Below are 72,089 nucleotides of genomic sequence, written 5' to 3'. Positions count from 1 at the left end.
ACCATTTCTTTGGCTCTATACTGACTGTGGTGGGAGCATTGCTCATATTGTGCTTGATTTAACGAACATCACGTCATTAAACCCAAAAACCGTCCGGAGAAAGCGCTGCAAGCTACAAGTGGAACTCCTAGAAACTCCAGGGGTGAGTACTTAATCCCATTATATTGGATAAGCCTCTCTAGAGTGGGTGTGTTCAGAGTCAGAGCTCCCTTAATTATAATTTTTTGGCTGATTTCTGGTCTGGATCACAGATCTAGACTGGCATGATCTTTCTGAGCTATTCAAAACTGTCCTGAGGTGCTTGCCAAAGCAGGATTGCTGTGCCTGATGCCAGTGAACAGCAAAGGAGCTGCTGTTAAGGTGCTTCATTCATTGTGCAAGCTCTGGGGATGAAGCCTATTTAAATACCCGCAGGTTAGGCAGCGCTTTGCATTCCTGCTTCCTGGAGCATGACAGGGAATCTCACCCGCTACCCAAGTGCAAATAAATACAATCATCACTCCTATCATCATGGATTTTCCGCTTTGCTTACCCAGCCCTCAGCTCCGAGACATGCCCAGACTCCAGTGACTCCCATAGCACACGTGAGAAGTGGCTCTGAGGGCTGCAGGGTGGATTCATTAGTAATTTTGCTGTTTAAGCTGCTCTAACAGTGCTGCATCACTGCTTGGGTTTTTTTTAAGGAACAAGTTGTTGTGGCTGCTGTTACACACATAATTCCAAAAAGCTTTGTGGTAATAACACAGATAAGCCAACGGTGCTCGTAGAAAAAACCCAACATTTATAATAGCTGGAGAACATTCCTATTTGTATTTCAAATTTCCCTTGTACGCGGCGGCTGGAATTGATTTCACGCCGGCCTCGGTGCTTGGGCTGCGCTATCGTCGCTCTTGCAGGGAGAGGAGGCATTTGAATGAAGCAGATCCTGTTGTTCTCCCACCGAGGATTTGTCACGTTTGCTCCTGTTTGAAATGAAAAGGAAGCGGGATGGGAAGGAAACTCCTCCGTCTTTCTTTGCACTGTGGGCAAAATCCCTGTGAGCAGCAGCGGCAGCTCTCGGGGGCAGCGCGCGGGCTTGGGGTGCCGGTGGCTTTGTGGCAGGGTGGGGATGGCTCAGGGGACAGCTGGGGTGGGACTGGGGGCTCTGCTCCATGGCTTCTGCCCACATGGACCTCTGGAATGGGAGGGAGCCGAGGGAAGCTGCAGGGAGGTGGAACCATAGGATGGTTTAAGTTGGAAAAGACCCATAAAGACCCTCGAGCCCAACTGTTCCCCAAGGCCACCACTAACCCACATCCCCAAGTGCCACATCCACACAGCTGTAAATCCCCCCAGGGATGGGGACTCCACCACTGTCCTGGGCAGCTGTGCCAGGGCTGGACCACTCTTTCAGTGAAGACATTTTTTGAAATACAAAAAACCTCCCCTGGTGCAATTTGAAGCCATTTCCTCTTGTTCTGTCACTCTTTAACTGGGAGAAGAGACCAACCCCTCCTGGCTCCAACCTCCCTTCAGGGAGTTGTGGAGAGTGAGAATCCCCAAATCATTTAGGTTGGAAAAGCCCTCCAAGACCACAGATTACAACCTGTGACCAATGCCCACCTTGTCCCCAGCCCTTCCCTGGACACCTCCAGGGATGGACACTCCAAACCTCCCTGGGCAGCTCCTGCCAAGGCCTGAGCACCCTTTCCATGGGGAAATTCCTGCTGATGTCCACCCTGAGCCTCCCCTGGCCCAGCCTGAGGCCGTTCCCTCTCCTCCTGTCCCTGTTCCCTGGGAGCAGAGCCCGACCCCCCCGGCTGCCCCCTCCTGTCAGGGACTTGTGCAGAGCCACAAGGGCCCCCCTGAGCCTCCTTTGCTCCAGCCTGAGCCCCTTTCCCCAGCTCCCTCATCATACAACAAGACAAAGAGCACGAGCCATATCCTGAGCCTGGTGACCACTGTCAGCCTGGTTACTGCACTGGGACACCTCTGGAGCATCTCTTCCTCCTGGCAGGAGAGATGAGAGGAAAATGGGATGAACACTGTGGGCTGGCTCGCTCTGGGTGGTGAGAATACCCCAGGATTCCCAACAAAATCCAATAATCCAGTTGCAGCTGTTGGTGCAGAGTGTTCCTGGTAATGGAAGAAAGAGCAAACGTGTCTGAGTTGGGAAAAGTCCATCACGACCCAGAGATGATAAAAAATACAGAATAAAAACTTACCTGGAGGGGCTTGTGAGTGCATCAAGGGTCTTTGTGCCAAATGATTTTATAATGGCTGAGGAAGAAATTATTTATTAGTTCATCAAACATAAAGGAATACTTAATGAGAGCATTCATTATAATCTTTGTTGTGGCAAATAATTAGCAAGCTCTGCTTCTGTCTCAGTGCTGTTGCTGAGCATGACTAGGAGAGTAACTTGTGTGATTTATAATAATATTACAAGTCACACTATTTGCCTAAAAATTAATGAATCCTAGCACAGAGAAACAGGGAATGCATTTGCCGAGATTTGAGTCTCGTTTTAAAGCAGCAAATTGCGAACCGGCAGCTGTTGTCCCACAAGTCTTGTGCTTTTTGTCAAAATTGGGGACGTTTCAGACTGATGGAAGTCAGATTTCTAGTAATGATCATCGTTACTGGAGGGTTTGGGTTATTCATAACAGACAAAACATTTCTGTTCCTGTTCAGCAGGTTCCACTTTTAGTCCATCCTTCTTTACTAGAAATGGACAGGGAAGCTTTGGATTTTATGAGGCATTAGGTGTCCAACCCCAAAGTCCTGGGCCTTACAAGGAAACCTCTCACTGAGCAGGAAATTAAACCTGACCTTTAAATTTGGGCCTCCATCATCCTCTTAAGATGTAACAATTCCTCTGTGGTTGTTTCAAACCCTTGGAGTGTTGACCGCGAATAATTCCCAAGCCATCCCACACCAACATTAGTTTAAGGCTATTAACTCCTTACAGAAATTCACCTCCTTCAGAGTTCACAGCACAGAATTTATGCTAAACAAACATTTTATGGGATTCTAATTTTGTGAGTGCAATAATAGAACTGCCCAGGTTCTTACCAGTGTAATCAAACAATATTCATGTCTCTCTTTCTTCATTTATTTTTCATCTTTTTATTCTTCTAAATTCTGCCAAGGTAGCTATTTTTATTCTTTTAACAGAGTCTAAAATGCAGAATTCTGAATAGGTATCACATACCTGGATAAATAATATCGGGTCTGGTTTTTTGGGTTTTCTTTAATACATTAAAAATTTTGAATTTTGAAACACATTTTGAAAATACAGCAAAACAAATGGCCTCAAGTTGAGTTGGGGAGGTTCAAGTTGGATTTTAGAAAAATTCTCTTCCCTGAAGGAGTGGTTCAACACTGGAACAGGCTGCCTGGAGCAGTGCTGGAATCACCATCCCTGGAAGTGTTCAGAAAATGAGTCGTAGCTCTCTGGGATATGGTTTAGTGGGAATGGGGATATTCAGGCAAAGGTTGGACTTGATGATCTTGGAGGTCTCTTCCAGCCTTAATGATAATGAAATGCTTGAGTACTTCCCTGAACCAGGGCTTGTGTCAGCTGATCAGGCTTTGAAAATATTCTGGATTGCTTGAAATGTCTCAACATCTTTAGGAGCATAAAGAGAGCATCAATAAATAATGGGGATTATTAGAAAGCCTGGCACATCCTAATGTGCTTCCCATCATTAGGAAAAATGCTGCAAGGTAATTAGGAATTCACAAAGAGGATCCCTAATTAATGCTATCTGCTTACAACTCACTGATGATTAGGTTTCGGATCCACTGCTGCTCGTGGTGCTTAGCTGGGCTTTCATTTTTTATTATTTTTTTCTGCAAACAATAATTGAGATAAATATTTTAAAATGTAAGTAGGACAATATTTACTTTTGGGTTTCCAATGTAGGACTTGCAATAGCCAGCAATGTTTTCTGAGAGTTCCTATCCCACAGCAAGGCCTTTGGGAGTTCTCTCTTCCAATATTTCCATGCGCTCAGTGGGGTTTTCCTTGGATTCATTGTTGTTTGTACAAAGGTGTCCTCCTGGCCCAGGTGTGGGGCTCAGTTAAACCAAACCAGCTCAGAGACCTTGTGCTTCAAGAGAAATATCTTTTACTGGGACATGGAGACAACAAAATCTTTCCCTTCTCCAAAAACACCAATGAAATTTAGCTTTGGGGACTGAAGAAAGCTAAAAAAAAACCCCCAAAATAAAGGGGAGATCCCCATGGGTGGAGCATCTTGTCCTTCTAAACTCTGCATCCAGTCCCTCAAATGCTGGGGTTTAGTCATGGTATTAGGTCCTGTGTGCATTAATTAATTTGCTGCATTTTGGAAATAATTGGGTTTTGATTATTGGTTTTGCTTACTGTCAGTACTACAGGACCAAAAAAAAAAAAAAAAAGATTGATAGCAAGGTAATTCATCTTGTTTTCTGGGAATTAGGGGACACAAACTGAAGCGCTTTGCTTAAATATTAATATATATTTGAATATATATGTTCTAAAAAAAACCCCAACACCAATGTATTTTTTAAAAATGAAAGCCTTAGGTCCAGCTTGTACCTGAAGCAAAAATTGTCCCTGATTTCAGCACACTTGAAGGAGAACTCCAGTGGATTTAGGAAGAGAATAACTCTGTGCTGAGATGGATGGGATTAAGAGGTCAAACTGGAAAGAAACAGAGCAGAGCAGAGCCTGAACCTGACACAACAATCCGTTGTTTTCATAGATTTTTAAGCAAGAAAATGCCATTATAAATATCTTTCCTGACCTCCTGTGTACTGCCAGGCAGGAAATCTAATCCCTGATTCCTGCATTAGAGGAAACCTCTCTGCTCTACTTCATAAAATGCTTGTCTTGTTTGTTTTGCTGGGTGGTGTTTTACCTTCTCAGGGTGGAGAACATCAGCCATTAGAAAGCCAATTTCTGCTCCCACTGCTGGGGATTCCTTTGAAGCATTTTGAGATCTGTTGTACAAATAAAGGTTTCTCAAAGCAAACCCCGCTGAAAACAGGGCAGTCGCTGCTCAAATCTCTGCCCATCACTGCACAATTCTGGGTTATTTTTTTCCCCTCTCTTCAGATTACAAAAAGCTCTTTGTCTTTTTCAGAAGCCTGAGCCCACCTGGAGCCCTCCTAAGCCTGGTTTTACCATAAATGCAAGATGAAAAGTGTCCCTCTAGTCACAAGTGGGACATTTAGTGAAGGAATGCCACAAAATCAAGGTAAGATGAAGTTTTCTTGGAAACCCACCTCCAGCTCAGAAAACTGGAGGGATGAGGTTGGAATTCTGGCCAAAAGGTAAATCAGAGAATAGAATAAACCGGAAAAATTGCTGAGAAAGGTGTTTTGTAGGGATTATTACATCTCCCATTCATTACAAACCCAGAATTGTGCTCCCCACAACGAGAAAATCTGCTTTTTTATATCCTGGCACACCGTCAGTGACTGGATTTATCTGCCCTCGCTTTATTATGACAAGGAGTGGAATCTCAGGGGAATTTAGGCACTTAGGCTGTTCTACTCAATCCCTGTAAATATATTTATATGTAAAGAAGTCTGAATTTTCTACCAAAAATGAAATAGGAATTGTGCACTGTGTATTCAGGTATCTGAACAGAAGGTGTAGAAATACTAAATTTCACTGAATCAGAATGCACTGCCCTGCAAATACCTCCCGAAAAGGATAATTTAGGAGTTTGGGGATTTTGCAGGTTGTTTAGATGAGTTTCCCCACAATCTGATTTGGGCTGCCCAAATTAATGAAAACACCACGTCCTGTAGTAATTTTGCAATCACTGCTTTATCTTAATTATAAGTAATTTGCAAAAGGTATTGGAGTGGAAAAATAAACAAAGTAATAAGAAAAATCTCAGATAAATGCATTGCCAGAAAGATATAATTATATTATTGATTTCATTATCAAACATTAACTAATTTGGATTTTTAAATCAGCTTTTCAGCCAAAGCATTGCTCTGAGAGTACTGAGTAATCTTAATGTTTTGTTTTCCATTTTTTATTAAATTTTCCTCTGGAAGAATTTTCTGCATTATGAAGGTGGATAAAAATAATCTGTAATTATGTTTTAAGATTTAAAAAGTACATTTCTAAGAGTTTCCATTGTTCTGAAAGAGGGGAGCAGGAAAGAGAAAGACCAACTTGACTCCAGGGAGTTCTGGGGTCGATATCAGAGCAAAATTTCAGTATGAAACACTTGAAAAATACAAACTCTGAAAAAAACCCCATCCTGAAGAAAATCAGGAAGAGATCCATTTGCAGAAGACATTAATTTCAGCATAAAATCCAGCCAGTGGGAGTAAAAATCATTACCCAAGGAGTACCTGAGGCTGTTGGATGGCTCAGGGACCCAAATGCAATCTGTGTTCTGGTTTGGCTACACTGGAATTTTCAATCAAGGCACGCTGGAAATTCGTTTCTCTCCTGGTGCCGCTTTGTCCTTGGCTGGTTTGGGTTTCCCTTCTGTGGAGGAGCTGAACAAGAGACAGCAGAGGGGAAAAGCAGGAAGAAAACTCTTCCCCAGCCCGTGTGGACACAGATGTCTGTGGGTGATGAAGGTGGAGGATGTGCCCATGTGTCTTTTCTCATATTTATTTCTTAAAACCTCTGTTTTTTCATGAGGTTCGTGGGACAGAGGCATTTTTGGGGTGCTCTAACCTTACCCAAGCACTTGGCATTGTCAGAGGTGTTTGCTGATTGTGCTGCTGCATCTCTCTGCTTTCAGGTCTCACCTGAGACTATTTCTGATGGGCTATAAATCACCTACAAATGTATTTTCAAACACAGTTTTCTATCCTTTTTGCAGACTATAAATGAGAGACAAACTGCCCAAATGCAAGCGCTCCTTGGCTTTGCCGGATGAGATCCATAACCTGTCCTGAGGGATTAATAATAATCCAGGGTGCTGGCAGGCCATCAAGGTGAGAAACTTTAGCTGATTTCATAATCTGGAGGTGATTAACTTTGCATACAACTGGTTGGAAGCTCTTGTGGAACATTTTGTGTCTCAGTTTGTGCTCCTGACCACAGAGGGTCTGGCTTGGTGCTGGGGAGGCAGCGGGGCCCTGGTGGATCCAATTCCTTGGGGCTGAGCAGGATGAACAACCAAAACCCTTTCTGATGTCTTCTGTGGGGTGTGAGCACCCCCAAACTGGTGATAAACCACAACTGCAGGTGACTTTATGAGTGAGCCTGGGGGGATCTTATGCAAAGAAAGGTTGGAAGGCCCCAGTGGGTCAGGGAAGTTTTAGCCTGGCCGACACAGTGAGATTCTGAAGGGAGGATGAGCTCTGGGTGATTTATCTCTGGCTTCTGTTTCCAGGTGAGTTAATAAAAGCTCATTCCAGTTAATCTGCATCTGCTGGGTATTGTCTGGGTGTCTTTGTGGCCGGAATGAGGCTGCAGTCATGCCTTGGCGAGGGGAGAAGAGCTTAGAGCTTCTGATGTCCATGAATTAAATGAATCAATCTCTTCCAACACACTTGAAATTGATCTTTGATTGGACCACATGGCCCTTGGATAAGGCACCCTGGTATTAGTCAATTTGACTTGGAAAGATGATGATACAAATTAAAATGGAAAGATGATCTATACTGAGCAGCTGTGGTTCTGCAGAGTGATCTTTTTTCTTTCTTTTTTTTTTTATTAGTATGCTGCTGTGTTTGTGAAGTCCTTTTGTGAATACTGATGGCTGAGCCCAGGGCTGTGTCCAGAATTGCAAACTTGGGCATTTGCATTAATGATCTGCGGCCTGTATTATTGCTTTAATCCTGGCTTCAAATTGCTCAGAATCTGTAACACAAAATGCTCCTATATCCTCTGCTTAAAAGAACCTATTTATGTCTAACACAGTTACTCAGAGCTGCCTGCTGGTTTGAAGGTCTGTCTTCAAGTAATTTGAAATTCATACGAAGGTCTTGAAACTGTCCAATTGAGATTAAAGTCCTGAATTCCCAAAGGAAGGGGATGTATTCAGGCACCTGGACTGCAAGGGAGGCTCCTTGTGTGTAGTTTTTCGTGCCCAGTGGAGAATGGGCAAGTGGACTAAATCTCTTCCTCGATTCCAGCAGGATTCGTGTGACCTTTCCACAAGTGACAAAGCAAAAATGAGGTGTGGAATGATTTCCAGCTGGTTTCTTTTTGATTAACCATAAACCAAACCATAAAGTAATTTATATGGGCGTGGAAAGGTGAAACCTCACTGACCTATCTCAGACGTTCTTTAAATGAGTCTTATCCTCACAAAGAAGTGTTTATTTTAAAATCCAATAATTACCTGATTTATTAACGAGCTAAATCAATGCCTCTTCAATGTCAAGCACCTTCCGCTTTCAGCCTCTCTCTCTCTCACGCAACTTCACGACCAAACCTTATTTCTAACCCCAGCCGATTTCAGCCCACAATTAAAATTTCATGGCTAAATTATAAATAGCCCTTCCCCCTTACCCCCTGCCAAAGAAGATTTGCAATGGGACAAGTGACAAGGTGGGACACTTCTGAGTTTAGATCTGGAGGCTCCATTGTGTCAGCTCCTTCGGAGCCGCTCTAATGCGATTGCCTCGTCAGTGGCATCAATAATGGAGGGCCAAGATCAATCTGTAATGAAGGGAGGTGAGGTCATTTTTCTGACTGCAGGACTGTGATTCTTCCCCAGTGACTGGAATTCCCGTGGTCATGCTGGATGTTACTCTTCACATGCCCCTAGTTCGGCATAACCTGTGATAAATCAAATTAAACCTCCAGAGCAACGTGTTGCTCCTAAAGATTTGAATAAAAGTGGGTAATAGTTCAGGTTTTAGGATGTAGTTTATATCTCTAGAGCAAAAACCACAGCATTTTGCCTCTGTTTTGTTGTTTCTAAGCTTTGTGTTGTATTTTTGCACAAATTTGGCTGGAGAGCTATGGGTGAAAGGGGGAGAAGTGAGAGCCTCAGGTGGCTGCAGCCAGGAGGGTTAACTGGGGGCACGAAAAAGCTGCTTGGGCTCTGCTCTGCTGAGGATCTGCAGCTCATGGAGGGGATCATCCAGGTGGATGAGCCCAAAGGAATCCTCTGCAGCCAAAAATGACACCTGAATATGCCCCTGACCCTTTCTGCTGCTTTTCCCATCTGAGGCACGGCTCGTCTGTTCCACGTCCCTGCAGCATGTGCCAAAGGCTGGATAACCACACTGGGCAGATGCTCATGAAGGGATCACAGTCCCAGTTTTAGAAAGGTTAAAAGACTGCTCAGGATCACTGTTCCCCTGCAGGAACTTTCCTACCAGCACAGGGTTTCATGCTCCATTTGCCTTTGGCAACGTGGCGTGGCTTTAAGTTCCCATCTCAGCAGGGTCACTCCCTCTCCCAGCACTACAAGCAGGTTGTTTTCCAGGTAATATCTCAAAGTTTGATGTCTGGGAGAGGTGCTGAGCTGCTGTAATGCAGCAAACCACTGACAAGTGCAACAGGGTCACGTCTGTGCCTGCTGAGGCCTCAACTCGGTTTCTATAAAAATTATCCAGAGCTGTGGCTACAGCCTTTGCAGCAGCAAAGATGTGTTAGAAGTTGTGATCTCTGCTTCTAATCCTTCTTTAAAATTAGTGGTCTGGAGAATTAATAATAATGCAATGCTAGGGGAGAAAAGTAAGGGTATGCTCCTCACCTGTGTCCTTGCAGACGCTGTCACAAGATTTTGCTGCAATATCCATCCTACAGAACTGCCCCAGTGCTGATTGTGCTGTTCCAGCTGTCTGTCAGCAGTCAGGACTGGGTAAAGAGAGCACTGACAGGACAGCCAGGGATGCACTGGGACACCAAGGAGACTGGAAGAGCTCTGGCTGCCACGAATGGCAATTCTATTCCTTGCCAGAGGAAGGCTGGCAGCTCCAGGGCTGTGGGCAGCCAACCTGAGGGCAGCTGGGAATTGGGATTAAGCTGCTGATCTCCCCAGGATCTGGGAAGGTATCAGAGTCAGCCCTGGCGTGGACCAGCCAGGGCCAGGGGGATTAGGGAATAAACCTCTTCAGCTGCACAGGTTCCCTCCAGGGCAGGACGAGCCCCAGCAAAGTGGACTGTGGAGGGTTTTTCTTGCATTCTTTTTGCATTGTGACTCTAAAAATTACCCCCCTTCAAGCGTGTCTTTGCTTGGGGCTGATGATAAAGAAAGAATAGGACTCACAGAACTCTGCATTTTCGTTGAGGATGTTTTGGAAGCTGAGCCTTGCTGAAATGTGATGCAATCTTTTAATTTCCACCTATTCATTGCATGTTTTGGAGTAGTTTTGTCAATTCACATTTTGCTTTTAGTTGACAGAGAATTTTATGGTTCTTGCTATGGATGTGCCATTCCTGCAGCTTTGGCCCTCACTGTTCAGCTCACTCCTCACAAGAATTTCTTCTTTACTGAGTGGCTCAGGTTAACCTGGCATTAATTTAGTAAAAGTAATAGTCCAATTTAATATAACTAACAGTTATTTAGTAGCTGTTTAGCACTGCTGAATGCAGAAAAACCTGTTTTAACCAATTCAGGTTTAAAGTGACAGAAATAATGAGTTACTGTATAGGAAAATCTGCTGACATCTGAGCAAATACAAAACACAGTTCATGATTATTTGTGTAGTTTTAAACTGGAGGTGCCTGAACGTTTTGGTGTAGTGTCAAACAATTAAAACTCTGAATTAAATTAGTAACACAATAACTAATTAGATAATTCTGATAGTGACTGTGTACCTGGCAGTGTGTTGTCCCACCATTCCCTGGGTTTTAATTGAAAAGAAGCTCTTGGCACTAAAAGACCTTACAGAGCTGGAAGGGTTGGTAATGAGGAACCAAATTAAATCAGAAGTCAGCTTTTTCCAAATTTAATATCTTCCTAAAGTTAATTGGGATTAGTTTAATCATCCACTTGTTTAACTTGTGACTCTTGTTGAAATAGAATCATCACAGAATGGTTTGGGTTGGAAGGGACCTCAAAGCTCATCCAGTGCCACCCCTGCCCATGGGCAGGGTCATTTTCCTCTATCCCAGGTTGCTCCAAGCCATGTCCAACCTGGCCTTGGACACTTCCAGGGATGTGGCAGCCACAACTTTTCCAGGTAATCTATGTCAGGACCTCACCACCATCTTGGTAAAAAATTTCTTCATCAATATCCTAAATTGATTAAAAACTACTCTGAGTGGAAAGATGGATTATTGGTGACGGTCATCAATCAACTTTTCATTAAATAAGACTTTCCCAAATTTTTCCACCTGAAAAGCTACTTTTTGTCAAAAAAAAAAAAAAAGATTCGACAGCATTTTTAGAGGTAAATCTGGAATTTTCAATGCCTCCTTTAAAATCTTTCCTTCCTAAGAAAACCTCCCTCCTTCTGTAGATTGCCACTGGAATGTGAAGCACTAAAAGCCCCCCAAAATGCATCCCAGAAATCTCCCTTTCTGACCTCAGTGAGAGGAGCTCTCCTGCTTGCTGTGACATTCCAAACAAAACTGATATGGAACCCAACCCTGATAAGGATGGAGAGGAAAACGTGTCACAGCCATGGCTCAGAGGGGGAATAAGTGAAGGGTGGAGACTCATGGCCTGATGAGCTCGACTTCTCCAGCTCACTGAGCATACAGAGCTGCACTGCAACCACTGACCAGTGCCCAGAGTCCTGATTTTCCCCTCCCTCTGGAATTTTTAGATGGATATAACCTCACTGAGATAATGCTTTACTTATCAAGCTGTGGCTGGAAGGATTTTGGGCTTAGAACGGAGATGCTCCTGCTAAAACACGAATGGGAAAAGCCACTCTTTATCAAGAGAAGGGATAAACATGATGTCTTTAATATTCAAATGAGCCTATAGATCGATTTTCTTCAGCAAATGAAGCATCCCTATCCATTTTTTATAAACTGATTTCAGAAAAATCACAATTGATAAAAAAATTAGGGTGTTCTTTTTATTTAAAGAGAATACTTAAATATTTACGCTAAATACAGACAAGCCCTTCACAGTCTACTAAAGCAGAAATAATTCTGCTGCCACAGCAATTGTGTGAGGAGTTTCCATTGAGAAATGAGCAAAATCTCTCTGTTTGGGTTCACTTCAAAAAAATATGGATCATTTTCTTCTTTCATGAACGATTTTGCTGTCGAGATGTTTCTCACTATGGCATGGCTGGGTTCACACCTGCCCTGGAGGAGTTTGTGCCCGCAGTTCTGTGCCATCCAGGGATCTACGGGGGATTAACAACCCCCAAAATTCCCTCACGGCTCCAGCTTCAGCTCACGCTTAACACAGAAGGTTGTGTGAAGTATTATGTGATAATTATGTGATATCTTAAATCCTAAAAGATGATACGGCAGCATTCTTGAGTTATTTTTTTAATTAGATTTCCTTAAGAGTATTATCTCAAAATTCTTACATTTACTTAAAATTGTAGATTCAATGATATCTTTCAAAACCCCCGGTTTTAATTTTTAATATGTTGCAAAATAAACCAAGAAGGGGAATAAGAATGACTCAAGACTTGTCCTTGACAATAATCAATATTTTTTATTGCTTTTATGATTTTAATATTTCTAATGATTCAAAAATCTGTTCTGATGTTATTCTGGAAGAAACCAGATGGCCAAATAATGTGTAGCATGTAAATTAAATCAGCAGTCTGATCGAAATACTTATCCAAAACCAAATACAGGCTGTGACAATAATCCCACAACCATTTTCAAAAGATAGGAAAAAGTCTTGTGCCAAAAAATGAGCTTTGGATATTCCTTTAGATTGCATTAGTGATTTTAAATGGAAGGAAGATGGAAATCGATGTCCTGGGTGATAGAGGGAGGTATCTATATAATATAGAAGCATAAATATTGTTAATTATTCAATTCCTTAGTAATGAGTATTTTAGTATTGGCTTCTTATGTTGGGTTGAAGCAGTGTGGTCTGTGCTTGGCAGTTCTGTCCTGTGCCAAAAGTGAAGGAGAAGTTCTGTGGATGTGTGGTTTTCCAGACTTTTTGCTTTAGAAGGTGTTTCCCAATGCTGCCATCAGGGAAGCAGCCCCAGCTCCAGTTAAACCAGTTAGGCCAGCAATAAAAACCAGTTTGTACCTGTCCAGGCAGTCCCTGAGTAAACTGGAGCTGGAATTAGGATTAAGGATATCCCAAAAAGGAGTAAACCCAAGTGATTGTGGCTTTGACATTTTTAGGGTGGTTTGGGGTGTCCCACGCAGCCATTTCTTTCCATATTGCCATTTTAATTTTGTGGTACGAAGGAATGTTGCTGAGTCCCAAAAAATTTGGTAAAATTGGGTTTTTCTGGAGCAAGAAGCCTCATCTCATTTTATCTTTCTTTCATTCTACCCAGCAGATCTCTGGAGATTGTTCTTGATTTGCTCTTGCCAGAGATTGTCCCTCTTTATTAATATAATAATACCGAGATTTAATTAGACCACATCTTTTATTTTACTTCCTGTCCTGTCAGCAACAAAAGGTGCAAGGAGAGCAGATCATAAAATATGTCAGCTTGGGGGGGTCACTCCGTCAGCTCTGCTCCACAGGGCACGGAGCAAGGTTATGGAAAACGGGCAGCACAGAGGAGGAGGGAATAATGGATATTCTCAGATTGGCTTAGATCTGCTCCTGTTTAAATCAAAGGCAGTTTTAATATAGTGAGACTAATTCTGGCCTCTTTTGCAAACACTCTGTGGAGAGCAGGATCCTCCTCACGTGGCAGTACCTCCAAAGGAAGGAGTTTAAGTGGCAGTGAAGTTTGATGGCAATGGCTTAGGTGACAGTAATGCCTTATAAAGTTTCTTACCTCTAGGTCACCACTCCAAATCCAGTCTAGGTCATTACTGACACAGAATCATTATCATCTCATGAATGTCATCAAATGGCACTCCAAATGTTAAGTATCCCATTCTGCAATTGAGACATGAGGAATCTTTCTGTCAATTTTCTGGACGAGTGGTGAATCGCTCGTCGTGTCGCTCTTCACCCGTAGCCTCTCCTTTATCACATCCAATGACAGCCATCACCTGCCAAGGGTGGTCGATATCCCATGGCTAACCTGCCATCCTCATTGGCTGTAGGATAGCCCAAATAATGTATTTGGCTTGTGTCCAATATGATTTTTGTCCTCTCATTGTCTCACATTAACATTTCTCCTTACTTGCTCTGCTGTGGAGGTTATTTGGTGCAGTGGACCTTCATTGCCAAGGGGTAAATAATTAAACTCAAACAGTATTTTCCATCTCTGTGTTTTCTGTTGTTATTTGCAGAGGTGGCTGGAGGACAATATTGCCTTTACCAGTGATATTATGTCCATTTTATGTTTCAAGACACAAATAAGAGTGATTATTAGTCCAGTTCCAATAATGTTACGTCAAAATTGATACAGGAAAGCCTTATCAATAAAACACTCAGAGTTGGTTTATAAGTAAACATTCTTTTGCTTGTTATCATGCTCCCCCAACATCCATCTGGATCCAAGTGTCCACAGCTCCAGTCCTTGTGAAGAGGGATAGAGAAAGGTGTTTCAGTGATGGTCAGGGTGGGGATTTCTTCCTTTTCTCATCTGGGTCCATCTCTATTATCATTTACTTTAAGTCCTTTTCCCCTTTATCATTTGTGTTGCATCTCAGTTACATTTTGAAAACTTCCCAACAGCTTCTCCAGCCCTGTGAGATGTAAAGGGCAGCATTTTGTGACCTGGTGGCAACTTGAGCCTGTCAGGCCTTGGCCATGTGCAGCTTTCAAGGGGCAAGGACAGGTGAGACATTTGCTGACCAGGGCTGAGGTTTTAAATAACACCAGCCCTGCTGGAACAGTCTCTGCTGAAGCTGGAGTCCTTTGTGAGGGTGACCCTTCTTGGGGCCAAGAGGTCACTCTCCATTGCCTAGAGAAGAAAAGAAGGACAGACAGCTGGAAAGAACAGTGAGGAAGAAGCCAAGGAACTGTCAAAATATCTTTAGGATATGAGCAAATTATTACTTCTTAATGTGCTTAAAAGACACAGAACTGAAATGAAAACTAGTAAGGTCTTTTTTTTTCAGACAAAGTAGAAAGAATCTGTGAAGTTTTCCTTCCTCTTTTCCTCCTTTTTTCTTTTTTTTTAACCCAGAGATTCTAAAATACTTTTAAAATAGGATTGTACTCTCCAGCCTTACTTTTCCAATTTCCTCTTAGCGCTGCTCTATAAAAGCTTGTGCTGGTGCCATTGGATCTTTTATAGCCAGCCTGCTTTTCCCCATCCAAAGTGCAAGCAAGGCTGAAAATGGAGAGCTATTAAAAGCCCTGATCCAAATCCAGGTGGGGAATGGTGTGTCAGCTGCTGGAGGGGAAGGACATCTGAGGTAAGCGGGTGCTTCCCTTGTCATTTAGAACAAACAAGGTTTCAAAGTCGAGGGCAAGACCCCTGTGCAAAGGGATGCTTGGGGAACCATTTCTGAGGCCAATTGTGCATGGAAAATAAGGTTAAACCTGTGCACAGCTCGGGCTGTGGGTGACAGCTCCCATCCAAGTGCAAAGGGGTTCCTGTAGCACCAGCACAGCCATGGAATAATGAGTGCTCCGCTGCCTTTTTCCATGTGTTTGCACCAATCCAAAAGGAGATGGGTGCATGGACAGGTACAAACTGCTCTGGCTTCAGGAAAACACACAGGAAGGAAAGAAACCAATCTGGCTTAGCAGTAAAACCTGGGAAATTACAGATTTTCTGCCTGGCAGTGCCGAGGAATGCACAGCAGGTAAAGAGGAGGGCACAAGATTTGCCTGGATACATCCCCACCAAAGTTTCCCTTTTGTAAAAAGAAATTAAAACAACCATTACAATTCAAAGGTATGTTGATTTTTGACATTACACTGGTTTCTGCTTCCAGGTTGTGTAAAATGTTAAAAATCAGCTCTCCTGCAGAACAGGTGGCTGCCTTTCTATTCATTGTGATAACAGGAGGGAATCTGATGTCCCCATTACCTCAGTTTCCCTCTCAAGGAGCCAGTCTCAGACCAGCTCTGACAACAGTGAAATGTGATTGGAAGCTCTGCTAGGTCAGAGAGGTCTTTCTTCTTCAAATGTGAAAATAACTTTATATGTAATAGACCACCAGAGTCACCAATTTTTCCAAGCCATCTTCCTAAAGAAAAAGAAATTCAATAAATTTGAAATCACTTAGGCAAATCTTGTGGGAAATTGCATCTTGTGGTCCACGTGCAAAGCTCTCAGAGTCTCTTGCAAATCATCTCTATTTTATGTATTTTTAAAGCACAACTCCTTTTGGTTTATTTTGTTTTTACTGGTACAGCGCTTCTTGAAAGGTTTGATGTATAAAAGAATGGAAGCACAGGCAGCAGCTGAAGCAGTTTCCAAGCAAAAGCAAGAGGAGGATGATTTACTGAGAGCTGTAATGAGAAATAGACTCCCAGTTTCATAAATTCAGAGTAAGTCCTGGTGCATCTTCCTGAATTGATGTCCTCTCTCCTGAAGTGCCACGCCACTCCGAGTCCATCCACCGGGGAGAACACATGGGTTGCACTGGGTTATTTAATAATGCAGCCAGTGAGGAGGGAAAAATCACTGCAGGCAGAGAACTGCTCGTAGTTCAGGCCTGAGACCCCCAGAAATGAATGGCAAAGTCCTGCCCTCCCGACGATCCAATCGGGAAGATGAGTACTCCTGTACAGCTCTTTTCGTTAGATCCCGAGCAGCACTGTGGAATTATTGGTGGAGAAATCCATGGATTGCAGGACGAGAGCCTTGGAGGCAGAACAAGAAGCTTCGTTTAACCCAGGAATTGCCATTGCCTGTTGGAATCTCCAGGAAAGTCGAGTGTCTCTGAAGATGTTTGATTCTGCACTGTGGATCAGAGGAAATGTGACAGTTTGCCTTGGGAATGCTCTCTGGAATTTTTTTTTACATCATTGAGAAGCATTTTGCCTGAAGGTGTGAATTTCAAATTGTGCACTAAGAATATCGAGATGTGGTGCTGGGTGTCGTGAAAAAGGGAAGAAAAGGGAGAGAAATCCAGTAATGTAGATAAATAGCAGAAAATGAGATCTACATGAGAGGTTTGATTAAATTTGGAATCGGCTGCTGGACCAGAAAGATAGAGCTGAGTAAAAGCATGGAGTTAACTAAGGGAAAAATGAGTTTGGAGCAGGAACAGAACTCATATTCATCTTTGCCAGCGAGGCAGGAAGCTGGAGTGACCTTGAGAGCTGCTGTGAGTGCCGTGCATGTGCGAGCCCTACAGCGGCATGGAGAACCCTTTGCCGTGGCAGCTCTGGTTTTTATTTTGGTGCATTTAACCCTGAGCTGCCATGGACCATGTGTGGCAATTTGTTTTAAATCCATAACTCAGCCTGCTGAGAAACCAAGGAACTGGCACAGAAACTCAGGCTCCTGAGGCCAGGGTGGTTTTATATCTGAAGTAGCCTCAGTCTCTTCGTGGTGTAGGAGAACTGGATGTGTCATTAGATGTAGATTAGTGGGGGATGGCTTTGATTTAGATGTGATTTTTAGAAACACAGGGGCTCTTTCTGGCCAGCAGGAAGCATTTCTTCATGGAAAAGGTTGTTAAACATTGGAAAGGGCCACCCAGGGAAGTTTGGAGTTCCCATCCCTGGAGGTGTCCAAGGATGTGGCACTCAGTGCTCTGGGCTGGTGACAAGGTGGGGATGGGTCACAGGTCGGATTTGATGGTCTGGAAGGGCTTTTCCAGCCTCAGTGATGGTGTGATTCTGTGATAGGACCTTGGTCAGTGGTGATAACAGCAGTGGTGACAGTTGTAGGGTCTCTGAATCAATAAATGGGTAAGCTACTGCTATGTCAAGGCCAGCAGTTGTCCTAAAGCTCTTCTGCTTTTGGTCTTAAACTGAACTCATCCTCCCTGCATGGGAAGCGTGGCCACATCCCAGACCAAGGCTGTCCTGTGTCCCATCAGGTGGCTGAGCTCCTCTAGAGGGTGTTTCCCCAGCCCAGCTGAGATGAACCTGCTGAGGAAGGACCATAAAATAACCAAGGGAACTCCGGAGGTCCCTGGGCACAGCTCCTGCCTGGTGCCATGAGCTCTCACTGCCGTCGGTGGGGCTGCTCTTGTCACTGTTACGAGCCCAGAGGGATCAATAAAACACTGAGTGAGAGCAGAATAATACAGTGACACCTTGAGAAAAATCCCAGGTGTGTCACCCTCCCGTTTGGGCACCCTTCCCACTAACAAGACACTCAGCAGTGCCTTCCTGCAGGTATTTTCCATCATGCTGATCCTCTGTGGGCTCATTTTTCTGCTCCCATGACCTATTTTTTCCTTTCTGTCCAGTCAGAGCCGCTGTATCTCCTCGTTTTAACATCCTGTTCTTTCTGTCCAGACTCTCTTTTTAAAATTTTTTTCCCCTGCTAGTTAACTGTAATTATACAGCTTTTTAATGAGTTTTGATTCACTTAAACGTGCTTTATGTGCCTAACAGCAAACTCCTGCTGGTCTGATTTTATATAGTGTATTTAATTGAGACCCCTTTTGCAAGTACGCTGTTTGTGTGTGGTGAGCACAGTCCCCAAACATAAATTCTGCTTTATTCCCACTCTTCACATTAGATTTTTATTTGCATTACATGAATGTTTTTTTCCCACTAAAATCCTGTCACGTACATTTTAACCACTCCAGCAAATCAATTCTTCCTATATTTAATGCCATACCCAGAAACGCCTTTATGGAGCTTCTAATTGTTCATTTCAAACATTCCAAAATTAGTTCCCTTTTATTAACTGGGGAGTCATCGCATTCTGGAGAAGACAGAAAGCTCTCTTGCAAACCACATTAACTGGACAGATGCTCTGAAATATGTTAAATATTACCCAGTGAGAGGTGATGCAGTTCATCAATCATGTCAGTGCCACAGCCACTCTGGGATTGGTGTTGGGTAACGCTGCTGTGAGAGAGGCAGTGTCAGAAGGGACGAACTGACACCACAGACAGCAGTTTTATGTTTAGGGTAAAGCAGGAAGAAAATCAAAATTTAAAATAGCTATAGAAATGTCATTATCCCTGATAGAGAATCATAGAATGGTTTCGGTCATCTAATTCCAACCCCCATCTTCCATTATCCCAGGTGGCTCCAAGCCCCATCCAGCCTGGCCTTGGGCACTGCCAGGGATCCAGGGGCAGCCCCAGCTGCTCTGGGCACCCTGTGCCAGGGCCTGCCCACCCTCCCAGGGAACAATTCCTTCCCAAAATCACATCTAAATTCACCATCCAGCTCAAAGCCATTCCCCTTTGTCCCATCACTGGAGAACATTGAATGGAAACTTGTAACTCAATGAGGCCGTGAGAAAGAAGTGGGACTTGATTTGGATTTCACTGTTGATTTGGGTTTTACTCTTGGTTTGGGTTTCACTGTTGATTTGGGTTTCACTCTTGGTTTGGGTTTCACTCTTGGTTTGAGTTTCACTCTTGGGTTTTCCCTGGAGCTCAAACACTTTACAAAGAGTCAAGACCATTTTATGAGTGACAAATAGCAAGTTCAAGCAAAGCAAGAGTTGTCCAGGCAAAATCTTCCTGGAGATATTGATTATGTGGGTAGGAGATTAAGACTTTCTTTCCAGACTTTGGGTCACCCAAAATAACCCACCTACCTCCTGGCAACAGTTCATTAACTGGATCATCTCCATTCCTTTCTTCAAACAGATCTTATCAGCAAAACATCTAATGGGATAAGAGTGTCTTGGGACACATATTTACATATGTAGAGATAAAAAGACTTACATAACCCTAGGAGCAGAAAATACATCTCCCTCAGACATTTGCCAATGTTCCCTTGCTAAATCCTTCATAATGGGGTTTTCCTGCCGTGTCAGCAGCTCCATGACAATAAAGCCACTGGCACAGGTATCCTGACAGCCAGTTTCAATGGCCACGAGGCAAGAAATGCCAAGTTCCCTTCCTTTTTCCAGCTAGATGGATGATGTTTGAGCAAAGAACAAAATCTGTGCATTATGGCTCTTAACTAACCCATTCAAAATAGCCTCAGGAAATGTCTGTAGCTCCTTGCTTTATAGCAGGGTGTTCAAGGCTCTTTAATCTTTTTCAAATAGGCGGCAATAAAATGGACTTTTCTGAAGCCTTCCAAGAACCCAATCACGGCAAAATCCCGAGTGTTTAAAATCATGTGCACAAAAAGAGCACTCCAACAACAACATTTCACTCTTTAGGTGCTGGGTGTCCTTGGCAAGCCTGCTTGCTGACTCAGCAATTTTGATTTCATCCTCCCTCATCCAGGTTTTCCATAGGATTTGCACAAAACAGCCGATGGATGTGGCCAACAGGAGCCGTGAGGTTGAAAGATGAAGCACTGAACTTATGGACAGCCACCGGAATCTGGCTCAGCTTCCACATTTATTTCCTGAAATACCTGTCCCCAGTGTGTGCCCTACGCCGCTCTCAGAGGGATGAGTTGGGGTTGGATGTGGGGTGGCCTTTGAAAACAGAACTCTGTGTCATGACTGTAATGAAGAGTGCTGCTTCCTGAGGGATGATCCTAACTGATCGTAACTTCCTCCCACAGAAGTCTGTTGTGGTCCTGAGGAGTTCTCTGGAAATCTTCTAGGAAATGTGGAGCTCAAATGGGGTCATTAGGTGGTGGAAAGTGATGGGGGCTTCGTGCTTCTCCCAAGGCAAGAACTCTCCAGCCATTCAAGTGAAACTCAATACGGAAAAATCTCTACAGGATTTGTCTACAAAAAACTGAGCAATGAATTAGTTCAGTCACATCATGGAAAATAAGAAGTTAGAAGGTAAAATGAGAACATTTTGACGAGCTGTACAATCAGCACAGAAGAAAACTTCCCATAATAGTCACAAAATCTATTGAGGTTTATTTTTGCTGTGAGCACTTCAATTTTCTGTGAAAGCCACAAGCAAACAAGACTTTTGAACCACTTCAATTTACTCTAAGTCAGAAAGCACAGTCTCTGTAGGCATCTCTGTATTTTATTATTGTGTCCAAAATTAGGTGAGAAGGACAAAATTAGGTGAGAAGGAGAAACCTGAATTAACAAAAAACCCCATGTGTCTCCTGTTACAGGAATTGTTTTTGCCTGGCTCTAAACAGGCAGCTCCAACCCCCAGCAGGATTTTGGTGTTAGCTCACAGAAGAGTCAATGTTTGCTCAGTTCCCTCTTCAAACACTTCCAGAATTTTGACCACTCGTTTGAAATCCTCCAGTGTTCCTTTGAAGGGTTCTGCTTTCCTGGGGTGTTGAAACAAACATTGGACATCTTTGTGACTCTTTTCAGCCAGTTTTCCTGCAGTGCCATCCCAGCTCTGTGGGATTCCTAGTGGGGAAAAAGGATTCAGGACCAGCTTGCACATCGAGTTGTGACGCGCTCGATACTTGCAGCAACTGTGTGATATTCACTGAGCCCATGTAAGGTCCACAGAATCTCCTCTATTTATGGTTAAAGATCACCCAGGTCAGGAAGTGTTCTCCAAAAGCCTTGCTGTTTGTGTGGGACAGAAGTCCTAAACCCACAGGAGATGTTCAGAGGAGCGGAAGGACATCGTGCCTGTGTCACGACACAGCAACAGCAGGAAATTCGGTGGTGTCCAAACAATTAGAGAGAGGTCAGCAAGGACAGAGAAATCCTTGTACAGTGTTTTCACTCTGTGCTTTAAAACAGGATTTGAGTGTCCCATCTTCCAAGAAGTCACGTTGGAGAGTCCTTTATCAGAAATGGGAATGTGTTGATCATGTTTGTAGCTGATTTAAGTGGTGTGATCAGCATGTTCCCCGTTCCTGCTGCCAGAAGTGTTTTGCTTGCTTGCACTTAAACCAATTTTTGGTGCTTCTGACGCCACCATCTTCAAAAGCACAGTAAGAGTTTTAATCCAGCAGGATAAAATTGATAACTTTTATAATGACATAATTATTACTGGGAGTATTAAAGAAATGAATATAATTACTGCATTTCTTTAAACCAATGTTATTTTTAGCCTTAACTCTACGGTGACACATTGGATGACAGTATCCTTGATATTATTTTAAAATTCAATTTAAAATGTACCTCATTATGTGTGAACTCCCATTCCTGTCAGGTTACCTGCCATGCTTTCCTTGTTCAAATCCCACTGTAACTTCCAAATTACTGACTTGACCTTCTCCACACTTGAAATTAAAATCAAAATTTGAATTTCAGAAAGATTTTGGGGGGTTTGGGGGGAGTTTGCCCGTTATAAAGTTTTTGTATCTTCTCCATGGACATTAAATGTGCTGCTGGGAAGGTGAGACGTTCTGTGCACCCAACAGGAGGTGAGTTCTCCAAAAAGTAAATCCCTCTGGGTTGGTTCACCTGGGGAAAAGGGGCTTGAGCATCACCAAAAGTGTAGGAGGGGGTGGCCCAGGAAGGTATAAAAAGAGTTCCTCTTAGCCTGGGATTTGCATTTATAAGTGGATAACTGTGCTAAGCTTTACAATTCTTTTATTTTCAGTGAATTTAAGGTTCCTTTCCAGCCCATTCAGAGCTGTAGAGAAAAGGGAAATAAATCCAACAAGAATATACACGGAAGGTATCTCCTCGAGCTTTTTCAGCTGAAACCCCACACTAGGTAAGGTTGTTTGTTTACTAATCATGTCCTAAAACACTTTTGCAAGCTTTTATTTTTAGCTGATTTTTAAAATGATGTTGCAAAGTAGCCAGATTTAAAATAAGACGTTTATTAAATCTGTTAAACTTCACATCGTTGGGTGAAAGGGTTCTGAAAGCAGGATGTGTTCAGCGGTGCTTTTAGGGAGTGCAGCTGGAAATTCCTGTCAGAATGTGATTCCTACATGGAGCAGTGGATGCACAGGAAGAGCAGAGCTGGAAAATGCTCTCAGGTTCCTGGGAGTTTTCTCCTATTTCAGCTCAGCACAAGAGAACCTGAGATTTTCCCTGGGGCTCCTTCTGAGATTGTAATCAACGACGTTCCTGCATGGAAGCACCAAAGGGACGCTGTAGATGTCCCTCCAGCCCTGGGCAGGGTGTGTTTTCAGAGAAAAGAAATCCAGAAAAATAACCAAACTGAAAAATCAGAATAATATTTATGAAGGCCCTGCCTTTCACAAGCTCAGGGGAAAAATCAGCTGCATTCTAAACTGAAAAATTACTCCCTATCTTTTGTTCGTGAAGTAATGGGGGTGGAGAGAGATTTGGATGTCGCTGCCTAAATCCCAAGGTAATTTATCCAGTGGCTAACAATGTTCAGAGGAAAATACCTCTGGAAAGGATGTAAATCAAAGCTGAGCTAAGAGAGAAAAGCTGCATATATTATATAACAATATTGCTGAATGGGAGTTACAGATGTTTTAGCAGAAGTATGAAATTATAGGAATAAGGGAGACGTGGTGGAATGAGAGAAGTGATTGGGGATTTAAAACGTCAGGAGTTTCTGGGAAGGATGTACAAAATGAAATTGGAGGTGTTACTGGCAAGGGATTATGGAGGCTTGCAGAGAAATGATGGATATATTTAGGTGACATGGCAAAGAGTTCTGCATTTCACTGCTCTCTGCATTGCAATTAAGAGCAGGGAAAGTGGAGAGGTGGCTTTGGTGTTTTGTCTCCAGGGAATGAAATCAGGTCATTATTTTAAAAATATATTAAGAAAACATTAGTTCATCAATTACTGCTTGACAATGTGTATGTTGATAAAGGAATAAAATTGTGATATGGATTTGACTCTGGAATAATCTGTTCAGTGGGAATAGCTGTGGGGTAGAACACTGCAAGTGAAATTGGGAAAACACCCCCCTTGTAACTGCAAATTCAATATTATCCTGATCTGCTTGCTTTTGGAAATGTCAACACATGGCACTAAAGTACCCAACCCCAAACCTGCAGCAAGGCACTGCCTGCAAATTTCCCAGTCCCAAGTTCTCAGCTGATCCTAAAGGAGCCAGGTGGAGGTGGTGGTTTGTATGAATTGTAGCTGCATCCGCAGGGAGTTCTGTACCTGGCAGAGCTGGGTGGAGCACAGGCTGCTATTGGTTGGAGATGAGCTCTATTCGGTTTGGCTTGAAAAAAATTTCTCACTTTCTTTGCTTCCCATTTTTCCATTGGTTCCTCTATCTCTGCATCAACCATTTGATTTTCCTGGCATCCTGTTTGCCTTTTAAATGGCTCCTCATGGAGCAGGGCACTGATTTCTCCTACATCTTCTGAATGTCACCTCTTTTCCTGCCTTTTCAAGCTCTTTTTTCATCTCTTTTCCCTGCCTGTGTCACTCTGGTAAAACAACTGCCACCAAATTAACACCAAAGTCAGCTGGTCCCTCCCTGGCCCTAAATCTGCTCTTGTCACACACAAAACATCCCTTTCCTTTTCTTCTTTTCTGTTTTGTCTTTGTTCTAAACTGATTCCTATCAAATGATTGCCCAATCCATCTGTCCACCAGGCTCCTTTCTAATCTCAGAGAGATTTGCCACCGCTTTAATTCCATGTTGCAGCCACTTCATTGTCTTGCTTTGAGAATTAATCTTTCAAACCACTTTAACTTCCCCTTTTCTTTATTGCTGCTCTCTCGCTTATTATTTCCTCCAGCATGCATCAAATTCCCAAATAAAAACCTGACAGTGGCCTTTCAAGAACTGTAAATATTGATGGTCTGTGTTTTCCTCTCCTTGGGTGTTGATTCATGTGATGGCTCTTATCAAAACTTATGCGGTTCTTCCATCTAAAATGTCTTTGTAGGTGGTGACAGAGGAGCAGCTTTGAAAATAGAGGTCACAGCCTTGGAAGGAGGTGAAATTACTGGTAGTAGGGACTTATTAGGAAAAAATTCTTCCCTGAAAATATTGTTAAGGCTCGGAACAGACTCCCCAGGGCAGTGGTGGAGTCACCATCCCTGGAGGAATTTAAGAGGACGTGGTCCTTGGGTACATGGCTTGTTCTGGGACTTCATGGTCTTGAAGGTCTTTTCCAGCCTAAATAATTCCGTGATTCTCGAAGTTTTGAGTTTCTTCCAGAATTCTGCACCATCTCTGTTTACTGGCTGAGATAATTGGAGCAATAAATATGAGAAATCTCATAAAATCTGTTCTGGACTACAGCAGATATTTGAGTCTGGTGTGGCACAGGCAGTTTAGTCCATGGAATGGGAATGGGAGCAATTAAAAGCTTTCAGAACCTTCTTCTGTGCCAGGGCTCTATTAATTTTATTGAAAACCAAAAGGCAGAATTGCCCAACACAGAAACACTGCTCAAAAAAAGGCATTTTTTGTTCAGCTTGAAAAAACCATTTAATCCAAAAGAAACAGGATTTTAAGGCTGTTTTTTTGGCAGACAAATTCATATTTCTGCATGCAGGTGCTGTCTTTTGACAGCTTTAAGAGGTGTTTAAGGAAAAAAACTGAGTTGTTAATGTGGTGGGTGCATAGGGAGGTGTTCCCTGGCCACAACAAAAATCCTACAGACAACAAGGGGAGTAAAATATTGAGTTATTATGGGATGTGGAGCTGTAGTCCAGCTGGAATGGAACCCCAACCACGAGGTTAACTTGAATTTTTTTTTATTTTTAACACAAAAATTAGAAATTCAAACTGACACGAAGACAAGGAGCTCTCTCTCTAGTAAATGATTTTCTTTGAGGTGATTTAGAGGACAGACTGCAAATCAATACTGCGACTTTTTGTTGGCGCAGCAATTTTTTTGATTGATAAATTGTTCGATATTTTCAAATTTAAAAAAGCACCACCTGGAATGGTGGAAGGTGTCCCTGCCCCTGGCAGGGGGTGACATGAGGTGATCTTTAAGCTCCCTTTAAACCCCAAAAATTCTAGGAGTCTGTGCCTGTTCTGTCTCTGCCAACCTAGGCTAAGTCTTAGTATTGAAATTTTTAAGATCAAAAGTAAAACTACCCAAATTCTGATTGCAGGGCCAAATTCCCCCTTGCCTGATGTTTGTTATATGTTACTGCCTCAAACCCATAAAAAAATATCATCGTTAACTTTATTTAATGGTCGCCACCAAGTGCAAACTCATTTAATTATAACCACGAGGCAAGTGCACGAAGTTAGACTGATTATTTGTCAGCCAGAGGTTGATGGCTTTAATAGGCCAGTAATCTCCTAATGAATGCACTTTAATTGTCTGTACGGAGAGGCTGTGGAATTGTTTAAAGTGCAGAACAACCCTGGAACTGCAAAGCCCCAGACAGAACAGGGTGAACACTCTGCCACTTCCCAGAATGCTGCTTCCCAAAGAAGTTCCTTTCTGGAGCGTATTAAACTTGAACCAGGGTCAAACACCTGCAGTAAAACCCAGTTTTTATGGCCTCTTTGGCTTTTGAAATGTTATTCTTCTTCTTTTCCCCCCGTTTATAGTGTGTATATGAGTGTTTCTTGATTTACAATAGAATGTTTTATTAAAAACAGCGCTCCCGGTATCTTTGCACCTGCGGAATACTGAAACTGCAGGAATTACTCACAGACGCACATTTAAAAGCCAAAAGGCAGCCCAGGCTCACCTCCTGCTCTCCTTGGGAGCAGTAACTGTCCGTGGATTTTAGGTAGGTTGCAGTAGAATGTAGTGAATTTATTATTTTAGAGTGATTTATACCCGTAAATATTTTATTAAGAGTTTGATTTGATATTTTTCAACAGTCACGCCCAGTGCTAAAACTCCTTCAGAATATAGGTGTTTTGCTTGTTTATTAAGTGAAATTAGTGTCTTAAAAATATTTCAGAGAGGTTTGCGGTTGGAATTGATCAATATCTTTGGGAGGGTGGGGTCAGTGATCACAGGGAGCATCACAGAAAAATCAAAATTTAGCTCTTTGAGGCAGTTCTGTCAGGGTATTTTGGCTGTGTGGGTTTTATGCCAATGCCATGATTCAGGAATATCCAATTCCCATAGTGCGTGTAAAGAATTAGACTTTGAGGAATATTCCTGAAACGTGTCTTTTCCTTTTCTTCAGTATCTTTAAAACTTAGCCCTTTCCACGTTTTCAGTGGCCCAATCAAAGAAATATTGCAGTGAAACTTGTCCATGGAATCTTGGAATAGTCTTTCTATGGAAAGCAATCGATATCCAAATTAACAGCAGGAATGGGCATAACAAACACAGCAATAAAAACTAATGAGGGAAGCCTAAGACTCAAAAGGAAAAGTAACATTGGAACACACAAACGCTGCAGGTTTTGAAGCAGGGAAAGGGCCCTCTGTGCTTTCTTGGCTTCCTTGTGCTCCAGACTTTCTTCCAGTCCTCTGTTCCCATTTAATACTGGCACATGGTCATAGCAATAGATTTCATTTCTTCTCCCATTAAAGCACCCAGATTCAAAAATAAAAATATGAAAAGGAGGGAGTGAGTAGGTGGAAGTCCTTTGTTGTCGAGCCAAATTGAAAGATGGACATCCTGTAATTTTCTGACACAGTGGGAGCTCTGTACAGGGGCAGGGGGAAAAAGAGCTCTCGAAGCCACATTTCCCTTTATCAGTTCCTGTGCCTTCAGTGCACTTTCTAGTTAAAACTTTTAAATTACTTTAATTACAGCAACTAAAAAGGGCTGCTGCAGAAATTATTCCCATGCAAGTGAAGAGGTCATTAAAAGTTGTGGCACTCCAGCTAATTTGTGAACAATGCAGTGTGTGAGTGGCTCCGACTGCAATAATTACATTCCAACATCCATTTGCATTTCCCAGCCCGGCCCTGCAGCCCCTGGCAGAGCCCTCTCCTCAAATCCTTCTGCAACACAAACACCAAGCTGTTGTTATCAGAGTAATAATTGTGTCACATCACATCGACCCGCTGATGTGATCCTGAAATAAAACCCTGACAGGTCAAGCTTTGCTTGGGTTCTCCTGGAATTTTGTGAGCTGAGCTCTGGTGTACTGGAATTTCCCAAGGAAATGCTCTCTCCTGTAAGATTCCATTAGAAAGTGCCAGTAAGGCTGAGCTACAGCCAAGCTTTCAATCACTGAAGGTTTGGGTTGGGTGTTAAAACTCATCCCATTCTACCCCCTGCCATGGGCAGGGACACCTCCCACTATCCCAGGCTGCTCCAAGCCCCGTCCAGCCTGGCCTTGGACACTGATCTTTAATCTTTTAGTTCAGATTTGGTGCAGAAAATTGTGAATAAAAACCCTGACCCAGAGCAGAACTGATTTTTATAAACATTGCAGAAACCTTATGTTGTCTTCAGGTCCAGAAAGCCAGGAAGTGCCTCAAGTGTAACTTCAAACATCAGATTGTGGCTCTCACCTGTCTGAGAGATTGGAAATACAAACACAGAATTGTTTAGGATGGAAAAGCCCTCTAAGATCGAGTCCAACCATTCCCAAGGCTACCACCAAGGCTACCACTGCTCCATGGCCCCAAGTGCCACATCCACACTGCTTCTAAATCCCTCCAGGGATGGGCGCTCCACCATCTCCATTGGCAACCTCTTCCAATGCCTGACCACCTTAAATTAGAAATTTTCCCTAATATCCAGCCTAAATCCCCCCTGGCCCAGCCTGAGGCCGTTCCCTCTCCTCCTGTCCCTGTTCCCTGGCAGCAGAGCCCGACCCCCCCGGCTGCCCCCTCCTGTCAGGGACTTGTGCAGAGCCACAAGGTCCCCCCTGAGCCTCCTTTGCTCCAGCCTGAGCCCCTTTCCCAGCTCCCTCAGCCCCTCCTGGGGCTCCAGCCCCTTCCCCAGCTCTGTTCCCTTCCCTGGATGTGCTCCAGCCCCTCAATAATCCATATCACAACCTAAAGCTCATCTGCTGTAATTCCCACTGGGAACCAAACCATGATTTCCAGGTCCAGGAATTCACTCACTGATTTTCAGCTATGCCAAGCAGAATCCTCCAGTCTGGAGCAAGGGAAGGAACCAGGGAGCTCTTCCCATTCCTCCACTAAGTGCTGGGAAATCAGCTGGGGTTTTAGACAGATTATTTCACCTTTCATTCCACCTGGGTATTTTTGTACCTTAATCTCATTTCCTGCAGAGTTCAGTGTTATCACTCACACAGGGGATGTAACCCGAAGGTGTGGCTGACAACACCTCGGGCCTCGCTGCCACCTCTGCTGGTTTAGAAGGAAGAGAAGCATCCTTTCCTAACAGGGAAAGAACAAAACGCAGGGAAAGACTTACCGGGGTAACATCCTGAAATAAACTGGAGTCACTGAAGTCTGAAAACTCCCTGAAATATCTGATTTCATCCCACAAAAGGTGTGGCAGAGCCTTGGCACTACTTAGTTCTGCCAAAATGTCCCACTTTTTCTTATATATATCTATAAATATATTTGTAAATATACATCATAAAGGATCAGAGACTTCGCTTTGACCCCATCTCCTTTATGTACCAATTTCTCAGTCCTTTCAGGGGCAAAACAACAAAATTCTGTTGCCTTACCTCAGCTTTGAAGGCTTAATATTAATTTTCTTTAAGAAACAAAGGCTATTTTGCATATATAACTACCTAAGTCACAGAGCTCCCATAAATATTTAGGATTTTTTTCCTCCAGGAATTTTGGCCTGTATATATTTCCTCGTGTTATGACATAAAACTGCTTTTCCTAAACATTAGAAGCCCTTTTCACCCTCCTATTTTTACAGCCTTATGTTCCAAAGCAGTAAATTCCAGCTTGGTTGAACACTTAATGTGGTGTTGGCAGCAGGAGCTGGGGTTTTTTTAAGCCCTTGTGATACTTAACACCAGCAAAGCCCTTAAGTGTGACAGAAGAAATCAAGCCTGAAAAGCTGATTTTTGCTCCATCTTGTAGATGATACTTTCCACCTTGAAAACAAGCCATGAAATATCAAATTTAAACATCTAAGGTTTCTTTCCAGTCATCCTCTGCTCAGCAATAGTTGTGGTGTTAACACAGAGGTTGCCATGATGGGATGAGGCAGCTGATTTCAAAATGACCCCAAAATTTGGGGACCTGTGAGTTGGTTTCCTGTGAGAGAGAGCTTTTATTGCTTCCTCTGAGGGCAGATTTAGTCCCATCCATGTTTAATTCCAGCAGGAAATATCCCATTGCAATGGGAATATCCCATTGCACTTGGGTATCCAGTGTGTCCCAGACAGGCAGGAGCTGCTGGTGGTGAGGGATAATAGGGAAAAGGAAAGTTTTTAAGAATATTTCATGGTCCCACAATTAAGAAACATCTCTGTTGTATGAAATTAAATTATTCTGCCTGGGCAATGCCTGCAGTGTGTCTCTTTGATTGTAGGATCCAGCACATCTCCACCCCAAGAAACCAGAGGTGTGATAGGAGGTGGAATCCCACAGAACCAGGAGATTTCTTTAAAAAGAAACCTCACTTTTGTCCCACTCTGTTGGAATTCAGTGGTTTTTTTCCCACAATCCCAGTCTGGGAAAGGACTTGGCAATATTTTGAAGCTACCTGAGATTTTCAGTTTTAAAATTTTATTTATTTCCATTTTAAGCAAACAGGTTTTGTTGCCAGACCCTACGTATTTCTCTTTCTTTCTAATATAAAACAGTAACTATATTTTAATATTTCTTTATGGAGAGTAATAAAGCACAGCCCTGGAATGGATGAGAAGGAATACAAAAACAATTGCAAAGAAAAAGCACAATATAAACGTAAATCAGGCATGTTTTTACTTTTCAGAGCTGTGCTGGGCTTTCATCAGCTATTACCATTACCATCGTGGTAATCCTTTCCAAATTGTTTAATTTTCTTTTCTAAATCCATGGATTCATTGCTCTGCATCCTTATTCTCCACAAAGTTTCTTTAATGGAGATCCCACTAATGCCAGTCAATATCCTGGAGATTTCTGGATGGAGCAATCTGGAGTGTGGGGAAGCTGGTTTAAAGAGAAAAGAGAAGCTGAAGTGTCTCATCCCACTCTCCACAGTAATTAATCAGTCAAAAAAACCCTAAATATGTAGTGGGGGATCAGGAAAACAAAGCTGAAAAAACCAAGCCAGGTCTCTGTGTCATTTATTTATCATTTGAATGAGTTCAGAAGAAAACGCTTCTGAAAACTTTCACTTGTTTAATGATTTTTTTTATTATACTTCCTCAAATGTCTCTATAAAAAAAAGTAATAAAGCCCAGCTGCAGAAATCAGGAAAAGTGAAAATAGTTTCATTTTCCATCAGAAAAGTCTGTGGTCAGACCCTTCAGTGAAATCCTCTTCTGAAGAAGGCTGTAAAAAATCAAGCTCTATAAAATACTTTCAGGAGGATGAGGAGGAATGAAAGGAGTGAAAAAGTCTGTTTCATGTTTCGTGCCCAACTTTTTAATGCATTTTTCATTCTGAAGTCTCTTTCAGGTGAATATTTCTGCTTTCTTAAGTCAATCCTGACCCTTCTTTTGTGTCCATAGAAGACTTTAATTAAAGCTGACCAGGGAAAAGACCATTATTGAAGAGAGAAGCAGCCAGTGAGGGTTTTCTGGAACCAAACCTTTTGTTCCCTGAACAAGACTGATGGGAATAGGAAGGGCAGCATCCCTTTGGATGAAGATTGACCCATAACTTGTCTTATATGAAATATTATATTTAATATAAGCACTATAGATGTTAAAACATGACACGGGGTTGGAAGATTTCTCTTTCCTTGTCTATCTCTGCAGTCACTGCTCTTAAAATTCTGCCATTATTACAGAATTAGTGCCAAATAAGTCATTAAGAGCGAGGAATGTCTGCAGTTAAAGATCTTTTTTGTTGTGTAACGTGGTTCACCCTTTCAGCCATGGACAGGGTCGTTCATGTTCCCTCAAATCTGTTTTCTTGTTGTGTTTGAAATAAAAAGCTATTTTAAAAGATGGTTGGGGAAAGTTGGGGAAGTTCCCTACCAGTCAGGAGTGGTGAGAAATGCGTGTTCTGGCTGAAGTTTGGCATCATTCTGGAGATAAAATTGTGAGCCTAAAAGTGATGTGAAAATGGAGCTGAAGTTTGGAGCGGTTGCAGACGCTGGTGTTTGAGACATCGGCAGTTTTTGGAGACAGGGAAATGGAGCTACAGGTGGGATGTGCTGAGATGGAATAAGGAGATTAGTGAGGACTTGAGCACGAAAATTGAAAACTCTCAGATCTATGGGAAGTGTCAGCTGTGTTCCCTCTGGGGAGAAGGGCTGGGATTGGGGTGAGCGTGGCTGTGGTGCCAGCAGAGGGAGGATTTGTGGAGCACCTCTGGGAAGCTTGGATTTCAGGGATCCCACTGTTAGAGGCCTTTTTTTTTTTCAGTGAAGGTCACATTTTAGAGCTGAATGCAGAAGTATATAACTAAAAAATGTAGCCTAATTACTCCTAGAAAAACCCCTCGGAGGAGTTCTGTCTCAATTCAACATTCACACCTCCAAGAGGGTCAAACGTGATTTTTTCAGGACAATGTTGTCATTATGGCCACGGAACAAGTACAGGAGATAACAGGCAGTGTTATTAGAAAGGCCAAGAACAAATTAAATAAAAGATTGGAGCTGTCAGGGTTGTAGATTGTTGTGTGGAAGAGACAAGGAGTGTAAAATATATTGAATAAGGTGATTATTTAATGGTTGTGATTTCCATGCTAATGGTGATATTTGTGCTTAGAAGGAGTGATTTTTTTTTCTCAACAAATCCACTTATAAACACCTTTCTTGCCTGTGTTTTAGTATTTATGACACCTCCATTGCCTTTTTCCTTGGAAAAACTTGTTTCAGTCACGGTTAATTGTCTAAATATAATGAAATACTTACAAGGTCCCCCCCAACCCAGCAGATCCTCTGAAAACAGAGGAGAAACAGATGAGTGACCATGTTTAAACTGTTTAATGGGGGAGGTAAAAGTGTTCTTGATTCCAGTTATAAAAATTAAAAAGGGAGAAACAGAAATGATCAAAGACAGCATTTGTTATTTCTGATTTTTCTTTTTATGAAATAACAACCCCCACAAACACACACCGAAACAGCCAACAGAGGCCCAGTTCCCATCTTGCACCTTTTCCAACCAAACTGCAGAAATTCCCAACACCTGAGCCTTCCTGGGAAGTTCTTTAGACTTGATCACTGCAACATCTCAGGAGAAAAAAGGCTTTGCCCCAGGGCAGAAAGATGAAGGATGCCTGAAACAAATCTCCTGGAAGAATGATACTTTTCCTTTTGCTCTGTGATTTTTTTAGAACTTAACATAAAATTTTCTCACTAAAGGGATGTCTTGACTGCAGCAGTCAGTGACTGAATCATTGAATTATTTCTTAAGGTGCTTGGAGCTTTCCCACCTGGAAACTGTCAGTCAAAAGCCAATAAAATACATGCACTCCATCTTCTCAATCCCAGTTTGATAATTTAAAATAAAACTAAATCTCACTGTTCTATTTTCAGCATATCACTTAGTTTTCCATTTATCTTCCTCACTTGGTTTTTTAAACTTTTATTCTTTTTTTTTTTTTTTTTTTTTGACAGTTAGGCTGCAACAAAATATCAGGAGTTTGATTTTATTTGTTGGAGACCTACTGAAGAGATGATGCTTTCTAATAGTCAGCAAACATAACTCAAGACTCATGGGTGATGGACAAAAGCTTGGTTTATTCTGAGTTTCTACAGTTTTTAATTAATAGGGGGATGATAAAGATTATGAATTTGGGAAGGAATTCTTCCCTGTGAGGTTGGGAAGGCCCTGGAATAGAATTCCCAGAGCAGCTGTGGCTGCCCCTGGATCCCTGGCAGTGCCCGAGGCCAGGTTGGACATTGGGGCTTGGAGCAGCCTGGGACAGTGGGAGGTGTCCCTGCCCATGGCAGGGGTGGAATGGGATGGGCTTTAAGGTCCCTTCCAAATCAAACCATTCCAGGATTCCATGAATTCAGGTTCCCATGCATTAGGTGGCAAAGCCAGCAGTGCTCTCTTTGGCAGGATTGAGAAGATTTGCTCTGGGACAGAACCTGCTCTGTTGGGCACTGAGGAAATTGGGATGTCCCTTGGGATGCCCATTGGGATATCTACAGGGATAGCTCTTTTCTCCATCTTGAACCAAAGACATTTCATGTCAGAAGTGTCTGAATAAGTGGATACACACAGGATTATGTGAAGGAAAACAAAATTACAGCCTCACAAATGATCAGGAATCTCTGCAAGAGGAGTTTGGCTTTGAGATGCCGAATAACTCGTTTAGTCCAGTTCTTGCATTAATTTTTTGTAGATACCCATTGTAGCCACATCTTTTGTGTTTCCTGGAGCTCTCGTCTCTCTCTGGTTCTGTCTGCACTTTGAAGGGGCAAAGAGCACATGAAGGATTATTCTAAAGGAACATTTCCACTCTTTAATGTATTACAGGAAGCAGCTTTAATAGCAGTGCAGAGTGCAGAGGCTGCACTGGAGCCTTTATAAACACGAGGAGATGGAATGGAATATTTTGTATACAGAGCTGAAATATCATTGCTACCCAAAGCGCAGCACTTACACCCGGAGTGCTCTCTAATCCATTTTAAATTGAATGGGAATACTTCAGGGAAAATGCCATCTCTTTTCATCAGTGTTGTCTCTTTTTAAAACAGTCATTGATCCCATAAAGGCCCCCACGTTTCTGGCTCAGCCCCTTCCCAGACATGGGGCTGGATTTGCTGTGCAGGGATGTTTGCTGGCAACGTGTTTTAGGTTTTGTCATGGGATTGATACATTCAATAAAAATTGCACCTTGGGGTTTACCATGTGGCATGGGAAGGGCTTCAGCTTTGTGACCCACAACACATCTAAAATGTTATTCTTTACTTTAAGCTTAACTTTATTTTCAAAAATTAGATATGAATAGAAGATCCATGCATTTATTATTCAGCAATATATGCTTGGATACATTTTCTAGTGTTGTGAGCACTTTGCCTTTCTCTGGTTGCACAGAATTTGTGACAGAGCTCAGTGAAGTCACCACCTCTGTAATGAAGTTTTAGGTTCTCTGTGAGGTGTGGTTTTGTGGGGTTAGGGTTGAGATGAGGCATGAGAAAATCCACATCCAACTGGGAGAGATGGAAAGGAACGTGCAGGCACAGGGCGACAAACCCTAGGTAATCATCACTGATTTTTATTTTATTTATAGATTAAAAAGTTCCTGTTGTTAACACAAAGTCTCCTCTGCTTAGAGCTTGTTTTATTTCCACCAGATTTGCTCCCAGCATGGAAGCTCTCTGTGGAGCCAACCTCATCTTCTGGCAGTAATGTGGAATTGTTCAGGTTTCAAATGCTCAGGTTTCAAACCCAAATGGATGCTCAGGAGCCAGACCAGTGAGTCTGGGCAGCCAAGGGAGACACAGCTCTGGGGGGTGAAGGGCTTTGCACTGAACCACTGCAGCATTTGTCAAGTTAGCAAAGACAAAAGCTGGGCTTCTCCATCAATTTTGACCAGGGTTTGGATGCTGTAGGATTGTCTGGCTTTGATTGATGTTTTCTCCAGTCCCCCAAGGGCTTTGGTGAGGAACAAAATGTTTTGGAGAGAGAGAGAAAGCTGGAGCAGCGACGAGTGCTCCTTCCTTCCAAAAGAAAATAAATCCAGGCTCATCCAGCCCATCCATCACTTCTGTCCCCACAACGTCTTGTGCGGAAAACTTCAGAGTTTTCCACTGTGGAACTCCCTGGTGAGACAGGGGGAGGTGGGAATGCAGTTTAATTGAGATGGGGCCTCCCCATCCCTCCTGAGGGATTCTGCAGGGGCAAAATCCTTCTTTCCCTCCTTCATGGCATCATTGAGGGGTGTGTTCAAGCTGCGTCCTAGAGAATGTGGTGTTTTCCCTCCTCATAACACTGCCCAGTATTACCCCAAAATAAAGTATGTTTTTTAAAATCGAATAATGCGTTATTAGGCTTTGCTGCCAAAATATGAAATAGAGGAAATACATGAAAAAAATCCCAAAAATGCTGGCTTTTCAATTAGAATTTCCTTCTCCTTGGGGTTTTCTTTGTTATACTCAGCAGAAGACGCAGAGAAGGGAATATGACAATTTAAGGGTAAATGTGATGCTGCCCCAAACTGAGGCCTGTGGAAGTGAAATGAATTTCTCACAGAGATTTAAATTATTTCTGGTCAAATTGGAAATAGAAAATGTTTGGGTTATGCAGCCCTTTTGTAATGCCGGATTGGACAGTACTTCTGTGTGGGATTAAAATTATTATTTTAGACTCAGAGCTGACCAAAACTGGAGCCAGAGAGGGCAGGAGCAGAGAGTTTGTTAAACTGGGAAGCCTCCTCTGGGATTTTTTTTCTTTAAATATCCCCCTGGTGAGCTTTGCCCTCCATGTGGGGTGAGCCCCAGCCACCCTGCCCGCAGCCCTCTCACCACAAAGCTGTTCTCAGCTCCCCAGCAGCTTTGTCCCCAGTTTTTACCCTAAAATACATTTACCCAGCTCCCTGCATTCCTGTGGATGTGGTATTTTCTTTTATTAAAATGAATGTTCTGGATCTGCACGTGGATATTCCCTGCTCCTGTGAAGAATGGGAGGCTGGAATGATTCATTAGGAAGGTTTTGCAAGAGCGATTACCCAATGCCAACTTTTCCTTTAAAAATTCCATATAATTTGGTTTTTTTCCTTAAAAAGGCTTGGGAACACAATTAACTTTTTATCTATTTATTATTGTCTCACCTTGGGATGGGAACTACAGGTGCTTTGATAAATGGGTTCAAAAGTTTGTCCAGCTTTAAAACTGCTCTTATAAATCTCTGCTTTCTGCTGTTCTGAGGCCCTGGCACAGGGTGCCCACAGAAGCTGCGGCTGCTCCATCCCTGGCAGTGTCCAAGGCCATCTCGGACAGGGCTTGGAGCACCCTGGGATAGTGGAAGGTGTCCCTGGATGATTTTTAAGGCCCCTTCCAACCCAAACCATTCCATTATTCTCCATTGCTTTGGACTGACACACAGCTATTTCTACAGTTAACATCCAGGAGTTATTTTGTTGTTTCATTCACATTTTTGGCTTTCAACAGCTCTGAAATTAATTAGATTTTTCCTTTTTTTCCCCTTATTTGCTTTATTATTCTGGATTTGCTGTGTGAAATGACAGAGCTGTGGTCAGGTTGGCAGCCAGGCTTTGCCCTGGGAGCAGCCACTTCTCCATGACAACAGAGAGTTCTTGTTTCCTGTAGCTATTTAAAGAAGTATTCCTTGAAACCATCCTAGCCTGATGTTAATAAGCACAGTTTTCACGGAATTAGCAGGAAGTGTTCACATGGACACAAGAAAAATTCCCCATTAATTACAGCCTGACAGATGCAGTAGGTTTAGGTCCTCCTCTTTTTTTTCTCCATGTACTGTGGAAGGAGCACTGGAAGGTAAACTGGGATGTGGCTTTTCCCCAGCCCCTCCTTGCACCAGGGCTCCCATAAACTGCATGCAGAGAGCGATTTTTCATTTTGAACTAAACAATAAAATGACATCTCAGCAGCAGCAGTGGCTCCAGTGACCTCCAGCTCGCCCGTCACGGGCCATCAGTCCCTGAGCACCTGTCACATCCCGGGATTTCGTTAAAAAAATGTCACAGTGTCAACACATTTACCATGTGAAACTTTTCTGTTGGTGTCTTCTCTTGTTTTATGTCCCTATCAGTCAAGCCTAAAGGGTTAAAATTCCAGCAAATGCTCTGGAAGTGGAGCAGCGATGTTTGGGAACAGAATGCTCCTTTCCTTTAAGCACTTCCATCCAGCCCTGAAGAAGTAATCACTTTACAGAAGCTAATAAAGAATGGATTAAGCTCCAGCTTTGAAGAACTCATCTCAAAAGGGCCCTGAAACCACTGTCTAAAAGCAATATTAGCAGTATTAGAAGCTGAAAAATTACACCAACAGATCTAGGTCAGTGCATTATGGGGAGAAACAATAGAACTGATGTCAGGAATATTACCAAAAATCTGCCTCTCGTAGTCCAGGGGGATTTAAGTCATCAGCTGTGCTTCCATTTGAAGAGTTTGTGGCATGGCTGTGTCAATTTGCACCCTCATGTTTGGGATTTGGCCCACCAGGGAGGTTCTGCTCCAGTATTTTATATTAAAGGCCAGGCACTGTGGTTGAGATTTCCCCCTGTGTTTATTATCACTCTGTGTGGACTACTGAGAGTAAAAAATTGCTCGTAGCCAGGGGCAGGTTTAGATTGGATATTAGGGGGAATTGGCTTCATGGAAAGGAATGTTGAGCATTGGCACAGCTGCCCAGGGCACTGGTGGAGTCACCACTCCTAGAGAGGTCTCAAAGCCATGAGGGTGTGGCACTTGGGGACATTCAGGTTGGACTCGATGACCTTAGAGCTCTTTTCCAACCTCAATGACTCCACACTTATTGTGTAAATTCCCAGTTTCCTTTAGAATGGTTCTGTCTGGGTTTGTGCTGTTCAGGGAGCCACAGCACCACGCTGTGACCCCGCTGGTGGCATCCAGGGACAGCTCCCTGCAACATCAGTCAGGGCAGCTTAAACCAGCAGGAGATGCTGATAAAAACCCCTCCCTGGGGAGGGACAAAAAAGAGCAGAGAGGAGGGAGATGGGCAGGTTTCTACAACCACTTCTGTATCCTGCTCAAAACACCTGCAAAAACAGGGCCTGTATTTCTTGAAGGTTGTGTTTAGGGGGTTTTTGCATCTTTTTTTTTTAAGAGAACAATTCTGGGAGCTGCTGAATGCTGAGAACGCTTTGCTTGCATGGATATCAGCTGTATATTAGACACTGAAGAGCTCATTGGTGTGTACAACAACATCCATCAACATCAGCCTGAAGATTTGAAGACACAAAATTATGTGTTTGATATCTGGAGGTTTTATGGAGTTGCTCTGAAGCCTCCTGTGCTTCAGAGGAATATTATTTATATTAATATACATTACAGCACTGAGGCCTGGGAAGGACTGGTCACAGAGGGAGGTAATGCAGACAAAGTTTTAATCCTGAGCTAATATTTTATGTTGTGTAAAACTCAGATTTTTGCATTGTTTTAGCACTCTAGTTGGAAGCACAATTTTAATAATAAGATAATGGAGTAAACCAAAGCTGACTGGAGTGTCTGTGACAAAATTATAAAAACATTCTTTTCTTTTGTGAATGCTGATGGGTACCAGGAAATCACCTATCTAACGGCTGTGTAATTTGATTTTATGTATTATTACAAAAGAAAATTAAGCATCTGAGAGGAGGAAAAAAATTAACAACAACCAAAAAAAAAGGTAAAAAAAGCGCCAGAATAAAATGAGTTGTATAGCTACAGGAAAGCTATTAAAAAAAAAAAAAAAAATCAATTATTCCCTGAAACTTGAGAAGCTTCATTTCAGAAATTACAACAAAAGGAACTGCTGGTAACCACCCCAACACATCTCCATTTCTCAAAATAGTACAAGCACTTGCAGAGAGAAGCCAAGTCATTCATTATAGAGTACCCCCAGGAGAGATATTTTCTCCAAGTGAACTTCACATTCCTCTTTTGCAGAGAAAAGCAACCCTGAAATAAAGAAAAGTGCTTAGAAAGAAAACTCGAGTGGCCTTAAAAGTTTATACATTTACAGGTTGTGTAGGGATTTTGTGGGTCAGGTCGTTCATTTACATCTTTAGAAGTTTTAAAGTCCTTGGGTTTAGATAAAAACTCTCTCTGTAGGAGTAACTGGACTGTAATGCATCATTATTTTAAATAATTGACCTTGATAATTACCTTATTAAAGCGTTCAGGTGAGTGGTGTTAAATGAGGGAGAGGGAGAGGTTACATCAGGTTTGATTCACCACCAGGGACTGTTGCTTCTGCAAAATGACAGCATTCTATGCAAAATTCTGGATATAATTCCTGGAAAAGCAGCCAATACATACAGCAGTATTTTCACAATAAAATAGATTTTCCACAAGGGAAATTACAGTTTTGCAAAATTGGCAAGTTCGACACAGAAAAAGCCCTCTCAAAATTGATTTTTTTTAATCCTGCCATTACTTTTTGATAATAAGACAATAAATTGCTGTGTTCTGCTAACTTATAATTTGGCATCTAAAGATTTCACTTTGGTAAAGGATTAGCAGATCTGATGTGCAGCACTCAGAGACGTAAAGAGACTTTGCTTTTAACTGTTTTCCAAGGGATTTGATGTTTGTGATCCCTGTGGAGCTTTGCCCTGGAATGGCCATCTCAGGGAGTTGGAGATCCTGCCCTTTGCAGGAGAGATTAACTCGGGACCTTTGCTTGGCAGATTAGCTCAATGTGCAAGAGAACTTTGATCAGTTCTTGCCCAATTCAGAGCCTCTAATGAGTTCATTTTGAAGAATTTCTTCAATAGAACAAGGAAATAATCTCAATTTCTGCACTGCTCTTCCCTGTATTTTCCTCGTGTACAAAGCTGCCCCTTGCTGCCATTTATGTCCTTCCAAACACTCAGCTAAATGGGAACTGAACCAACAAGTTGTTCAGCATCATACTCCCTCTCTGAGAGCTCAGGACACTCCAATATTCCCTGAGAACAGGATGAAGGCCTCCAGTTGCAGCTGTGATCCTGCACACCACGGGTAGTGCACCAAACCCGCAGCTTTTCGCTGTCGGCTCTTTATACAAAGCAATTGATGAGGGGGAATTATCTTGGCGGGGGTTTAGAGTGGTTCCATGGGTTTTTTTCTTCTATCTTTTGTGGTTTGCTGAGAAGGGATTGGTGGAGGAAGGATGGAAAAGATGAGAGAAGGTGGTCAGGGCAGTCATTGTAAGGATGTTTTGAAGATCTTTTAAAACACAGTTTGAGTGTGAGGGGGAAATGGCCAACGCCACAAACATCCCCAAAAGCTGTGTCTCCTCTTTAGCTTCTCTGACCTGGGGCTTGGGAGATCTTTGGGGATTAATCTGCCCCTGGCTGGAGCAGACCAGCAGGGTCTTCAGGATGCAGGAATCATCTGACATCTCATGGAGGCTCAGCTGATGCAAAAACAAACCCATCACTTTCTTCCTAGAGACAAAGCATTGGAGAACGATGGACCACACAAGAGACCTGAACGTATGAAAATTGGTATTTGGGGCTGAAAGCCACTGGCTAGAATAAAAAGTCAGATAAGACTTTAAGAATCACGACCTCTTTTCTACCTTGATTCTCCAGCCACAGCTGTGGGAAACACTTGGGATGATTTCCACAGGAAAAAGCGGTGGAAACCACATTTGTTCTCCTTGGGCTGCTGTTTGCTGAAATATCTTCATTAAATGAAGCACACGGTTACAGTGACTTCAGAAAAATGAGGCAAGACTCACCAGCAGGTCTGTGGGGAGTTTTCACTTCCTCTTTCATTCCTATCAAGCTGGAGGGATTTGTGCATTTTTACAGTTTTGGGGATAGTGTTGTTAACACCTCTTTAAAATTGAAGATTAAATCTTCAATAATTCAATCTTACTTGGAATTTGGAGTCTGATTGTGGATGTTAAGCGCGGTTCACCTCATTTAAACAAGTTAAAGCCATCACATAATACACCTTTATGTTGGAATTAGTAATGTTGCTAATTATTAAGTCATAGCAGGCATGGTGATATTCAGTTGAAGGTGGGACTTGATGACCTTGGAGGTCTTTTCCAATCTTAATGAATTCATGGTTCTTAGTGATGGTTCTAGAAATCAAGCTATTCTCGGTATTCTCCTAAAACAAGTCTTTTTCATCCTAACCAACAATTCTTATCCCAAGATAAATGTTTGGGCAGCAAATAAAGCTGTTCCTCACCCTTTATGATTGGGTTGGTTTTGGTTTCACTGTAGAACTCAAGTCAGATGAGGAAAGCTCTAACAAAGCTCCAAATATATGTGAAGCTCCCTCTTCCCATTAATTTCCGGGAAGACTTGGATGCCTTAAATGCTTCTGTGCCTTTGAAAACAGCATCCAAACAACTTTTGAAATTCACAGACACGGAAATTTGAGGAGTGAGACATTATAACCAAGGCCTTTCTTGTCCTCTGTGTCCATAGGCAAGAAAGGATTTTTCAACACCAAGAAAACAGCAGAAAATACTATTTATTTTTCTGTCCTGTTCCTGTGACCTTTGCTATCAGTGGAGCCTCTGAAGTAGGGCAGAGAAATGAAATTTAGGACCAGTGTGGCCAGTATTCAAAGAAACAACATAAGGCAGATTTTTTTTTTTTTCCTTTCTTTTTTTCTTTTCTTCATGCTTGGGTTTTTTTGGGTTTTTTTGGGTTTTTTTGGAGTTGACATTGTGAAATCAGTCTGGCTGGTAGTGAATGATATATGAAAGGGAGCAATCCCTGCCCATGTGTAGTGGTTTGGTCCAAAATACTCATTACTGTTTATCTGCTGTGAGATAAGAATTAGGAGAAATGCAAAGCAGGCACCAAACTTGAAAGAATATAAAGAAGTTTATTAACAGACCTAAAAGAAGAAAAAAAAAATTATACCACCTTCAGAACTCTCCTCCTTCCCCCACCTTCCTCCCTTCTCCCACTGACAATGTAAAAAGACAACCCTTAAGATGTTCAGTCTGTTTACCACTTCCATAATAACCTTGTTCAGTCCATTTAGAAAGAGAAGTCTCTTCTTGCTCGTGCTATGAAAACATTATCACAACGAGACAGCCGCCCACTTCCAAATATTGTTCAGTCCATTTAGGAAGAGGAGTCTCTCTGCCTGCGTGTGAGTCCTTTCCCCCGACTTGCAGCTTTTCCCGCAACTGCTTTCGAGGGTCCACTCTTGAAGTTTTTTGGGGTACAATTTTAAGGTTGAGCCGTTCAGAAACAAAAACAGAGGCCCTTCTCCTTCCCTGGGAGCAAAGGGTCTTCCTCATCTTCATCTTTAGGACTATCTCTGGGAGCATCTCTAGGGACTGAGGTTTTCTCCTTTCCCGTTTGGAGCAAAAGTCCTTATCTGGTCCATCTCTCCCTGTCCAAACTTCTCATGAAATTACAGCTGCATCAGCATCTGCCTATCTCAGCGCAGGTGCTTTTGCTTACGAGTTGAACACTCCACCCCCCGTATCTTCATGAAATTACAACAGGATGCTCTGATATATCATAGCTTCACAACAGAATTTCAGCTTTAAGCATCTCCTCTCTCTCTTCCTTCAGGTTTTCAGCTCTTCACAGCAGTAAAAGGGTTACTCTCACTTTGGCCTTGCAGCTTTACAGCTGGAATGTTGAATGCTTCTTATCGCAGTGGAGAGGGGGGAGAGCCGAGCCGCTCCGGCTGCCCACGGCAAGGCAGTGGGGGGAGTTCCATGGCTGGAACAGGTCCATCGACCCAGGATGGCCGTGGCCGGGCCCGGCCTGGCCCAAGCAGGGCCTGGCCGGGCCCGCTGGCCCCCACACGGGGCCCCGCAGCCACCTGTCCCAGCGCCGGAAACGAGAGAGAGCTTGGAGGGGGAGTTTGCCTATTCTTAAATGTGGATCACAGAGGTGATCACAACTTTAAGTGGCTTAGAGAATTGTCCATATTCAAACTGGCCAGCTGATAGGTTCTTTCAGTTCCCAGAGGAAACTGTAAGCACCCCTTAGCAAGGACGTCCCTTCCGGGACTATGCTTGCTAACCTATGACACCATGGCACAAATAAACAGCCACTGCAGGCAGATGAAGGTGGTGTGCCGGGCTGTTTGCTGAGTCCTTTGTGCTCAGCCTCACCAGGAATTTGGAGCACAGAAAGAAAGGTCTGGGGTGGGTATCCCATAAAAAAAGAGGAGAAAAGTTGAGAAACAGGCTCTCGAAAGTATTTGTTATTTGCTTTCTTCTCACCATTCCTCTGAAGAATCCCCTTTTTTCTATGAGAAGGACTGGTGGAGTTTGATATTTTGTGTTTGATAGAAAAATCCTTGTGTTATACCCATGGATAAATTCCTAATGGTGCTCTGGGAAAGCACAGGAAAATTACAGTTGTGGTGTAATTATAAAATGCATTTTATCATGCAGTGGGAAGGGAATAAAACACCAAGTTCAGCTTTAGCTGAATATTTCATTTTTTTCAAATATTTAATTGAGCAACAGTCTGATAGGCTAAATATTTATAATTAAATACACTGACTTTGCATTTGCAGAGTAAGGAGTGTAACGAAGATGATGTTTGGTAGGTGCTGATGTTCTGAGGGTGTTTGTTTGGAAAGTTCCTTTCCTGGGGAAATGGGAGCACAAGGATTTCTCCATTAGCAGAAGGTTCTATTTTTATGTGTTGTCTGTATTTCCATGAGCATGGTGAGCACAGTCCTGCTGGCTCCTTGCACCGTTCACAGAGCAGTTCTGGGACCTATAAAACCTGCAATTAACACTCACATCATCACAAGTAACTATTAGCTAGAATTTCTTGAGTAATTTGTTTTTAAGGAGGGTTTTTTTTTGCCACATCTATTCATAAATGTATTTTATAAACAAGACCAGATTCACACTGGGCAGTTTTAGGCATGTAGGTTCATGCTCATGAAATAGCGTGGTTTTTTTGTTTTTAAAGATCATATTTATCCACCTGGGATGTATCTTTAAGTTCAGAATTGACCTTTATCTCAAAAAAAACCAAAAAACCAAAAAAAAACAACAACAAAAAACCAAAACAAAAAAACCTCAAATCTTGAGAGCTCCAGAAATTTGAGTGCTCTGCTGTTGCAGGACAATATTTGTATTTAGGTTTTCCATAATTTACCATGTGTCAGTTGTCGTGTCCCAAGGAACTGAAAGGGAGGAAGTGACAAGTTGTCTTGACAAGTCTGGAATGAGAAGATGGTGGGATGAGAAAACAAAAATAAATGCAGGCATAGCTGCTCTTTTCTGTGCTGCTGCAGAGATGAAATTGTCAGGCTAATGAGTTTGGGTTTGCTGTATCACTGCCTGGAAACCATAATTGTGGCTCTGGATCCTGCTGGGCAGGGAGCCCTCGGGATGGGGAAAGGAAGAGATGATCTTGTTCAACAAACAAAGAAAAGAGGGTGTTGTAGATATGGCTGAAATTCAAAATGCCAGCAGAGCTCCTTCCCTCTCCCTTAGTGTTTTTCTCTGAAGCTGGGAGTATTTAAAGAGTCAGTTGTTAGTTATTTTAACCATGATTTTGCTGAAAACTTCAGGCGTCCTATGCAGAAATAACTGGAAAAAATATCAAGATGTAATCCAAACTTGAACAAATGTTGTAAAAGCAGAATTTTCATAAAATCGTAGAAGGGTTTGGATTGGGAGGGATTTTAAAGCCCATCCTGTTCCACCCCCTGCCATGGGCAGGGACACTTTCCACTGTCCCAGGCTGCTCCAAGCCCCAATGTCCAGCCTGGCCTTGGGCACTGCCAGGGATCCAGGGGCAGCCCCAGCTGCTCTGGGCACCCTGTGCCAGGGCCTGCCCACCCTCCCAGGGAACAATTCCTTGCCAATATCCCATCTAATATTCAATCTATCTTCTCATTTCTGACATGAGTTTGACCTGCAATCACTTTAAAATATACCTAACAAACACTCATATGTTTATGTTTTGCTGTAGAAGGTAGGATTTCAGCTCAGAGGTTCAACATTTTATTAGGATTCAAAGGTCCCTGGATCTCATACCCACAATCCCCAATGACAGAAAGCAAGCAATAAAGAAAAGGAAAGTCAAGACAAGTGGAAGATATTTCATACAGGAGGATATAAAAAGCTGCTTAAAGCCATGTCCCAGCTTTTCTGACAAAATGAAATGAATTAAAAACAATGAATCACGTTAAGTCCAGTGTAAGTTAATTGTACTTTGGGTTCAACAGCTACAAATAACCCCAAAGTCACTCATGGGTCATGGCTAGTAATGTATCCCTCAGCAGAAATCAGGGATTATTGCTTATTCCAGGCATTGAAGGGTCTGTTTGGAACTATTTCGCAGCTGTGTATGTGCCACTTGTGGATTATAGTTATCCACACCTCCTCTTAATGCAATTGTACATTACTTGAATGATTTTTTTCTTATCCAGTTCAATAGATCAGGAAGGGTAAGGTCACCTTAAGCTCTGTCTTACAATTCTTTCTGGTGTATAATTGAACATTTTGTTAAAAAATTGACGTTTGAGGAAGGAGCAACATTCATTTCACTCTTGAAACAGATGCCGTGTGAATTTATTTGGTTCTCAAGACTGTTCTTATCAATGCCTAATTCATTTCTCCACAATGTGGGAAGATAAAGAGAAGCTTTTTATTCTCAAGGTTCCAACTCTCCTAATTCATTGCAGCTTCCTGGCTTGAAGCAGGTCATGTTTGCACGTTCAGGGATTGATCACACTTTGTTAGAACAAGATATAATTCCCCATTCATCCCTTGCTGCTGATTTATAAATGGGTTTTATGGGCCCATCTGATCTGTGCATGCTGTTCTTGCATTTCAAGAGGGTTTAATACATTTATTTTGACGGCAACTTTTTGTTTAATAATAATGTGTCAGTCTTACAGCCTGTCTGGCATTAATAATTTCTTCCGACAGCATGTTGCTCACGCACGAAAGTGTTCTTCAAGTTATTCTTTGGCAAATGTCTCTAGAAATTCATTTCACTCCACGTTGAGAGCTCATCATGTGTGTGTTTTATATTTGAATTGCGTGTTAGGTGGTGAAATCATTTCCAGTGCTCATTTTAGGGCTCCTGACTTCTGGTTCTGGGCACATTTGAGTCATGGAGCATTTCTAAAAAATATAATTGTGATTTTTCTTTCACCTGTTATTTAAGTCAATTGGTCAATGGGTGTTTCCCACCTTTATTTAGGGAGGACAGGGAATTTTAGGTTACTTGGAAAACATCATTATTTACTACTCCTGATCCAGCATTTTGACTAGACATGGAAAAATAAACCCATGAAGCATAACCCACTTGGTACCTGTAGAAGAAATATTTCAGAAAATTCTGACTTCAGCTCTTCTGGTTTTAAGTGCAATTAAGAGCTACTAATTCCAATATTTAATTACATAATTGTTATAATTTATGTCAGCTTTCATTGATCTCCTGCTTGTGCAAGAAGGCCATCTGAAGAGATTGGGGTAAATCCACCTTATCTATGACCATGTGTGTAGAGAAGTTCAGAAGCTACTGGGGGTGAATTCTTATCAATATGATGGACTGGGGTGTAGTTTTCCCTTTGGAAAAAAGAGAACTTTTGGATTTATAAATTTTCATGGTGTTATGAGATGGTACTTCTTAGAATCACAAATATTTCCAATTTGGGGCAGATTTTTGCAGCCTGGAACTGGGTGAGGCCCTTCTGCAGCTACATCAGGGTTTGGCATGACCTTCTCTTATTCCTCCTTGGGATAACAGCAGGGTTCAGCTGCTGTTCCTGAATCTCTCTTGCAAATGACTTAATTTTCCTTCCACTTGTACCCTGATATTCTCCAAGCTGAAGCTTTAGGTAGGTCAGACTCAAGAACTTGGATATATTTATAATTCCGAGATGTTTCCTGTTGTTAAGGATCCAGACAGTGTCTCTGCAGTGGTTTTTCAGCACACACTTCCCAGTTTTTCCTCACAGTCGTGAAAAGAAGAACATTTTTTAAGGAAACAAAGATTTCAGTGAATCTCTGTAATTTCAGGAGCTGGGAGGGGACACTTGAAATCCTTCAGGTTTCTTTTTCCTTGGTGAAGCTGATGGAATTTTGGGATTTCTTGCTTTTTATATTCTCTAGGATGGCTTAAAAAACTAAAAACCATGTGGGGGAAAAAAAGCACATCCTTCCATCCTACCCAAAATATATCCATAGGAGATATTTTTGTGCCCTGCAGTTCTCAGAGCACACATTTAGGGAGAAGGTTTCCACGTCAGTTCCCCTCTGAGTCACACAGACGTGAATCCAGGATGGAATGATGTTCCCAAACACAGGAACAGCATCTTTGCACGTAGCAGGGCTTTTGTTTTTCTGGAAGACATCTCTGAAGGGTTTCCATCAAAACCAATGTCCCTGTGCATGAAAGCTGTTGAAAAATGGTTTTTTGTTCAGTGAATTCTTATCTTTACTGTTTACAGGGTTTGTTATTAATGGTTTGGGGAGAATATCTATTGAATAAATTAAAATACTCTGGTTACAGAGTTTATAGCTTGTGTTTTCTAAATAAACACCCCAAATCTGCAGTATCACAGCTGTATAAGAACTTTTCTCTCTCTAAATGGCCTTTAATTTGATAACAATGAAATAATAATAATAATAATAAATCTCTCTTACTGCCATCAGACACACTTAAATCACTGTGAATATTTTATTAAAAGGAAAGATTGCAACAAAGTAATTTTAAGGCAGCAGAATTGAAGTCAGTTCTTGTGGGAATGGACTACTGTTCTTTCCTTCAGTCTATGATTAATTTTTAAATAGATGAAACTACACAGGCATGAGACCTTAGAGTCTCTGATTTTCTCCTGTCTGAAATGTTCCTATTAAACAGCAAGACAGAAGGATTCCAAAGATCCAGATCTGAAAACTATTGTAAATATTGCAGTTTGTTTCGCACTGGAAACTTCTGATACAATGGACCCTGGCTGTGAGGAATATTTTATTCCATGCTGTTATCAGGGCTGGGGTGGAGCAAGGTCCTGAAACTGGGAGGGTTTTAAGTGTGAGCTGGGGGTGAATCCAGGCTTCTGTAATACGACAGCTCTATCACATTATCCTAAGGAGAACCCCAGGATCATTTAGGTTGGAAAAGCCCTCTAAGATCAAATCCAACCGTTCCCCACCGCTGACCTCTGTCCCCAGGTGCCACATCCACACGGCTTTTAAATCCCTCCGGGGATGGGGACTCCACCACTGCCCTGTTCCACACACACAAATTTTTCCAAATATCCAAACTGAAACTCCCTTTGTGCAACTTGAGGCCATCTCCTCTCATCCTGTCCCTCGTTCCTTGGGAGAAGAGCTTGACCCCACTTAGCTCCAGCCTCCTTGCAGGGAGTTTTAGATACTCACCCACCCTCAGCCTCCTTTGCTCACACCTGGGCACATCCAATCAGCACATCCAGCTCCAAATATCCAGAAGAAACCTCCTCTGCTGTTTTTTGACACAGAGAATGCAAAGAAAACGTGATGTTGTGTCTGTTTTTGTCTCCCTGTCCAGCATCTCTCTGCTGTGGGGTTTAGCAGGAGCTCTTTGTGCAGTAACACCAGCACCGTTCATTAAGAGGGTTCTGTGTTCATTTTTGGGGGCAGGTGAGGCTTTGATTTAAGCTCAAAGTCAAGCCTTGGTGACTCACACTGATGTCTGAGCACTGTAAATTTAGAAAATATAGTCCATAATCCTCAACCTAGCAGCTGTTTACTCCATCTGATGAGAATCTCTGGTGCTTTGGCTGCAATAGAATATATAAAAAATACCTTAAGTGGCTTAGGTAATTGTGCCAAATCCTGTTTGATTAATGCACTTCATCTCCCCACTGCTCCTCTTGTGGCTTTGGACCATTCTCAACAAAAAAAGTCTCAATAGAAACTAATTTTAGTGTGGATGTGACATCTCTGGACAGTGGGTCCCTAACAGCCTCTTAAAGCTTAATTTACTTTCCTGTCTTAGAATACTTCTAAAATCTAACCCCCAATGTTCTCATAGAGGACTTCTTTCCTTTTTTTTTTAACCCAGGAAACAATTACTGCCCATGACTAATCCAGTCATGTTGGTTTTAAAATTCTGGAGCAAACAGGTAAAGAGAAAGGGAGCAAAGCTTTTCATTTATTTATTTCTTGCCGTTTCCAACCGTCTGTGATATTTTTCATCCTTAATCACCCCTGCATGAAATCAGGATAGCACGGAACTGATCTGCTAAATGAGCCCAAGTGGCGCAGAGCTCCTGGACACCAGATGAAAGTGGTGTTATGGGACAGAGCTGATCTATTTTAGCAGATTTTTGTGTGGATTAGAGACTATAAATCTGTTCTGGGGTGGGGTTTGTTCTGTTCAATATGCTTTGCATCCCGGCTGTACTATTCCTCACGCCTCCTATCGCAGATGGGATCGGATTCGTTCAGCCTAATGTGGTTTGTAGCCATTTGGTGATCTATTAAGTCTAGATTTGAATTTTTTTTTTTTTAATAGAATTTGCCTTTTTATGGAATTAATTAGATCAGACAACATCTATTGAATGATGTGGTGGTTTTGTGTAACTGTGATAAGAATGGAGTTGGCTCAATATTAAGAAAATTTAAATATCTGCCCCTCAGGCGGTGGAAACAATATAAACTTCTAAGGGCTCCCTGCATGGATTCTGTGCTTTAGACATCTGCTCTGATAGCAGAAAAGCCTGGATAAGTGATTAATACTGTGTCAAGGATTTGCAAAGTTTTTGCTCTGAGTTGAGCACTTGTGACAATGAACCCACTAATCTTTTTGCTAAGCTGCAAAGAGTAGAACAACCTGGGGGAAAAAAGGATAATTCTCATGACCCTCAACCTCAAAACCCCAAACTGTGCTGCTTGAGAAGTTACTTACAGAAAGTTGTTAATTTTGGCTTCCCAGGAGCTTTGAAATGGCATAAAATATGTGATGGAAGCAGAGTTCCACCGTGCACAGGCTGTGAGTTCACGTGCCTTGATGGTTTCTAGATTTCTTATCTTGATATACAGAGAGTTTCAGATAAATCTCGCTGTGCATTAACTTTATTGCTATTGGATCATTTCCCCTGGTGATAAATGGGCAGCTCTGCACTGGGAATGGGAGTTCAGTGTTTGGACAATGCCCTCAGGCACTGGTGGGATTATTGGGATTGTCCTGTGCAGGGCCAGGAGCTGGACTTAGATGATCCTTGTGGGTCCCTTCAGCTCAGGATATTCCGTGATTTTATGACCCCCATTTCGTGAGGGAGCACAGCAGTAGGTTCTCAACCCACAGTCTGTTGGTTTCAGACATTTCATTATGGAACAAGGATAATGGTCAGGGAAAATGGAATTAAAAAAGGTGCTTGAAATGGGAAACAGTGGTCTCAACCAAACTGGAGATCCACGTGTGAGTCTTTTAGGTCGTATATCTGAGAGGCAATTTCTGCCAAAGCATCACCTCTGTGGGATACAGGATTGTCTCCAAACCACCCCACTAATATCCAGTCCATGTCATTCCATCAGTACAACTACCATGGACTTAATTAAACATCAGTAAATGCTGAAAATGGAGAAAATTTGGGGTTTTTGGCTCACCAACCATTCACCATCAGTGTGTCTAACAGGGCTGTGGGCATGGGGGCAGCCAGGACAGGGGGGACACACAGCTGGGTGTGTCCAACAAAGATATCCCAGGTGGAGTGGAGCTGTGCACCAAAACACAGCTTGGAGACAGCAACATCAAAGAAGTGAAGTCATTGATGACTAAAAAACCCCCAAAACAACCAAAAAAGAAGCAACTACTTGATCTAAGCTGTTATTCTGTTACCAGGAGCTGCTGCCCAAACCCCACCAGAGAACATCCAAACTACACAGATTATTCACTGGGGGACAGAAGTGCTTTGTTGCCAGTGTTCAGTGAGTGACAAATCAAATCCAGGGATCTCCAGTTGGGAGAACGATCTGCCATCTGCTCATCATTCACCTGGGAAGTCTTCTCATACTGGGATGGAAGAGATAAGATTCAAATGATTGGGAGGCTACAGACAGAGAAATGCTGTGTGTCTTTTTATCCTCTAAGAAATCTCATAAAAAGCCTTTTAGTTCGAATTTGGTACAAATGTAGATTTCAGGCTGTGAAATAGAGCATCTCTTTTCGAGGTGATGAATCCTACAAGGAAAAAAGGCCATTTTTCTTCTTGCAAAGTCTCCCAAGTTGATCAGTTGGATCCACTTGATGAAACTCGGAGTGTTTGCCTTTCACCAGCAGTGTGTTGGGATCGCCAGCAGAGGATGGATGGCCTGGAAGGGAAGCCAGTGGATGAGCCAAGGGAATTCAGTTTCATGGAGATTGCTCCTGAAAGGGGCAAGAACTTTCCTCCTCAAAGCGTCCCTAGAGACAACTCCCAAAGCAGCAAAAACCGAGCCAGCAGAATGGAGAAAGTTTGCATAAATCATTAATAAGCACAAGGAAATGCTACAAAATGTTCATTGTCAGGCTGTTGATTTAATTCCAGTTGTGGGGAAACATCTGTTTGTCTTTGCTCAAGCTTGGTAAGCACCATGAAGCATTAGAAATAATTCCAGAGTTGTTACATTTGCGATTTCATTGTAGTTCTGGGTTTGTTCTTTGATAAAGCACATTCAAAATCACAGCAGATGCCAGCTTTCAGCATAATTTTTGAAGGATTAAGTCTTATTCTGATCAGGTTTGAAATAAAATAGGTAAAGAGTTTCTGAACTCCTGGTAAATCCCTTCATAATTGAAAAGAGGGGAATTTGTTTCAAGCCTAATTAGAAGAATTTCTTTAGGATGATTCTGCTATAGTTTGCTATCCACCTTTATTGCAATTAATGAAGTAATTACAATCAAAAGGGATCTGGGCAGGAATACTGATAAGAAATTGGGACTTTGAGTAACATTGGACACAATGGAAAACCTTGTTGGCATATGAAAAAATCAAGGACTTTTGTCCCTCACTTTTGACATTGCTTGACCAGATCTGCAAAGCCAAGAGGTTAAAATAAATTCCCTTATTTTATAGAAAGTATCAAAACCAGGGGACTTCACAGCCCATGTCCAACAAGGCAGCAAATTTAGAAGCTGTTGTTTGAAGAGCCTACAGGAAATTCTATTTAAATGGTTCCCATGAATAAATATCTTCTAAGTGAGGTTTGTTTTGATGATACCTTTGCCCTGAATTCTTTGGTTCTGCAGAAATATTTGTTGGTTTTTGTTGTTGGGTTTTTTTCCAGAAGGTTTCTGTTCAATGATTACTACAAGCCCTTGACTCCAAATTTGCCAGGTCCAGGCGTGTCTGTGGAAATCATGATTGATGGACAAGGGAATAAACTCGAGCCTCCACCCTGGGTTAGAGATAAAGCTGAAGTCTTGAGACGTGAATTTTTTGTTTGTGGAGACAGGACGGGTCCAAGATGTCAGCAGGAATATTTGGTTTGTTTTCCCTGATTTTCATTACTCTTTTTCGTGCCTGTGTTTGAATGTAGCTGGTGGATTTCAGAGAATTAAAATCAAGTCTTCCTCAAGTAGTGGATTCAGCAGGAGAGATTATTTAGTGAGGAATCACAAAATAAAATATAAGATACACGTGCATGACCAGGGAAGTCAGTAGTGATGGAAAGGTGCCCCTGTAGATAAAAGAATTGGGTCAGGGGAGAGAGAGCTGGTGAAGAAAAAGTCCTGAGCACCTTTATCAGGAAAAAAAGGAGCTGGATTGGCTGTCAGAAAGTGAGAGAATGAGATTAGAAAATCAAATGGCATGGCCTCTCTTGCTCCTCTTTGTCAGGGTTCAGCTGAGCATCCTCCTGAATTTATATTGGCATTAGCTCTGGACATTTGGAGTTACTGTGAAATGCATGTGATATTTAATTGTTGGGAAATTTGCCATAAAAGGGGGGGATTATATTCTAATTCCCAAATAGAATGACTTCAGAATAATTCAGGATATAAACCAGGTCCCAAATAGTGAAACCCACAAACTTACCATCTTTTCTGTCCCAGGAAATGCCGTTATAGCTTCTTTTAAAGTTGGCAAAAGTCCTGATGTTCTAAATCTCTGAAATAAAGTTTTAAAATCCTTGTATTATGTAGCACCTCACACTTAATTATAGTACAAAAAATGAACTTTCAGGAGAGGTCTACAAATCTGGCTCAGCCCCTTTTTTTATTGCCTTCCAAACATGGAAAATAAATTCCATTTTATATTTCAAAAAGGTTATTTTAGGATCACCCACAACTCAAAAAATGGGCACTTTTTACACTATCTAGGTTGTACTACATTTAGTCCATTTTCCTCCCGCAGGTGAACGACTGTGACAGATTTGAAACTAAAAATAGTCACACAATCACTGGAATAATACAAAAATTATAGCAGGAGCCTGCCATGGATCTGTCTGGACATGGACAGTGCCTCAAATCTGTAATTGTGGGGGAAGAGCTTCCAAAGGACTCCAATGGATCTGAAACTCCATGGGCATGGAAAGCTCTGGCTGTAGGGAAAGGGCAGCTGGTTTTAGCTGAAAACTTTTCTGCTTCACCTGAATTATTGCTCCATAATTTGAGATTTTATTTAGTTTAAATTCCATCCTGATTTTTTTGTCTGGATGTACATTTGAAAAGAATGTATTTTGACTTGAGGCAAAAAACCCGCAGGGATTAAAAACCTCATAAAAGTTATCAAAAGGCTTTTTTTTCCCCCTCTTGTAATCAATATCAGCCACCTGCTAATATCAAATACGGCTTCTTGTTCAGGAGTTCTCCCACCTGGAAATTGCTGGAGGCTTGGAGTTTACTCTGTAGAATCACTTTTCTTCTAACAGCATCCATTTTTAGGATGTTTTCCTAATGTTTAGGTATTAACTCTGATTCTGGATAATTTTAGGACAAGTAAGTGTATGAAAAGATAGAATTATGGAATTATGCAGGTTGGAAAAGAGCTTTAAGGTCATCAAATCCAACCATCCACCATCAGCTCCACCATGTTCCATTAAACCTTAAGTCCCCAAGTGCCACATGCACAGGGAGGGGCTGGAGCCCCATCCATCCTTATGGAATTTCACTACAAGTGAAATAAAAAATGCAGTGTAGAGACAAGCATGGCCCCTTTTTTTCTGTAGAGAAAGTATTTCTGCACCGTGTGAAGAGCATTTGTTTGGCAAAATTGTATAAATTCTCCTCTCATTTCCAAGGGAAGTATAAGGCCAGTGGGCAAAATATTGTGGGACCTTCAGAAATGAGATTTTTTTCTCCTTCTATTCAGCCTCGTTAGTGTTAAACTCTCCAGTGCCCCTCTCCAATTGCCAGATTGATTGAAAAATGCACATTTTGATACAAACACTGCCCATTGTTTCATCTGGCTCTTAGATTTCTAATTCCTAGGAAAATGTTGCTCTTTTTATTGCTTGGTTTGGAACGGCCCCAATTTAACCCTGCAAGGAAGAGCTGGATGATGTACAGGAAATATGGACAAATATAAACTGGGTTTTCTGTAAAAATAGACTGAAAATACACCCTGCAATCTCTCTCCTGCACCCAGATGGCAGCAGGATGCTCCTTATAACACAGGACAGCGCTTTGGAGAGGGTGTTCAACATCCCCACCTCTGGTTATTAAGATTATTTAAACCAGTTTAAAAAAAACAAACACCACCCCCAACCTAATAACAGTCAGGCAGCTTCATGACCTCGGAAAAGCTGGGTTAAATACAGCTCTAAATTCTCCCAGCACGAAAATCTATACAGAAGTGGAATAGCTCTGGATGTCCCATTTCTTTGGTTTTTTTTAAGGAGGAGGAAGGATCTGAATGTTTAGGGCTGTAATACATCCTTGTGGGATTTAGGTTCAATTATCTGCTTTTTCCTGGATTTCTTCTATCTGCTCAAGTAATTTAGCTCATATCCACACTTAGCCCAGGTCTATTTAGTTATGGAGACCTTGATTTAATGAGTGCTGAGTTGCCCAGGCAAGGACAAAGGTATTGTTGAGGCTTTGCAGTGCTGAGCATGAACTAAATACTCGTCTGGTCAATAAGATCCTGGCTTTTGGGAAGTGTTTAAGGAGTTGATCATGGAAATCTGAAGTTCTGGGTGTTAACTTTGGGATTTAATAGCTGGGAGACGAAAGCTGTGCATAGGAAGCGAAAAAAAAAGGAAATAAAAAAACAACCAAAAGGTGCATGCTTGGGATGGAAATAAAGAGGCTTTATTTCATCTCTTGCCCAGGTTTTTTTTACTGAGGAGCAGCAGTGAGACAAATGTAGCCTTCCCTGGACCACAGGCAATGACTTTTCCCTCAAATGAATCAAGATCTTGTGCCTGGTGTCTGCAGGAAACCTGAGGGCCAGGCAGAGCTCTGCTCCTGCACCAGTACAGAGCCATCAGAATTTGCTCTGGGAATGCACCATTCCCGCTCAAACTGGAGCAAAATTCCCTGCTCTTGGCTCCTCAGTAATGGGAAAGTGGGTAAGGTGCTGCTGGTTTACAAAACCACATCCAGGGCCGGGTGTTGGCTGCAGAATCAACCCTTAATTTTATGTGCCTGTAGATTCTGTGGAGATAAAAAGTTACTGAGCCATCTGTTTTGGGAGCCAGTTTGCCTCTGAGCCCAACTGCTCGATGACCAACCCTTTAAAAGTCAGCTGGGTTCGTGGATTTTAATACATTTACAGAGCATAAGGAAGTTGACGCTGTTCCCTGCTGGGGTTTGTGATTTACGGTGGTCACTTTAGGTAACCACAAATGTGTTCTCAACCTCCTCAGAAAATCATCTGGATATTGTGCCAGTGCCGTTGGAATCTTTGAAGCTGGAGTATGGGATCTTTCCTTTCCAATGTTCAGCACCAAACCCACCAAAATGACTTCTTAAAAATCTGAAAGGCTGGGAGAGTTGGGATTGTTCAGCCTGGAGAAGAGAAGCATTGGAGTGACCTCACTGTGACTTTCCAGTACATGAAGGAGCTGCAAGAAAGATGGAAAGAGAGGATTTACAAGGGATGGAGTGACTGGAAAAGGGGGAATGGCTTCCCACTGCCAGAGGGTGGGGTTAAAATGGGATATTGGGAAGAAATTCTTCCCTGTGAGGCTGGGGAGGACCTGGAATAGAATTCCCAGAGAAACTGTGGCTGCCCCTGGATCCCTGGAGTGTCCGAGGCCAGGTTGGATGGAGCTCTAAACAACCTGGGACAGTGGAAGGTGTGCCTGGATGAGCTTTAAGGTCCTTCCCAGCCCAAAGCAGTCTGAGATTCTGTGATTACATTGTGATATCATTATTTCTATTTTGCATCCATATTTTATTTGTTTCTCCACTTTTTATCTACCTTTTGTGCCACTGTATAACTTTTCTAGGATTTAAAAGCCTGAGTGAAAAGGAGATGGACAAGGGACAGAAGAGACTTCTTTTGTCCTGTAGTGTCTGAAGTTTTGCAAGGGATGGTGCCAGTGCCTGTTGCAGACAGTATGGGAGAGCTGGAAGGAGCAAGGAAGCTCTTATTCCTTCAGCTGGAAGAAGATCATCTCAGGGAAAAAAGCCACTCCATCACACAGTGAATCATCTCACCTGCTAAAGGTTTCAAAGTTTCAAGGCCACTCTCACCAAGCTGTGACAGAGGCGCATTTGGAGAGCAGCACGGAGATGATCCATCATTGATGACAAATCCAAGTTTTCCTGTTAGGATGTGCAGGAGTGCATGGCAGACATCTGTTCCCTGTGCCAGAGCAGCAGCCACCACTTGTTTTCTCAGCTCTTCAGAGGAATAATCTGCCAGAACCTGAGCGGAATTACTCGGGGTATGGTCACTTTAGTGCACGTAATCTGGGGAAGCACGGATCTCTGAACAGATGAGTTCATAAATTACGGATTTTTGACATTTAGATCCATCAAAGGACCTCTATAATCAGGCTCTTTTTGAAGCACAGTTCATGAAGAACACTCTCAGACCTTGCAGATGTGATTAAACCAACCTGTCCTGTGTTGCTCCAGTGAAAACCACGCTCCAAAATTCCAACCTGCCCACACTGCATTCATCAACGTTTAACTCCCAGCAGTCTCAGACTTCCATGTATCCACCTGAGCTGCTGCTGTGTCACTAAATTCAATTTTACTATTGAATTCTTTTTATAAACCAGCTTTCCTGATTAGGTCTTCTATTTTCAGGTACTTAAATTCAGTGTGTATTAAGAAAGTTCTCTCTATACAATCTATATATAGTTTATTCTATTTATATATATCTCCCTATATTCCCTAAGTAGTTCACACAGTTGTTCTCTCTTTATATAAACTACTTTTATAGTTTACATAGAAATTCTGCCTTTACATGAACTATTTTTATAGATAGTTTGCATCGATCTTCTCTGTTTATATAAATTATTTCATAGAGAGAATATAAACTCTGTTTCAAGAGTTCTCTCGATGTGTTATGTGTAGAAATAGGTGATATTTATATAGATGATATTTTTATTTTTATATATGGGATGCTCTGGCTCTCAGGAAGGTTGGGTTTGGCTCCTGGACAGGAGCTGTGGGTGCCACCTGTGCCCTGCATGGGATCCGGCCACGCCTCGAAATCCCATGTCCATACAAAAGCCCAGCCTGGTCCTGGAGAGGCTTCCAAGCAGCTCAGGATTTTGCAGAGTTTTCAGTAAAGGTCTGAGGGCAGTGGGGATTTGATTTCCTTTCCCACAGCCATCTGTAAGATGGGGGAGAACAGCTGCTCCTGCAGCAGGTGCCAGCTCCCAGATTTCCTGGGAGAGGAGCTAACAAGGTTTTAGGAGCTCTGGCTGTCAGATCAAGATTGTCATTGGATGTTTCTGGTTTTGCTCTATTAACCAGGCATTGTGTTTGTTAAAAATTAGGGGTTAAACATCTGGAACAAAATACCTCCCTCAAAAATAAAAAAAAATTACAGTGTAGAGACTGGGAATGGTCACGGAGAAGAGCCTGCACTGAAAATCTGTGTGATAAAGCCAGGTTGTGATAATATTTTAAGAGTTTGGTTGTAATTTAATCTAGAAGCAAGAGGAGAAACAAAGTGGAGAGAGAAAAATAGGTAAATATGAGTGAGTAAGAATATGCACCACTGGTCTAAAAGGAAATGAAAGAGCTCTGGTGAAGAAAACCATGGGCAAGTCTCATCTGACAGGGTAGAAGCCAGAGCAGGCATTAAATACTGCAGTTGTGTATTCAGGCTGATTCAAACTGTCCTGTTTATGGGAGTTAACAAATATTAACAAATTCTGGAGTCCAGTTCCCAGTGTTGGCCCAGTGCTTTAGACTGGAGCAGCATTGCTGCATGAACTGGGCTTGGTCCAGCGTCTGATGCTCCAGAGTGGCTGAAGATCTCAGTCCAAATATCCTGCTGGTTAGTATTTTTTTAATACATTTTCTGGTGCTTGGCTTCTATTTATTCAAGAATTCAGTATTCTATTTGTCCTCTTTTCTTTCGTAAAGACAAACTTTTTACAGCTCTCTCTAATTCAGGTATTATTTCCATTGTCTTCTGGGTTCAAGTGATCACCCTGAGCAGTTTCAGACCATGACCAGGTAACTGAGGTTGTTGATTTCCACTAATCAACGCTCCAAATTATAGAGGCCAAAGACAGCACTGTGAAATGGAATATTTTATCTCCAACACTTATCCAGACTCAAATGAACAAAAACGTTTTGCTCAGAGAATCTGTGGGCTGATGATTTCACAGTTAACGCAGCTCCCAGTTACAGAAATGTAATTAAATCAAAGGAAGTTCTTGCTTTCATTCCCACATTTTTCAGTAGTAATGACAACAAACACATGAATTTGTTATCACCCTAATTCATTGGATTGTCACCTCCTTTTATTAGGTCAGATCAAAGACACTGCACTGAAAAGAACACATCTATCAAAATCTGACATTTCAGTTTTGTTGATCTTCTGAGAAATATTTGTCTGGTAAATATTGATGAACGTTCTGCCTATTTTAATCATCATTCTCAGCTGTCTTGGAAAAATATTTCAATGGCTGCTGTGGCTGAAATGCAGATAAAAAACCACCAAATAATCTCTCTGAGGGTGTTCATAACCCAGTTACTCAGGGCTTGGAACCTTCCCATTGAGCTTTTTTCAGTCCCATGACAGAAATCACTCAAAGCTGAAGGTCTGGATCAAAAAAGTTCTACTTGTATTCTATTACGTAAATTGCAAGAGTTTTTCAAAATATTTTCATTTTAGACATTAGGGCTAATTTCTCTCGGAGTTCACTTATAATATGATGTTAGAAATAGTTGTAACAACAGGATATTTGATACTGAAAGTTGCCTGGAGGCTTGGAAATGATTCAGTGGAGGGAGACTCTTTCCCAAAAGAAAAGAAGCCTTTTTTTTTTCCCAACAGAATCTAAAGGTCAGACCATTTCAGAAATATTTTAGTTATTAGTGGAGATGCTTAAAAGCTTGAAGGAAAAATGTGAATGTGTCATTCCCAGTTTAGAGTCGCCCTCCAGCTCGTTTGATTTTAAGATGGTCTCACTTTCATGATATTGTACAGAAGATTTGAAGATAGAAATGTCACAACCAAAGGAATTCATTATCTGTGTCCTTAAATTTGGGTGGAATTCCATGTGTTTTTACATCCTGAGTAGGGACTATTCGAACACTCCTTTATCTGGTGACAGTTGAACCAGCAAACATGAGACCAAAACACAGCTTTTGGGAAAACCAGTTTATATCCCAGTTTTAGAACCAGTTTTTTACAACTCCTGCCACAGTGTTGTGATATCTGAAGTCATTGATTTACCAGAATTTGTGAGAAATTCAGCAGAGCACTAATTCCACCTGTGTGATGAGCCTGAACATGCTTTTTCTGCAGCTGCTGTCCCGTAACTCCTTTTTCTCTGGAGGCTTTGGAAATGATGCTGTTGTGGAAGTTGAATAAAAAGCTCTCTAGGGAATACAGACATTTTATCTGGGAGTCAAAGGAGAGGATGGGGAGGGTTTCCTCTGCAGGAACAAAAGTCTAAGGCAGGTTCTTGAGTTCACTGAGCTGTGCTTAAGAAGAATTAACTTCTTAAGAAATAATACCTGAAAAGCAATGCAAATAAACAACTTATTGAGAAAAAAATACTTTACCTGCGATGAGAATTATATCTGCTTCAATGAACCTGAACAGGTTCTTTTGTTGTTAATGCCTCCTGCCTAATCTAGTTGCTAATACCTGCTAATTCCATTTTTATCAGCTTGGAGGAAAAACCAAGCCCCATCATGAAAACGCTGCCTGTAGCCAAATAAACTCTCTGGTGACACATTTCAAACGGGTTACGTGAAGCTTCAAGCTTGGTGGAGATGAAAAGGAAATGGGAAAACTCTCTGAGAGTCACAAAGGGTCTCAGTGCTTAACAGCACTCAGGGAAGCAAAACTTTTGGGGTCTGGGATAGATTTTAAAGATGAAGGCCAGAGGATGATGTGCCCTACCCTCACAGCCAAGAATTCCTTCCCAATATCCCATCTATCCCTGCCCTCTGGCAGTTCGAAGCCATCCCCCCTTGTCCTGCCCTTCATGCCTTTGTAAAAGGTTTCTCTCCATCTCAAAGTTCTTTTCCAACCTTAATTCTGTTATTTTGTGATTTTAACCCTCATCCAATTCCTTCTTGGAGGTGAAAGAGAAATCTTTACCCACACGAACATCTACTGTCGTTAAGAACTACATTCACTGCCTTTTCAGAGCCACTACAGAGCCAGGACTTTAAATCAGCTCTGATTCCTCCTGTTTCTCAAGGTGGAACATGCAAGACATGGAATTTTGTCTTGGAAAGGGATGACCAGACCATGGACACCTCACCATTTAACTGTTTTTTATAATTGTTTTTTATTTCCAGAAAAACCTGCAGCTTTGGTGTTGACCCAGCCTGGACGGGCAGTTCTGGACAGGATTCTGCTGATTTCAGGTGAATGCTGCAATATAAATTCAGCGTTTATATTTTCTTTATCCTCTTCATTGATTTGCTTTACCACGTTCCAGGGAATTGCAATTACCTGCCGGAAGCACACGTCTGGGAATATTTCCTGGTGATCCAGTGCTATCTCCTTTCTTTTTTTTCTGCTAATGCCAGGAGCTAAACCAAAGCTGGCCACTTCTAAAGGCAGTGCCTGTATTCCCTACCCACATGCCACAGTTTTAAGATCCCAAAGGAAGGGATGGTATGATCAATCCCAGTTTTACTCATCTTTTCCAAGCTCTGTGGAAATTCCTTTGGCATTTCCACAGCTGGGCAAGCTCTGCTCGTCTCAAACTGAGCTGAAGAACGACCCAGACCAGGCTTGAGCTGCTTCTTGCAGCAAAACACCCCAATGTCTGCTCACAGAGGTGACTTGGCAGAAGGAATAACTCCCAAAGAATAGCAGGATTTTCCTGCAGGAAGGCTTCAGACCACCAAGACTGAGGGTTGAGGATATAAACCTGCATGTTATTGGCAGGAAGGTGACAGTGAGGTTTTGCTGAAATCACAGAGTCCCAACTTTTTCCCACTGTAGGAGATTCCTCTGCAATATTTTCTGTGCCATGGATTGGAAAGAAATAAAAATGGTGAGTGGGAAACCTAAGGAAGTCTGTGAGAAAGATGGAGAGAGACAATTTATGAGAGAATGGAGGGACGGGACCAGGGGGAATGGCTTCAAACTGACAGAGAGTAAGATTAGATGGGGTATTAGGAGGAAATTGTTCCCTGGGAGGAGGTCCTGGCACAGGGTGCCCAGAGTAGCTGTGGCTGCTCCTGGATTCCTGGAAGTGTCCAAGGCCAGGCTGGACATTGGGGCTTGGAGCAACCTGGGACAGTGGAAGGTGTCCCTGCCCATGGCAGGGGGTGGGAGAAAATGATCATTAATATTCTTTTCAACCCAAACCATTGTGATTCTATGACCCAAGAAAAAAAATGTGAGGAAGACCTCAGGCCTTTCCTGACTCTCCCACAGGATGCCCTCACAGCCATTCAGAGCCACCACAGTTCACCTCCTAGAACATAAATTTACCACCAGTCCAAGCTGGCAGCTGTGTTTATAGCCTGCAATTACTGCAGGTCCCATAAATGTGGATGGAATGAAGTGTTAATACCTGTCTGCATGAGGAGTGCAACAGCACATCAGCACTGTTATTATGTGAAGGTAATTATTGACACAAGCCTTCAGCTGGATCTTAATGTATTTATTAATATTCCTCTTTATAATCATGTTGCTCTCCCATCATTATGATTTTATTCTTTATTCAGCTGCTAGATGATAACCTTGGAAAAGATACTTGTAATAATAAACTTGAGACATTGTTTTTAAATGTGGAATACATATTTAAAACATCTCTTATTAAGCCTTGCACTCATCAGCGTTGATTTTTCCCAGAAATAGAATTTCCCTGACCTGTGAGCACAGGAATAGGAGATGAAAAGGGGAGGGAACATTTTTTTACACAGTTCGCACTCAGCAAATTATTATATTATTCCATTTCCGTCATCCCTTCTAATCAGAAATGAAAGTGTACAGAGGTTGTTAACAGCTAAGTGCTGAAGGTTACAATAATTTCTTTGGATGTTTGACATGGAACAAAGGATTTAGGGTCAGATAAACACTCTTCCACGAACTAAATTAAGTCTTTTTGCTGGATACCAGAGCCAAGGAAGCAAAAATCACAGAGTAAACTCCCCACAGTCAATAAACAATAAGTAACCTGTCAAGTGTGAGTGAAAAGGGGGGAAATTAGGCAATGTTGGGATCTACAAACTGGAGCAACAAGGCAGAACAGTGAGAAAATTAATGCCAACACCTCATAAAAATTACCAGTGGCTTCAGCTGAGTTTCTCACAAGTAAATGTCAACTGAGCCAGAGGCTGCAAACACCTCTGGAACTTGAATATTAAAATTATTTTGAAGGCAAATCCCTCAAATGCAGGGAGAAAGGTGCCAGACTAGGAAATTGAGTAAAGCATTAATGAGCAACAGCTGAGGAGAGGCAAACCCAGCCCTGGAGCTCTCCGTGCTGATGCTCCCAAGCCTGGGTTCAATTCCTCCCGTTTTGGGCAAATTGCTCGCTGATGGCTGGAGCTGAGCGGGTGGGACTCGGATGAGAGCAGGATGGGAATGCTCAGTGGGATCACCCAGCACGGTGGGGTTTGGGTGTGTTTACACTCCAGTAACCAAGCTGGGGTTTGGTTTCCAGCAGAGCATCCAGCAAGATTTAATTCTCATTAACTTCTCTGTTGACATAAACAAATCCTCACCAGGAATCCTCTCTAATTCCTATCTTGTTAAGGCAAGCTAGGACTCACAAAAAGCATTGCCTCCTGTTTCATCTGCTCGTTAGAAAGCTTTTATCACGCTTTAAAAATGCATTTCTCTATTTTCATCTGCATCATCCATCTTATTCCCAAAAAATGTATTTTTCCCTGGAAAATTCACATCATGACTGGTCCCAAACCCTGGTGAGAGCTGAGCAAAGACGTGGTTGAGACAATAAAGTGTAGCCAGAAATTTCCAGAGTGCAGGAGCTGCTCGTTCACCATTTAAATGCCTCAATCTCAGCCCCACTCAGACCCTTCTGTTTAATTGCCTTTTTTTTCTTTTCCAGGTTCTGTCCATTTTGCTGGATGAATCCAAAAGGGAAAGGGTCAAACAGCACCTTCTGTGCTCACTCTGGTCTTTGCTTTCTGGTAGGCTTGGCTGGGTGTGAACACTGCCAGAAAAGGCTGGGATTGAGTTTTTTCCACTTAAAGACTATTGTAATTAGGACTTGAGTGGCAGAAATGCCATAAAAATTATCCTAAACAAATAATAAATACCTGTTTTACCCCCACATCTACAGCAGGGTGAGTTAGAAGCCCAATTTTACCTTAATTCCTTCAGTACTGTGTCTTTAATTATTGTGGCCCAGTATCATTCCCATAATAATCAATCAGAATTGGAAATACAACCCCAATTCATCTGCTACAGTGGCTGCCGCTTTTCACTTGTATTTCAGAGTTTATACAACAGAACTCTCATAATACCTTCAAGGAAAAAAAAAAAAAAAAGAAAGAAAAAGCAGGCAAGAAATAGATGTCTTGGTCCTTCATCTAAATTTAATGAGCAAAAGAGTTGCAGTGAAATTAGAGATGTGCTGAACTATCCAGAGGAGATTCCAAGCCATTATTAGCCTGCTCACCCTGCTACTTATCTTCAAACGCACACACCAGCAGCAGAAAGGATTTAGGTTACATTTTAGTAATCCAAATCTTGTAGGTACTGGGGTTTAGTGAAACTGGAGCACTCGTTACTATAATTTAGCTACAAAAAAAGCAGCATTTAGTGAAGTAAGAGATCTGGCTTTACAGCACAAAAGCAAGGGGAGTTTGGGGGCTGTGGCAGCGAGGCTGGAGTGTCAGTCTGGATTGCCAGCCTCAAAGCTGAATTTCCGTGGGTTTGGGGATTTGTCAAGTATTTAACAGTGTTGAAATGTAAACTTTTTTCCTTGATGTTCAAACCTCTGTAAAACAGCCTTTAAAGAAGGGAAAAAATACAGGAGGAAGAAGCAAAATCAGCAACACTGGTGTGGCTGTGCTTAGGAGCAAATCCCTTTCTTGCATGGCTGAAGTGGGAGCCAGACATCCCAGTTCCCTCCTAACCATGGATGAGGAGGAGCTGGGATCTTTCAGGGGAACTTTTGCCTCTCTCTGCCTCAGTTTCCTGGACCGGCACCTGCAGAGGCCTCTTTTTCTGGTGGTAAAACTGCAACTGAACTGAACTGAAGCCATATGAACATTGTGATAATGTGGCCTTGGGTGTCTGAATTTAATTGATCAAAACTAAGAACTGTGATGGAAAATTTAATTGGAAAAATCATTATCAGAGATACATAAAGTGCATCTATTTCTCTACTAATCTAAAGCCTCTAGTTCTCATTAATCCAACTTATTCTCATTACAACTCCTCTATTAATGGTGCTGTGTGGAAGGAGGAAGCATCACCGTGTGTAGCACAAATGTGCTGTGAAAATAACACTTGTGATGTGTGGAAATGTTGAGGATTGGGTTTAATTCTGTGCAATTCAACAAATTCTGGACAACAGCACATTTTAACAGTGGCTTTAACTGAGTGCAGCTCCTCCTTGCTCCGTGTCCCCTTGGCAGGGAGCTGGGAGCTGCTCAGCCACTGATTAACTCAGGCTACCACAGGGTCTCCCAATTAATAAAAATCATCATCCAGTGGTCCTGTCAGACGTGGAGCTGCATTTCTGATGGCAAATTCACTACCTGGGGCTCTCCCAGTTGCTGCTCTCCCTGTCCCATCACTCCTGCTTGCTGGGCTGGGCTGTGGAGACAGAGTTCACTCGTTGGTGGGATAAGTTCCTCTCATTTGAATTCGACATGGGCGACATCCCATTATTCATCTTCATCTAAATTCAGGTGAACATGCAATTAAAAGGGCTGTGATACCTCTAGATCCTCCACTGCCTCTAAATATCTGACTCTGCCACTGTTTGGAGCATGAGGGAATGTGAGAAACACTCACTGAGGGTAGGCAGGCAGTAATTGTTACAGAGGAGGGTAAAAGCAGGAGAGAGGCTTTTGTTTTATTTCCACCAGGATAAACAAGTCCTCAGAGTGGGGAGAAATTACATGGAAATTATATCCCTGGGAGTGTTCAAGGCCAGGCTGGGTGGAGCAACCTGGTTTAGGGAGAAGTGTCCTTGCCCATGGCAGGGCTTGGAATTTGATGATATTTTAGATCCTTCCAACCCAAACCATTCTCTGGCTCCGAGATTTCATGATATGTGATAGATTTTGCACCATAACCATGCAAAACCAGGTTTTTTAAAATTATTTGTCACTGTTGATATAAAAACTACGTTGAGAATGTTCCAGAAATTGTATCATAATTACTTTGGGAAGTTTTTTTCAGCTTTATATCCTAAAGACCTATTCCTCCAGTTTAAGATCTCATTGCTTGCCTGAGACTCAAGATTTATATCATTAATTCTCCAAAGTTAACCACTTTGGGTTCAGCTAAATCTGCTCTTAATTGAAGTTTGAGTAACTAATGGCACAATAAACCAGTTTATTATCCATAAATAGAGGGTTTTTTCTCCTGCTTCATGCGCTGTAATGAACCAGAGAGACAGGGTTATATTTCTTCCAGAGAAAATAGAATTTTGAGTATTTTTGGGCAGGTTGAAACTTGTGGAGAGGCAGAAACAGCCCTGAACATTCACTTCCTGGACCTTTAAGGCCTCTTTCTGTGTGAGAATTGGCTCAGTGGCTTCTAATTTGAAATCATTACTGTCAATTTTCTAACAGCAGCCAGCAAATATCACCCACATCAGCGTTTGCAGAAATCTTCCACGTATTTCCCAGCAAACCAGGAGTTTAATAAGCAATTAATTGCTGAAATGATGCAGAGCTATCTGCAATAAGCATTTAGAGGCATTGCAACAAATTCAATTCAGAAGAATAAAGAGGAGCTGGTGAATATGCCTAAATGGACCAGTTTAAAAAATAATCAAAATAAAAACGATTAAAAGCCAGAGAGAGAGATTATTTGTAGGAGGTCCAGAGTGAGAGTGAAAAGGGCAAGCTGCCACTTTTCCAAGTTGAATTTTAGAACCCTCACTTGTAAACTTTCTGCACCTGAATAAACTGAAAATTAAGCCACAGGGAAGCATTTTGGGAGCGAGGTGCAGAATCCCACTGCAGCTCCCTCTGCTCTGGAGGCATTCCCAGGTCATTCCCACGGAGGCCAAAGGATAATTCCTGAGCTACTTGAAAACAAATTACTCACAACAGGCAACTGATCAAGTATTTATGTGTTAGGGCAGTCTCTGCAGGTGATATTTTCATTAGAACATTTTTTTATGTGCTAGATTATGGATTAAACCTTTTGGGATCTGCATGCCAAGGAATTGGGATGGAGACGACAATGTTAGACACGACTTAGAAGGCCCAAATTAATAAATTAATATAGTTTTAGAAAGAAATTGCACCTGGGAAGGACCAACTGATGCCCACTGGATGCAGGACATGTGCTGCCCCTGGAATATCCTCTCTGGATCCAGGCACTGGGAGAGGAAACCACTGTCACCTTTTTCCTCTTCTGTCTGCAATATTACAGACATTTATCCAAATGATGAGCTAAGGAAGTTTCCAGCAGAGCTTTGCAGGCTCAGGAATGGACAGGAGGTTTCTATTTTCTTTGTTTTCGGTTTACCCTGAAGAAATAAATCCCATTTTTCTCCCCCTGCAGCTGAAAAGAACCCCTGAATTCCAGCAAAGGTGTTCCTTTGCAATAAATCCATGGACTTATAAATCTTTCCTGGTCTTGCTTGAGAAATTTTACTCTGAAATACTTTTTTATTGCTTCCAAAGTGTGTGTTTGCCTCTCACTGCTCAGCCTTTGCTCCATGAGTAGCTGCTACTTTTAGTTCCTACACAGCTTGTTAGGAAGCAGGAAAATTCTGATTGCTTCCAGTTTGCCACGAAAGAATGGAAAGTATCCCCTGATAATCCTAAAGTGGTCTTAAAAGTGTTGGCTTGCAAATATTCCTGCTCAAATCCAACTGCCCTCAACTGGGTTTATCAGCAGTGACTGGTCTGCCAGCCCGCTCTGCAGTGGGGATTTGGAAAACAAAGCCCAAGTGTTTAAAATAAACCCTCTGGAAAGGTTTGGAATGGGCTCAGACACGGTGGGAATGCTCAGAAGCTTTAGAGCTGAAGGCAAGATTCTCACCGAACCCATTAGATCCTGGCTGGTGGAAATTGCTGTGGTCCTTAGCACCACTTATAGTTCTGGAAAGTTCATTAAAATTAAGGCTTTGTCTAATTGAGCAGCTGATATCCATCTCTTTGGTTCAGTTTGTCCCCTGTTCACCTGGCTTTAAACACAAGGTTTTGCTTGGAAGCTCTTGGTGATATCTGAATATTTCTCCTCATGTCTCTGCCTGTATTTATCTGATTTTCCGCTAAATCCTTCAGGGCTGAATCTCCTGAATCCATTATCCAGGCTGCACTCGTGGAATCCAATTCAATAATTCAATACTACTCCAAAAAAAAAAAAAAAAAAAAGAAAAAAAAAGAAAAATTAAACGTATTTTTAGAAGCTCAGTTCCTCATTCAGCTTTTTCCGTACAACCGACTGCAGCTGGGGATCATTTTTCATATTTCCCTATCAGTGTTTTATCAGTGCTTTCAGTTTGGGATGTTAATTGAACTGAATTAATTCTTACCAACACACTGGGAGGAAAATGATCAAAATTACGCCCAGAGTTTTAAAAACTCGGGTGCCTCTCTAATTATTGACATTTTTAATGGATTTTTTTTTTTTCTAGATACAATATTTGACCTCTAACCTACAAAGTGGGGGATTCATGTGAGACAAGAAAATATAATTTCATGATACAGCAGCAAAACGAGACTGATGTTTTATTAGAAGTGTTTGCACATGAAATGTGCTATGAAAGTTAATTTTATTACTAAATTGGTATACAAAGCTGAAAGGCCGAATCCCCAAAAGGGAGCTCAGCTGTCAATTCTTCAAGCACAATGCTACAACTAAAAATAAAAAATTCAATGTTCACATGAAATTTCTTGGCTTAAAGCGTGCAGAGCAGATTGTGCAGCTCCTCTTGCTCCTGAATACTAATTTTACGTGTAAACATTTCCTTATTCTGGGAGGGATTGCTCTTCGTTTGCCTCTCACAATCCCTGGAAAACTGGAAAACAGGAAATTATCTCTCTTACAAAGGGAGGCTGGGAATTAATAGATATGAAACTACAGATTAAAGAGTCTCAGAAGTAAATTGTGTGCCCAGCACTGAGTTTCAGCATCCCTGTGCCAGCGATTCCTGCTCCCATGGCATTGCTGTGCTTCCTGCAATCACTGAAAGTCCTGCAGCAAAGCTGATTTGGGGTGAATTGGGCCCATGGGGTGAAATATTGGAAGTTCATCTGTGTTGTGCATCAATCTGAAAATAAAAATGCCCTTGCAATGGGAGAGGCTTACCAAGGTGATGGCCAGGGCAGAAGTGGGAAAATCAGGCTTTAGCTAAGGCTGATCTCTTCCACCAACAGGTAAGAAAATGAAAATAAACTCGTTGTGTCTGAGATTTGGGAGACGGCAAAAATAGATTTTTATTAATTAAGTACCTCTAGCACAGTGCACTTCCCATGGAAAAGAGCTACAGTTTCCTCTTGGAATTATGTCTGAGGCCAGGTTGGACAACGCTTGGAGCAACCTGGTCTAGTGGGAGATGACCCTGCCCATGGCAAGGGGTGGAAAATTCGACTACATTTGGCACTCTGCACCTGCAAACCAAGTTTGCTTTAGTCCCCGGTTCCCAGTTTAGGTTTTCCTGCTGTATCACAGTCCAGGGCCATGAAGAGCCTTGTTTTCCTGTCACAGAAGTGCTGTGGTTCCCAGCCAGGTGTGTGCACACTCCCTGCATTATTTATCCTTCCAGGAGCAGCCGTGGAAATCCCTGCAGCTTGTTGCTGCTTCAGGCTGAGACCCCATTTAGATTGGCACAGAAAGACTTCTTTTGGCTGTTTCCCTCTGCAAATAATCCCATCTTCTTGCAGACATTCCTTTATTAATTCAGCTGCTCCCCAAAGTCACCTTCTATGCTCTGCTGGTTGGGTTCTTTGCGTTACAAAAAATAAACTTTAAAGCGTTGTGAGTTTATAACTGGTGGTTGGTTTGGTGTGGGTGCATTTGTGTAAAAGCAAAGGTGCAGCACCCAGTGGAGTGGCCAGGACACTAAAAGTGTGTTAAATCCCAAAGCAGGGGAGCTGCTCTGTGTGCAAAGGAGTTTGGGGTTGGGCTTGATGATCTTGGAGGTCTTTTCCAGCTTTAATGATTCCGTAATGATCTCATCCCCCACCTGCCAGCTCCACCCTTCTGCCTTGCCCTTGAACACCAACCTGGTATTGCAAAATTGGTTTTTCAGGTGGGATTTTGGGGCTTGAAGGGTGCAGAAAGACTTTGCTGAGCATACAGCCATTTTAGAGATGAATTGAAGAGTCTCTTCCCCAGCTTTGAAAAGAATAATTCAGCTCCATAAATGTTTGGATTTTTCATCTGACCCTGAAGTCAGGGAAATCTTTCCTATGGCAGCGGAAAACAGGAGCAGGTGCTGCACATCCCAACATCATCCCAGCAGCAGAATGTTCTTCCCTGGTGTTTTAAGCTCTTCTCTGACAGCTTATCAGGCACCATGAGCTGAACATTTGAGCATTTTAAAGCGAGAGCTAATAGGAGAAACAGCATCTTTGCACGGTGTCATTAGGAGATGGCATTTCCAAAAGAGAGTCAAAAACTTATTAAAATTTGATGTGTGCTTCAGGAGCCTCTCGAAAGTGAATCATCCCCCCTTCCAGCCAGGCTTTGTGCTGACTCCCAGGCTGGCATCCCCCGATCCTCTGAATTTTGAGAGCTTTATGAATTCACGATTACAGGGTGTCAGGAATTCAAGGACCAGCTTGCCACGGAGCACGAGTTGGATGGGAACATTAAAAATTCCTGCCTGGAATTGTTCTGGCCCACCAGTAGGAGCAGACCTGCTGGTTGCTGGTGGAGTGGAAAGCAATTAGAGGAGAGGCTGCTGCTCAGAGCTCCTGCCGTAGCTGCTCGTGTTTGTCGCAGGTTGCAAACATGCTGAGAGCTGTTTATTTGAGCAGAGACTTACTAAAGGGAGTGATATTCATACGTTTGGGTCACTGACAATTTTGTGTAGAGCTGTGAAGTGCTGCTGATTTTTTTTTTCCCTCCCTGGAAACGTGGGCTGTAGCAAAAACAAATTGCTGCAAACAGAAGCAGCTGCCAGAGAGGTCAAAGAGTAATTTCTGTGGCCAGATATGATCAACTGGTGTTGAGAAAGAGGTGGATAAGGAAGGAAATTGTGCAGTGCCTTTGTTTCCAGGAGAAGAGCTGATTAAGATGTCAGCTTGTTCTGCTTCCATCTTCATTTATTAAATTGTCAGCTTCTATCTGTCCCACGGGATCTCCCTGCAGTGAATCTTCTCTACAGAGGGAGATTTCTGGGGCTGGGTATGATATTTCAGAGTTCGCTTCCCATTGAAATTGTACTAATTTCAGGGGCTTAAAAATGGAGATAAAAAGCAGCACATTTGATCTCAGCTTTTGTTATTCATCACACAGGATTTTTTTGGCCAAAGCTTTGAGATCAATCCTTTGGTTTCACATTCCATCACTGTCATGTGTAAAACACATCTCTCAACTTTCAAGCGACTTTGGCTTCCCTTCAGGCAGCTCAGGCTGACTCAGAACCCTGAATGGAAGAAGTCTTGGTTGTCACTGGTGCCCTTCCTCCTTCTCCAGGCTGACCTGGACCCACTTTTTGCCAGGTGATGTTCCAGTGACGTTCCAAGCATCACCCCACTCCACCTTGCCCTAAACCAGCCTCGCTGTGTTCTCGTGGTGCATCCTGTGATCATTTTCTGTGTGGGAAGATTGTGCACAGATCAGAAATGTCTTATCAGACAACTACCAAACACCAAATCCCCGGGTCCTGCTGCACTACAAGTGTCAACAACAGCACTTGGCCTGAAGGAGAGATCCTTTGGCTTCCTTTTAGCTGACCTGCTTCTTCCTTCCAAGGTGAGATCACACCAAAAGTGTGTAAAGTCTAATGAAAACAGCACCTGGCTCTGTGAAAAGGTGGAAAAGCTCATTTAGTTGACTGAAAACTCTTCAGTTTGCAAACACCTTTATTGCACTCAACACAGGCCTC

General features: G+C 42.3%; 3 long non-coding RNA genes across 3 annotated transcripts in view; all 3 read left to right on the top strand.

Annotated features, from left to right (window-relative positions):
• LOC116448898 overlaps positions 1–6,935 on the top strand; it is a 10,452-nt gene extending 3,517 nt beyond the window's left edge. The window contains exons 3-5 of the long non-coding RNA XR_004242146.1: positions 1–142; positions 5,112–5,225; positions 6,825–6,935. The exon at positions 1–142 is cut by the window's left edge and continues 10 nt beyond it. This is a non-coding gene — a long non-coding RNA (uncharacterized LOC116448898). The remainder of the gene's footprint in view (positions 143–5,111; positions 5,226–6,824) is intronic.
• Positions 6,936–41,383: 34,448 nt separating this feature from the next.
• Positions 41,384–55,003, top strand: LOC116449083. Its single transcript, XR_004242230.1, has 3 exons — positions 41,384–41,459; positions 47,606–47,615; positions 54,991–55,003. It is a non-coding gene; the product is annotated as an uncharacterized LOC116449083 (long non-coding RNA).
• A 5,999-nt stretch (positions 55,004–61,002) lies between these two features.
• LOC116449125 lies at positions 61,003–64,383 on the top strand. Its single transcript, XR_004242246.1, has 2 exons — positions 61,003–61,275; positions 63,942–64,383. It is a non-coding gene; the product is annotated as an uncharacterized LOC116449125 (long non-coding RNA).
• Positions 64,384–72,089: the final 7,706 nt, after the last annotated feature.

The sequence above is a fragment of the Corvus moneduloides genome, chromosome 10 (assembly GCF_009650955.1).
Source record: "Corvus moneduloides isolate bCorMon1 chromosome 10, bCorMon1.pri, whole genome shotgun sequence".
Classification (NCBI taxonomy): domain Eukaryota; kingdom Metazoa; phylum Chordata; class Aves; order Passeriformes; family Corvidae; genus Corvus; species Corvus moneduloides.
Note: the sequence above shows the minus strand (reverse complement) of the source record. Positions and strands in the feature narration are given on the sequence as shown.